Source organism: Cervus canadensis, chromosome 20 (genome assembly GCF_019320065.1).
Source record: "Cervus canadensis isolate Bull #8, Minnesota chromosome 20, ASM1932006v1, whole genome shotgun sequence".
NCBI classification, from domain to species: Eukaryota; Metazoa; Chordata; class Mammalia; order Artiodactyla; family Cervidae; genus Cervus; species Cervus canadensis.
In genome coordinates, this window is record NC_057405.1 from 33,832,567 (window position 1) to 33,904,655 (window position 72,089).

The 72,089-nt window shown below is 37.3% G+C and overlaps 2 long non-coding RNA genes across 2 annotated transcripts; one reads left to right on the forward strand and one right to left on the reverse strand.

Moving 5' to 3' along the window:
• Nucleotides 1-13,944: 13,944 nt before the first annotated feature.
• Nucleotides 13,945-29,331, reverse strand: LOC122422570. Its single transcript, XR_006263874.1, has 3 exons — nt 28,523-29,331; nt 22,863-22,962; nt 13,945-14,308 (listed from the first exon to the last, which is right to left on the reverse strand). It is a non-coding gene; the product is annotated as an uncharacterized LOC122422570 (long non-coding RNA).
• LOC122422569 lies at nt 25,734-41,831 on the forward strand. The gene is made up of 3 exons (XR_006263873.1): nt 25,734-26,223; nt 41,540-41,575; nt 41,687-41,831. It is a non-coding gene; the product is annotated as an uncharacterized LOC122422569 (long non-coding RNA).
• The last annotated feature ends 30,258 nt before the right edge of the window (nt 41,832-72,089 follow it).

Here is a 72,089-nt window from a genome sequence, read left to right on the forward strand (position 1 = left end):
TCATGTCTGACTCTTAGGGACCCCTGCAGCCTACCAGGCTCCTCCATCCGTGGGATTTTCCAGGCAAGAGTACTGGAGTGGGGTGCCATTGCCTTCTCCGAGAAAAGACAGGGAGGAATGTTAAATACATATGAACAAGTGAAAGAAGTCAATCTAACAAGGGCTGCATAGTGTCTGATTCCAACTATATAATATTCTGAAATAGGTAAAACTATGGAGACAATAAAAAGATCAGTGGTTGTCAGGGTTTGTAATAGGGGAAAAGGTGAATAAGCAGAGCACAGAAGATTTTGAGGGCAGTGAATATACTCTGTGTGAATGATGAATACACCTTATTATTCATTTGTTTATACTCATATAACATTTAACACCAAAAGAAAACCATAATGTAAACTTACTGACATTGATTGACTATGATGTGTCAATGTAGATTATCAATTGTAGCAAAAAATGTCCCACTCTGGTGGAGGAGGTTGATAATGGGGAGGCTATGCATATTTAGGGGCAGGAGGTAGATGGAAAATCTTTGCACCTTTCTCTCAAGTTGGCTGAGAACTTTAATTTAATATAAAAATAAAGTTAATTTTAAAAAGGAAGATTTTAAAAGAAAACTGAAAGAAGATAATTAAAAAGTAATCACTTAAGAAATAAGTAAAATTTATTCAAGAAAGGCAAAAGAGTTTCAATATTAGGAAATCCTTTAAGATAGTCATCACATCAAGATATATAAAGGGAAAACTTACATAATCATATCAAGAGGATGATCTTTTCATAAAACGCATTTGGCACATCAAATACTAATTTATAATTTTTAAAAAATAGATAAATGAAATAGTTTTCTTAAAACCTGATGTGACACATGTACCCCAATGTTCACCACAACACTACTTACAAGAGCTATGACATGGAAGCAACCTAGATGTCCATCAACAGATGAATGGATAAAGAAGTTGTGATACATATACACAATGGAATACTACTCAGCTATAAAAAGGAATGCATTTGACTCAGTTCTATTAAGGTGGATGACCTAGAGCCTATGATACAAAGTGAAGTAAATCAGAAAGAGAAAAGCAAGAATTATATATTAACAGATATATATGGAACCCAGGAAGATGGTACTGATGAATCTCTTTGCAGGGCGGCAGTGGATATGCAGACACAGAGAACAAACTGGTGGACACAGGTAGGGAAGCAGAGGGTGGGACTCAGAGAGAGGACCATTAAAACATATCTATTACCATATGTAAAATTAGATAGCCAGTGAAAATTTGCTATATGATGCAGGGAACACAAAATCTAGTGCTTTGTGACAACCTAGAGGAGTGGGAGGTGGGAGAGAGGCTCAAGAGGGTGGGGACATATGTGTATCCATGGCTGATTCATGTTGATATATTGTAGAAACCAACACAATATTGTAGAGCAATTATCTTCCAATTAAAAATAAATAAATTTTTTAAATGCTACAGCTTGAAAAAAAGCTGATGTGCATTTTGGCTTTAAATTAGTGTCATAATGAGGAAATTAGAAACATTCATGTAAATGGAACCAAAAACCCCTCCTATCTCTACTCAGTTCAGTTCAGTTCAGTTCAGCCACTCAGTCGTGTCTGACTCTTTGCAACCCCATGAATCGCAGCACGCCAGGCCTCCCTGTCCATTACCCACTCCCAGAGTTTACTGAAACTCATGTCCATCGAGCCAGTGATGCCATCCAGCCATCTCATCCTCTGTCGTCCCCTTCTCCTCCTGCCCCCAATCCCTCCCAGCATCAGGGTCTTTTCCAATGAGTCAACTCGTCACATGAGAAATATCAATAACCTATCTCTATTACTATTTAACTATTTAATTGTATTGGATCTGCTTGACAAAGTGATTAGAAAACAAAAAGCAATTAAAAGCAAAAGATTTTTTAAAATAAGATGAAAACTATCTCCATTTGTCCATGGTATGAGGTGATACTGAAAAACAACAAAAGCACCAATGGAAAAGTTGCCATAAGATTAGAAAAACAGAATGTTAGTTTATAGAAATTAATAGTCTTCATAGATAGAAAAAATAATTATGGTGTATAACTATAATGGAAAATCCCATTAATAGATTGAAAATAAAAATAACTATGCATAAATTTAATATAATATATAAAACTTATATAAGGAAAAATATTACTCTCAGATTCCATAGAACAAAATTAAAGATGTATCATGTTCTTGAATAGAAAAACTCAATATAAAAAATGCCATTTATTTTCCATAGGTAAAATTATAAATGCAATGTGATCATGACAAAAAATGCCATCAGTATTTTTTCTTTTTTTTAGAGATAAATAAATTGATTATAATTGGCTTCCTTGGTGGTTCAGTGGTAAATAATCTGCCTGTCAATGCAGGAAATGTGGGTTTGATCCCTAGGTCAGGAAGATCCCCTCGAGAAGGAAATGGCAACCCACTCCAGTATTCTTGCCTGGGAAATGCCATGGATAGATAAGCCTGGTGGATGACAGTCCATGGGGGTCACAAAAAGAGTTAGACATGACTTAGTGACTAAATAATAACAACAAAATTGATTATAAAGATTATGTGATATAATAAGCCAGTAGGAATATCCAGAAAACATCCAAAATGAAAAGCAAAACATAAAAAATGCTCACCCATACAAAACTTAAAATGTATTACAAAGCTATTAATATAAAAATAGTGGCATTTGTACATGAACAGAAAGACAGGTCAATGAAACCAAATAAAGAATCAATAGACTTTTTACATACAAACACTTAGTGGACAATAAAGGCAGCATCTCAATCAGTGGAGGAAAATATGGACTTACTAATAACCAATGAGGTAACAATTATGTGCTTATATAAAAAATTAGATTTATTCTACACCAAAACCAAGATATGTTCCAAATGGATCTGAACTCTGAATTCAAATATAGAACCACACAAGTATTAGAAGAAAATGTGGGTAAATTACTTAATAACTTGCAAATATTCAAAAGCTATAGCAGAATAAGAAATTATTGACAAATAATATAACAGAAATGAAAAAAATGAAAAATATAAATAAAAATAGAAAAAAATGTGTACTGAATTATAAAAATTTGGATTTTTATGAGAAACTCCCAAACTTGGAATTAAAAGACCAACAGTCTATTAGAAAAATGAAGAAATTATATAAAAACATGATTAACATTCAATATACACAAATTATTCTTAAACATATGAATAATGCCCACCTTCACTAAAAGTTATAGAAAGCAAATGAAGCTATAATGAAATACCACGTTTAGCTATCCAATTGGTAAAAACCTAAAAGATTGAGAAAATGCTCTATAAAGACAGTTCTTAGAAAATAAATCCTCTTATTCATTGTTATAGTAACACAAAATGATGTATTCCTATGTAGAAGAATTTGAAAATATTTTGCTGATTTATCTATATGTTAGCCTTTGACTTTCAGATTTCACATGTAGATCCTGGCAAATATACAAAATATCCCATAAGTAAGGCTATTAGTTGTGGCGTTAATAATATCTGTCAATAAGAACTGGTTAAGGAATTTATTATACATTCACTCAAAGCAGTACTATGCAACTCTAAAGAATGAGATAGATGTCTATATCTTGATTGATAGATGGATACAGGCAGCTCCAGAATACATTTAAAGTGAAAAAAAGTATTGAATATTCTTTATTGACTGACATTATATGTACAAAAAAGTGGGTTGTATATGTGTATGCATTTTATTAAATTTTTAAAATAAATACCATGGAAATACATAATAAAAAACAATAAAATTTTACTTATGTAGGGATCAGGAGAAAAGGATTAATAGACCAAGGAAAGAAGCAAGACTTTAGTGACTTTTTCCCTAGCTTGACTTGGAGCTAAGTAAATATTTTACATAATTTAAAACTCTACTTCAAAAAAGTGAAATATCTAAACCTGTAAAACATCCTAAAACAACAGCTGTTACTTCCAGTGAGTTTCAGTTTATGTACCAGCTAACAGAGAGTGAACAGTCTCTTTAGGCTTTCTTCACCCTCAGTTGTAATCATGTGTATTTTCCATGTGTACCTGTAAAACTTTCCTATTATGCATTAGAAATCAAAGATTTAAAAAGAAAACTAACCATCATCATCTAAGAAATTCCTTGCCTCTAGAATCTGTCTCTTCCTTCATGTGACATTTATCTCGCTCAAACACTGGTTTGATCATAATACTGTGACTCAATCAACAGCAGGTTTCAATTTGTTTTACAGAGTGAAAAAACTCCACCAATTGTGTGTTTCATGGATCTCTTCCCACTTGCTCTGCATCTTCCCAGGTTCACTTCTCTGCCATTACCCTCCCTGGTTTCCACTTCCTTCCACTTTCACTTCCATCAGCATCCCGCACCACAGATTCCACTTTGTATCCAGGCCAACAGCTTTCTAACTCTGCCCTGCTCACCACTACTCCGTCACAGGTCCCTGGTCTGTCAAAGCCCTCCTTCTCTCTTCGCAACCATAACTTTTCCTTCAATGAAAAAAACTCCTACTTCAATGCAATCTCTTCATCAAATATTGTTATTACTTCCTATTAATTTTTGAGGTCAGTTCATTAATCAACATTCCTTAGCCCCCATCAATATAATTTTCACTCAATTAATACTAACTTTAATCTCTATTTATATCTATATGTTCTACTTCTTTCAGAACAGAAGCACCATATGTACAGAGAACAATTTCTGATGTGTTCCTCAATAGCATCAAATCTACTGTGGGCTGAAGAGAGTTACCCCAAGGTCATAGAAGTTCTGCTCTTGTGTGATAAAAGCCACATCTAGATGTTAATTAGCCAAGGGAATTTGGCTAACTCAACCATCTGGCTGTTCTAGGAAAGACTGCATCATATTCACAAATTCATTGTTCACCAAAAATGCTATTGAAGCCAGTAGTATAATTAATAAGGAATTCATTTGAATGTGAATAGGAACACAATGACCCAGAAAATGAGAATGGCATGAATATTTTAAAGAAGGTCACTTAGCTGTGCCAAACCTATGTGATTTGAATCCAGCGGTGACGTAAATTAGAGGTGGCATGTCAGGCTGAACACCCAATTTCCTGGCTGGGCTAAATTTTCATCACACATTCAGCAGATGATTCTTCTAATAATATGCACTCAGTAATAAGCATGCCACTTTCTAAACACCTCCCCAGACACTAACACTTTGATACTCCGGATCAAACACACTATCTGAAGGCTTTTTCTAAGAAAAATCCCATCCTTATGCTGACACCTAAAATCTGACACGCTGTTACTAATAATTGTTATAGCTTCTTGCATAATTCTCTCTGTACACTGCCAGGGAGAAAGAAGTGTTAAGTTGCTTAGTCATGTCCAACTCTCTCTGATCCCATGGACTGTAGCCCATCAGGCTCCTCTGTCCATGGAATTCTCCAGGCAAGAATGCTGGAGTGGGTTGCCATGCCCTTTCTCTGGGGGATCTTCCTGACTCAAGGATCAAATCCAGGTCTCCTGCATTGTAGGCAGGTTCTTTACCATCTGAGCCACCAGGAAAGAACCTCCTAGGGAGAAACAAGAGTCCTTCCCAAAAGACTTATTTCAGCTAAAGACAGAATTGAGGAGAGCACAAACTGAAATAGTTCATAAAACAGGATGATTCTTCTTATGACATAAAAAGTGCTCTGTCATTGAAGGGAAGAATATGAAGTAAAAAATGTGAAAAGAATGAAAAGTATGAAGAGAAAAGTACCAAGAGGTATATATATATATATATTTTTCATTTATTTTTATTAGTTGGAGGCTAATTACTTTACAATATTGTAGTGGTTTTTGTTATACATTGACATGAATCAGCCATGGATTTACATGTGTTCCCCATCCCGATCCCCCCTCCCACCTCCCTCTCCACCCGATTCCTCTGGGTCAGAAAGATAAAGACCAATACAATATACTAACGCATATATATGAAATTTAGAAAGATGGTAAAAATAACCCTATATGCAAAACAGAAAAAGAGACACAGATGTACAGAACGAATTTTGGACTCTGTGGGAGAAGGCGAGGGTGGGATGTTTCGAGAGAACAGCATCGAAACATGTATATTATCTAGGGTGAAACAAGAGGTATATTTTTAAGTTTGATTTCTATATTTTTAAAAGTTCAGGTAAACCATTTCTATATCTTGAGCTTTTATTTAAAAGCAGTTTCTAGATCAAGAGTAATTTTGACAATCTATAGGGAAACAGTGGAAACAGTGTCAGACTTTATTTTTTTGGGCTCCAAAATCACTGCAGATGGTGATTGCAGCCATGAAATTAAAAGACGCTTACTCCTTGGAAGGAAAGCTATGACCAACCTAGATAGCATATTAAAAAGCAGAGACACTACTTTGCTAACAAAGGTCCATCTAGTCAAGGCTATGTTTTTTCCAGTGGTCATGTATGGACGTGAGAGTTAGACTGTGAAGAAAGTTGAGAGCCGAAAAATTGAGGCTTTTGAACTGTGGTGTTGGGGAAGACTCTTGAGAGTCCCTTGGACTGCAAGGAGATCCAACCAGTCCATCCTAAAGGAGATCAGCCCTTGGTGTTCATTGGAAGGACTGATGCTGAAGCTGAAACTCCAGTACTTTGGCCACCTCATGTGAAGAGCTGACTCATTGGAAAAGGCCCTGATGCTGGGAGGGATTGGGGGCAGGAGGAGAAGGGGACGACAGAGGATGAGATGGCTGGATGGCATCACCGACTCGATGGACATGAGTTTGAGTAAACTCCAGGAGTTGGTGATGGACAGGGAGGCCTGGTGTGCTGCGATTCATGGGATCGCAAAGAGTGGAACATGACTGAGCAACTAAACTGAACTGATAGGGCCCAGAATACCAGAAAATCTAGGAATGGAGGAGGAGATTCTCATGGTAAGACCAAAATGCCTTCACTCTGATATCACTCTGATTCCATCCTTAACCATATCTAATTCTAAATACACATGCACGCGCGCGTGCACATACACACACACACAGAGTGGAAGCAGAGAGAAAGCAATTGGAGAGAATAAATGGAGCTTGAGAAAGACGGAAAGAATAAGAAGGCCTTTAAGTCAACTTGACTTTAAAAATTCAAAATAAACAGGATTGAAATAAGGCTTTTAACTTAAATGATTCATGAAATTAAAAATCTAATCAAGATATTATTCTTCACCATCTGAAAAAGAGGACTAGCAGATATTGTTGGGGTCACTCTAGATGTCAAAAAATGCTTAAAATGTATTCACGTGCATATCACGTGAGTTATGGATATTGGATTTACACATTTAAAATCAAGTTTAGATTTGGAAACTCAGCACTTGCACTTTCTCTGAAAATTGTTTAACTTAAGGCAGATAAAATAATTATTTTGAAAGCAACAGGGATGAAATATTTCTCTAAAATTTCTACCTTCAAACTTGCATATATAAAAGTTTCATGCTAAAGGTCTAAGAGGGAATCCTTTTCTCTCAGTCATAAGGAATACTGACAACCCTGCTCTTTTTCAACACAAAAACTAAATATGTTCCTCTGAATCTTTTAGCTTGTAAATCAAAATTTGGACAGAATTAGTCATAATTAGTGATCCACAATATATTCAAATGTCATCAATTAGAGTCTGTTGGAACATCAAAAATTTTTTGAACAATAACAAAAATGAATCTTAGGAGCAAAGAATAAACACAAGTACAGTATCATTTTGTGAGGTTCAGTAAACATGCTAACAGCCTTGAATGAAAACAGAACCCATCAGTTTAGTAAACATAACATCAAGCTCAAGAGTTTTCAACACAGATATGTGTTTGCTAGTTGCTGATGGACCTTAAACATGTGTGCCTATGTATGTAGGCAAATTTATACCTGTCCCACTTATATTTCCCTCTGATATCATCCCCATAGGAAATTTTATATTTTATGTCTTATTCACATGTACTACCATTTCTCTCAACAAATGTTTAAGAATTTTGTCCTTGAAAAATGCTATATGTCAAATTTATTCTAAATAAAGGAGTAGTTCTTAAAGAACATGTAAACTGAAAGGTATTTAAAGTAACAGTTTATTTATTATTTTTTTTAAAATCAGTGTTTTATTATCTGACTATCTAATGTTACCTTCAAGCTTTATGTCCAGCAGCTTAGCATATTTCCTTCATAACATTACAATAAAAGTAACAGTTTAAAATCTAAAAGTATATTCAACCTATTAAGTAAATAATAACACACAATAAATCATTCCCTTAAGGAAAAATACAAACATGTATTGCATGAACCTATGGCTTAAATGAGCACATAGGATCCTTTCAGATATAAAATCACTGTCTCAGATGTCAGTACAGTAATTCCCCTACAGATGACTCTTCAAATTGTGAACTTTCAAAGATGCAATGTGCATCTGGTCCAAGCAAGGAATCAGAACCTATGCCATCGGCATCGGGCGTGAGTGAAATTGCAGCTTGCCCTCCATCTCCTACTTCTGATGATCCTTCAGTTCTACCACCTCCCACCTCTCCTCCCTTCTCCATGCAGTAACTCTTCTTTCCTGTTCACCAAACGCCAGCCCCCGTACCCCAACTGTACTGTACTACTGAACTTTTTAAGGTGCTGCAGCATAAGATTAAAAATGTTGTCTTTATTTTTTGGTTGTTTTTTTAATGCATTATTTGTGGGAAAAGTATTATAAAAATCCCCTGGTGGCTCAGACAGTAAAGAATCTGCCTGCAATGCAGGAGACCCAGGTTCAATCCCTGGGTCAGGAAGATCCCTTAGGGAAGGAAAAGGTACCCATTCCAGTATTCTTGCCTGGGAAATCCCATAGACAAAGGAGCTTGGCAGGAGCTACCATCCATGCGGTCACAAAGGGTCAGACACGACTGAGTGTATTAGTTGGGTACCTAGGCTAACTTTGTTTGACTTATGAACAAACTGGATTTATGACTATGCTGTTGGAATGGAACTCATTCGTATGTAGGAGACGTTATCCATTCTATTAGGGTATGTTCTTTTACTAGGGAGGGTGGAGGGAGGGAACCACATAGAATTATCTTTGATGCTTTGTCAAAATACAGTTTTTGAAAAACAGGATCTCAGATATGACATTAGGAAGGAGATCTTGATCTCTGGAAACTCTCCAATTTATCCTGATATATCTACTTTAGCCTGCATCACCCACATTTGAAAATGACAGTGTTGAAATTTCCTCAATTGCTAAAAGGTAATATTCATTTAACTCAATTTGATATATATTTATGGATATTTATGAGATCTATGGGTCTTCTTAAATTCTCAGCTCAAACAAGCCTTCAAAGACACTGTCGAAACACTTTTCCTCCCCATGGTCTGATTAGTATCCTTCCTCTTCCCTCATAAAGTCCCCAGGGCACTCCTCCAACAGAGCAGTTACTACACTCCTTAACCTTTAAGTTCTTGTTGGTTTTTTTTTTTTTAGTATAGATATTCTTTACACACTTAGTACCTAGAAAAATGTCTAGTATAAATAAGATGTACACAGAGGGTTTGACAAGTGAAGTAGTGCATGAATAAACATATTCACAAGTTTAATAAATACTTGTCAAGTACCAGTGGTGTGTCTCAGGCACTATTTTAGGTGCTGAGGATACTGTCCCACACATAAAAAGGCAGGTAAATGAATGGAGAAGGAAGGAAGAATGGAGAGAGATAGGGTTAAATGAGAAAGAAGAAAGAACAATCACATTTCTCAAGGCCCATATCTTCTAATAGAGAAAACAACCATCTCTTATCCTTCAGTCAGCAATCGGTCAGTCCGCAGGTATTTATTGAGCTCTAGTTTGAGTCAGACACAAATTGAGACACTTACAACAATGAACAAGAAGAGCCAAATGCCTGCGTCAGTGATCTTAGGATCTAGGGCAGTTGATAGGCAATGAGCAAATGGACATAGTGATGTATGATATAATATTAGTATGTAGATAAGTACTAGGGAGAAAACAAAGAGGATAAAAGCTAATAGAATAGGAGATGTAGGGACTACTTTCTAGTAGGATGCACAGGGAAGCTCTCTCTTAATGTTGCCTTTAAAAGACCTTGCAGTTACATAAAATAAATGCTAGAGAGGGTGTGGATAAAAGGGAACCCTCTTGCATTATTGGTGTGGATGTAAATTGATACAGTCACTATGGAGAACAGTATGGAGGTTCCTTAAAAAACTAAAAGCAGAACTACCATATGACCCAGCAATCCCACTTCTGAGCATATACCCAGAGAAAACTGATTCAAAAAGATACATGCACCCCAATGCTCACTGCAACACTATTTACAATAACCAGGACATGGAAACAATCTAGATGTCCACTGACAGAGGAATGGATAAAGAAGATGTGGTACATATATATGATGAGATATTATTCAACCATAAAATGTAATGAAATTGGGTCATTTGTAGAGATGTGGATGAACCTAGAAATTGTCATATAGAGTGAAGTAAGTCAGAAAGAGAAAAGCAAATATTGTATATTAACTCATATATGTGGAATCTAGAAAAATGGTATGGATTATTGTATTTGCAAAACAGAAATATGGACACAGACATAGAGAACAAATGTATGGACACCAAGCAGGGAGGCGGGATGAACTGGGAGTGTGGGACTGACATATATACACTACTGATACTATGTATAGAATAGATAACGAATGAGAACCAACAGTATAGCTCAGGGAACCCAACTCGGTGCTCTACATGAGTGCTAACTTGCTTCAGTTGCGTCCAAGTCTATGCGACCCTATGGACTGCAGCCTGGCAGACTCCTCTATCCATGAGATTCTCCAGGCAAGAATACTGGAGTGGGTTATCAAGCCCTCCTTCAGGGGATCTTCCCGATCCAGGGATCAAACCCACTTTTCTTATGTCTCCTGCATTGACAGATGAGTTCTTTACCACTAGCATCACCTGGGAAGCCTACTCAGTGCTCTATGGTGACCTAAAGGGGAAGGAAATCCAAAAAGAGAGGGTATATGTATACCTATAGCTGCTGCTGCTGCTAAGTCACTTCAGTGGTGTCCGACTCTGTGCGACCCCATAGACGGCAGCCCACCAGGCTCCCGTCCCTGGGATTCTCCAGGCAAGAACACTGGAGTGGGTTGCCATTTCCTTCTCCAGTGCATGAAAATGAAAAGTGAAAGTGAAGTCACTCAGTCGTGTCCAACTCCCAGCGACCCCATGGACTGCAGCCTACCAGGCTCCTCCGTCCATGGGATTTTCCAGGCAAGAGTACTGGAGTGGGTTGCCATTGCCTTCTCCACGTATACCTACAGCTGATTCCAAACAGGGAAAGGAGTATATCAAGGCTGTATATTGTCACCCTGCTTATTTAACTTATATGCAGGGTACATCATGAGAAACGCTGGGCTGGATGAAGCACAAGCTGGAATCAAGATTGCCAGGAGAAATATCAATAACCTCAGATATGCAGATGACACCACCCTTGTGACAGAAAGTGAAGAACTAAAGAGCCTGTTGATGAAAGTGAAAGAAGAGAGTGAAAAAGTTGGCTTAAAACTCAACATTCAGAAAACTAAGATCATGGCATCTGGTCCCATCACTTCATGGCAAATAGATGGGGAAACAGTGAAAACAGTGGCTGATTTTATTTTGGGGGGCTCCAAAATCACTGCAGATGGTGACTGCAGCCATGAAATTAAAAGATGCTTGCTCCTTGGAAGAAAAGTTATGACCATCCTAGACAGCATATTAAAAAGCAGAGACATTACTTTGCCAGCAAAGGTCCATCTAGTCAAGGCTATGGTTTTTCCAGTAGTCATGTATGGATATGAGAGTTGGACTATAAAGAAAGCTGAGCACCAAAGAATTGATGCTTTTGAACTGTGATGTTGGAGAAGACTCTTGAGAGTCCCTTGGACTGCAAGGAGATCCAACCAGTCTATCCTAAAGAAAATCAGTTCTGAATATTCATTGGAAGGACTGATGCTGAAGCTGAAACTCCAACACTTTGGCCACCTGATGCAAAGAGCTGACTCACTAGAAAAGACCCTGATGCTGGGAAAGATTGAAGGCAGGAGGTGAAGGGGATGACAGAGGATGAGATGGTTGGATGGCATCACCGACTCAATGGACATGAGTTTGAGTAAACTCCGGGAGTTGGTAATGGACAGGGAAGCCTGGTGTGCTGCAGTCCATGGGATCACAAAGAGTCAGACACGACTGAGCGACTGAACTGAACTGAGCTGAAGCTGATTCACTTTGCCGTACAGTAGAAACTAACACAGCAGTCATACTCAGAAAAAATTAATAATAGAAAAAGACCCTGCAGGAATATCACAAATTAAATATTTTAGCATCCTTTATTAAACGTGTTATGTGTGCACAATTTGGTAACAGAAGTTCTTATACAGAGAATTTATGATAACAGACTCTATCATTCTCTGCAAAGCCACATTGTACTACCTATAAATTTAACTACCGAACCCAAGCCCATTTGCCTGCCAAAACGATGCCTCAAATTCCACTATAAAGCCACCAAATCAAACAGAAGACACATAATATTAAACATTTCTCTTTAGTAATGACTTTTCTATTCACCCCACCCTAACCCCCATCTGCTTTCCAGCTGTTCAAACCCTCCCAATTCCCATTTTTAGAACCTAATTAGCTAGTTTTTAAAAAGAAACCTAAGTTCCACTAGTATTTAATTTAAGAGTAATTTTATACCTAAATACCTCCCAAAACCTCAACTATAATTTACTATATTCAAACAGTTACACATATTATAATTATTTCTAATAAATTTGTTTTAAAATAACAGCTGTCTTCTACCCTAAATTTGCTTCCAGAATCCGCATTTGCAATCAATACTCTTAATACTAGTACATATTGCCAAAATCTCTGGTCTTTGTCCACACATTCATACAAACAAATCGCCCTGTTAAACAATCCATCTCTCCCAAGATGTAATTTCTTAGGACTATAAAGGAAAGAGAATAAATACAATGAAACATTGGCTTTTTTATTTTTACTTTCTTCAGCTGTGTAATTTCCTCATCAAGCTAATCCTTCCATGGCTTTATCTACTACCTTGGCCAAGGTGCCCAAATTCAAGATCTCTAGCCCTGCCCTTCTCTCCATATTGTCAACTCCCTGTCAGACACTGATATCAGAAACTCCACAAGCTCAGAATAAACCTCATCATTCTGTTCTTACTGCAGTGAGTTCTTCTTTCCTACTCCCATTTCACAAACCCAGCAGGCATTCAAGTTCGAACCTTTTCAGTAACCTTGTATTTTTCGCCCACATTCATTTGCCAGGTCTTGAAAGTTTTCATTCTGCAGTGTGTCACTCAATCTTCTCTACATTTTCATTCCCATTATTAACCCAATGGCTCATATTTTGGGTTTTGCAATAGGAAGCCTAACTGGTTTCCTAATCCCACCATCTACCCCCCTTAGTTTTTGTTATGCATCATCACCATAGGATGTTTAGGATGTTAGGCATCCTAAAACATCCTAAAACCAAATACGGGATGTCCTGTCTTAACCCTACAGAAATATATTAAAAATTCTTCAGAGCATTCAAGGCCTTCCAGGATAAAAATCAAATCCGTATTTCCAGTCATGAGCAACCGCACTATTTGTCCAATCTCCCATTATCCCCAACTCCTGTTGCTTTCTCCCTCCTTCTTGACTTTGCCATGATGTTCTCCTAGCTGGAAAATGTCTTTCCTTCCCCTACCCTTTCTCCACTTTGTAAAATTTTAATCATTTTATAAAATGACATGAATTATTACTTTATTCTATATTTTTATCCATAATACAATATCTCCACCATGAGATTGCACTAGTATTTCAATGAGGTTTAAAAAATATTTTTTATTTACTTAATTACTTTTATTTTTTGTCTGTGCTGGGTGTTTGTTGCCGTGCGGGCTTTTATCTAGCTGTGACAAGCGGGGGCTTCTCTTCGTTATGGTACGTGGGTTTCTTATTGCCATGGCTTCTCTTGTCGCAGCGCACAGGCTCCAAATGCACAGGCTTCAGTACTTGCGGCAGCAGGCTCTGGGATGCCAAGGCTTCAGTAGTTGCGGCAGCAGGCTCTAGAGTGTGAGCTCAGTACTTGGGGCACAGGGACTTAGTTGCTCTGCAGTATATGGAATCTTCCTAGATCAGGGAAAGAACCCGTGTCCCCTGCATTGGCAGGCGGATTCCTATCCACTAGGCCACCAGGGAAGTCCATCAGTGAGGTTTAAAAATTTTTTGTTGTATCAGCTTAGCTCAGTTGATTAGAGCATGGTGCTAATAAAAAGAAAAAATGTTTTAATCAGAAGTCTGCTTAGGCTTGTCTCAGCTCTCAAAACGCTACTTCCTCTTCCATTAAAAATATTGCTTTCTCCATCCTTAGACATTTTAAAAAAAAATTATACACTTAAATACTTACAATGCTTTGCCTGCTGTTATAATTATTACTATTCTTTACTCCCCTACCTCCAAATTAAATTTCCCACCAAAATTAAACCTACTCATAAGAATAGAGTATGTGTCTCATTTTATTTATGTATGCACTTTAAAATTTTATTAAAATAAATGATATTTTATTATAGATTTTAATTTAATTTTATTTAGTATGCTTTAAGTAACTCTGTAAGCAATGTTAATCATTTATGGGTTAGTGCTACATACAAAAGTGAATGAAAGAGTGAGCTAATGAGCATGCAAATTAAAAAGTACATACACATAAACTGAGACACATACCCTGTTCTAATGGGTAGGTTTAACACAGACAAACAAATGTATGGCTACCAAAGGAGGAAGGGATGAAAGAGGGATGTATTAGGGGTTTGGAATTAACATAAACAAATTAATATATCTAACACAGGCAACCAACAAGGACCTATTGTATTGTACAGAGAACTATACTCAATATTTGGTAACAAACTATAAGGGAAAATAATCTGAAAAATATATATATACCACTGAAACACTTTACTGTACATCTGTAACATAACATTGTAAATCAACTATACTTTAATAAAAATAAAATTTATATGTATATATATATATACATATATATATAAAATTGGAGAAGGAAATCCCACTCCAGTATTCTTGTCTGAAAAATCCCACAGACAGAGGAGCCTGGTGGGCTACAATCCAAAGAGTCACAAAGAGTTGGACAGGACTGAGCATCTAAGCATGAATGAATGATATATATATATTATATGTATATTTGTATATATATATAATAAAATATGATAAAATGAAAAAAAATGAATGAGTGTTAGAAGTCAAGCGTAGCAGAAGCAAACAAAATACATGCTATTAAATATCATACTACTTCTTAATTGTTCACCATAAGTAAATAAGTTGAGATTTCTTGCATGGTTTATCATAATGCCTAATATATACAAATAAATTAATGAATATTTATCAATTGTTAACTGAATTGCTCCTGCTACACTTTTTGAGATATAATTCAACATTCTTCAGGATTATTTTTTATTTATAGTAAACCAACTATCTTATTCATGAGTATTATTAATGGCAGAGTAATACTCATTGTATATATATACCACATCTTCTTTATCCATTCATGTCAGTGGACATCTAGGTTGTTTCCACATCCTGGCTATAGTAAATAGTGCTACAATGAACACTGGGGTTGGTGTGTCTTTTAGAATTGTGTTTTTTTCAGGGTATATGCCCAGTAGTAGAGTTGCTGGGGCATACGGTAGATTTACTCCTAGTTTTTTAAGGACTCTCCATACTATTCTCCATAATGGTTTATGGAGAACATAATGGCTTATGGCTTGTTTATGGAATAATACTCAGGCATAAAAATGAATGGATTTGAGTCAGTTCCAGTGAGGTGCATGAACCTAGAACTTGTTATACAGAGTGAAGTAAGTCAGAAAGAGAAAAACAAATGTAGTATATTAATATATATATATATATGGAATCTGGAAAAATGGTACTGATGAACCTATTTGCAGGGAAAGAATAGAGATGCAGATGTAGAGAATGTACTTGTGGATACAGTGGGGGATACAGTGAGTGGGACAAAGGGATAAAGTAGCATCAACATATATACACTATTGTGTGTAAAATGGATAGTTGGTGAGAAGTTGCTCTGCAGCACAGGGAGCCCAGTCTGGCTCTCTGTGATGACTTAGAGGGGTGGGATGGGGTAAGGGAGGGAGGCTCAAGAGGGAAGGGATATATTTATAATTATGGCTAATTCACATTGTTGTATATCAGAAACCAACACAACACTGGAAAAATTTAAAAAACTAAAGATATATTAATGGCATCACAGACAAATAATGTTCTAGCACAAATTTTAATTAAAAAACAAAACAAAACAAAACAATAGAATGAACAGGCTCAAAAGCAACCTGACATACAAGAAAACATATTTATATAGGTAAAGTAAGTGAAGTCGTTCAGTCGTGTCCGACTCTTTGCAACCCCATGGACTGCAGCCTACTAGGCTCCTCTGTCCACGGAATTCTCCAGGCAAGAGTACTGGAGTGGGTTGCCATTTCCTTCCCCAGGAGATCTTCCCGACCCAGGGATTGAACCCGGGTCTCCCACATGGTAGGCAGACGCTTTATCGTCTGAACCACCAGGGAAGCCTTATATAGGTAAGGTGTACACTTATTTGTTCCTTTATAAATACTTATTTGGAGTGTGGAAGGTAAAGGAGAAGAGTCTTTCCTAAATAATAATAACGAACATTCAAGAAAAGAGAAAGAAACGAGTAAATTTTTTTTCCCAAAGATTCTGGAAAGCCCTCATCTACTTCTCAGTTCATCAGGAACATTATTCTTTCAGTATCTCTTCTCTCTCTGGGGTATCATCAGTTTCTCCTTTTCCACTGCATCCTCCCATCAGTTCAAAGCACTCTCTCATGCCTCCAGTATTTAAAATAAAACAAAGAAAATACTCTGACTTGTCTCTACAAACTTCTCCAACATTATTTTTATTCCCAGAAACAATTGTTTATAATATGTTCTGTCTCCACTTCTTACTTCCCACCCTTCTACCACTACTTTGCATCTGTCCCAGGCCACTGAAACTGCTCTTATCAGGATTACTAAAGCCTTCTTGTTTCCAAATCCAAATCCAAGCTGCTTTTTTTTTTTTTTCCAGCAGAGCAATGAACAGCATTCCGCATCATGAGTCATCCCCTGCTTCTTTAAACATACTATCTATCTCTTTGTAGACTCCTAGTCTCTTTTTCTAGTTTCTGTTTCTTGACTCAGCTTCAAAATGCAGTTCTTCAGGGATTAACTCTTGGTCTGCTCTTTTTCTCACTCTACACTTTCCCTTTTCTCTATTATGTAATTCTATGGGTAGAACATGCAATGTTAGCTGCCCAAATACACAGTTCCAACTGAGATTTCACCAATGAGTTCAAGACATATATACAAGCGGCCATGGATGTCTGAAGTGCATCCTAAATCCAACACATCCAAAACTGGATTTGGATCCTCATCCTCAAACCTGCTCCTCCTAGGTTTTAAGTAAATTGCACCACCATCTACACAGTGGCTCAACCCAAATTCGTGGTAGACATGTTTCATGCCTTCCTCCCCTTCTCATGCTTCACATTTTGTCAAACAGCACATCCTACCAGTTCTCCTACCAAAATACATCTCACATCTGTTTTTTTCTTTATGTTTCTATTATCCTCATCCAAGCCACTATCACTTTTTGAGTGGATTCTTTTCTCAGCCTCCTAAATGTGATCCCTGCTGCCTTTGTTTCTGTTTTCGTCTTGCTTCCTTCATTTCTCACAGCAGATACATAAAGTGAAAGTACATCTGATCTCTCTCACTTCAACTTAACTGGGTCGCAAATTACTTTCTTGTCCTGCAATGTCCTACATCATCTTACCTGGTGGCCCACCTACTCTCTCTACTCCAATCAAATCTACCTCCTTTCAGTTGCTGAAATTCTCCAAGCTTTTCCATGGTTGAATTATTTTTCTTAGGTTCTTTCTTTTTTCTGCCCAGAATGTTCTTTACCCTCTTAACATATTTTTTTTTGCATGGCTGAATCTTCCTTTAGGTATCAGTTTATTACCTCAGAGAAATATTCAGTGATACTGTGAGCAGTTCCACCCCCCAGAGAATTTATTATTATTATGGATTTACTTACTCTTACATCTCTCTCACTAATCTATACACATCATGTGGGAAGGCAGTCTTTCTCTTTCACTGGCTTCTATCTGAATCCTTCATACAATATCTGGCAGCTGGTTATCAAGATAAGTATTTTCCAAATAAGTATATTTTAATTGAGTAAATGAATGACAAACTACTATAATTTAAATTGATCTTCTAATACATGGGCCAGTTGTCTATTCAACTGTGATCAAAGTTGTTATTACTGGGACTTCCCTGCTGGTCCCATGGTTAAGAATTCACCTTCCAATGCAGGGGACATGGGTTCAATCCCTGGTCAGGGAACTAGATCCCAAGTGCTATGGGGCAACTAAACGAGCCCATGTGGTGCAACTAAGACCCAACAGAGCCAAATAAATTGATAAATATTTTTTGAAAGTCTTTAACATTGAATGACAGATACAAGATTTGGATAGTCTTAGCATTTAAACCAATGAACACAAAAAGAGAGACAAGCCAGTCATGTTTGTTACACCTAGTGCATTAACCTATGAGATAGCTTGTTTTTATTTATGTGGCTTACTTTTCACATTAAAATTAAAATTAAAAACCATATATAAAATTTTAAGGAATTAATTTTCCAACATCTTCAGGATATCATTTGGCGTATATCCTTTTTTTTTCAGTTAGTGAATTTCTGGGAAGATATAGATTTTCAAAGTATTATTATTTTGAAAAAATTTTTAAAGATCATGATAGCAGGAGATAAACAGTTTAAATGATAAAGATTTCTGATGGCAGAATTCATGCAATTTGCTTTTATATTCTGTAGTCTATCTGGAAATTCCTTCCACCAAAAGTATGACTCATTTATTACAACCTAGCAAAGACTCAAACACAGGTAAGCATGGGTTAGTGTCTTCTTCAGTTTAGGTTAGAATGTTGACACTTTTTTAGCATAAAGTAAGAAATGTGAAAGAGAGCAAAAGGAAATAAAATTTTAGGCAATTCCTTTAAGCCAATCTTTACCAAGCCAAACTTTATTTCAATAGAGTATCAGAGAATGAAAGCAAGGCTATACCAATGGCTGTTTGTTAAAAACAGAGCCCACTGAAACTGCCTGGATCCTACACTGAACACCAAGGAAGTACCATCAGTTACAGAATGTTTTGCCTTACTTCATGTCCGCAGCTTAAGAACTATGACGCCATAAGAGCATGGTTGATCCTTTGTTCCCAGTGGGTGCTCATAAAATAGTTGTGATGGCCAAAATGAATTGATTTGAGTAGGAGAACGGAATTTGAAATCACTAACATCTCTTCTTCCAAAGCTGATATTATTTTTCAAAAACACCATCCCACGCCCTGGAAGGTATCTGTTCTAAACATTAGATGCAACTATCTGTTGTAAGCATTAAATTTTAGCTTTTGAATATCTTAAAACATTTGAGAGTAGTTTATTTGATTTTGCCCTTCAAAAACTTTTTTCCAATCAATATTTGGCTAGCTTTGAGAAATCTGGCAATCATGCATTATTTGCTAATGATGATGACTGTCCCACTCACTTTCCCTCTGCCTTTGAAACCATATCTGGAGAATACTTCTATTCAATAATGTTTTCCTTCTAAAACATCTGGCTATTGCATTTTTACCTCCCTTCTCAATCAGGTTCAAAATTGGTGTAACCTATGATTATCTGGTAACCATATTTGTGGAATAAACTGATACATTTATTCTAAGTATCAGATACCTTGGAGGACAGAAGAATGAAATAGTTGAAATACAAACTGAATCAGAGAATCTAGGATATGAGGTTAATATGCATACAATGATTGCAGATAATTCTGAAGCCTTGTTTGTTTGTTTTCCTGAAGCCTTCATTATTGTTTACCAGTTGAATAAAGTGCTCAAAAAGATAATAACTGGTTTATTTTCACAAATATGTCCTGGTAGTGGAGATCTTTCATAAGCTATGGGTGATAGAAGCCAGAAGTCTTGCCTTATGTTGACAGAACAGAGCACAGAAGATACTGGACCTCAGACCAATGGAAGCTGGGGCATTAACGTGGGTGAAGGTGCTCAAAAAGTGTACAGAGATTACAGGACAGATTAGTAGAAATAATCCCCCAAATTCTCCTATAGATACCTGAGTACTCTCAACGTCCTCCATGTCTGGGAAAGAATTCAGGGAGGAAAGCAGACACCTCGCATAGAGGTCAGTGAACTTGGGGGACGACCAGGAGATAATCACTCAAAGTTCATAGTTTACCTTAGGGTTCACTCTTGGTGTAGATTCTATGGATTTGGAAATTTGTTTCTAATCGTAAGTTGTAACCACACTTTTTTCTAATGATGCTGTTGTTTAGTTGCTAAGCCGTGTCTGACTTTTTTAGTGAACCCATGGACAGCAGCCTGCCAGGCTCTTCTGCCCACGGGATTTCCTAGGCAGGAATACTGGAGTGGGTTGCCATTTCCAGGACATCTTCCTGACTCAGGGATCCAACTCACATCTCCTTCATTGCAGACAGACTCTTTACCACTGAGCCATCTTTGGGTTAGTCTCCTTCAAGAGATTTATTAACTTATTTACATTCCTTTTTCTACTGTGTAAAATGTATTTATTTAAAGAGCTTTAGAAACCATATAAAATATTTCTGAAGAGGTAAAAGAGGTGAATTTCAGGAGGGAAAACTATTCCAGTATTACATTTGGAGTCCTTGTAAATGGAAATAGCTTGTTTCTGTGAGTAAATTTCCCAGTTATCTTGGGGATTTTCAAAGTATTATGAAATAGTCAACGAAATAGTGTATGAAGGAAAAAGAATATCTCAGGGTATAATGCCTATGGGTATTCCAGTACAAGTTACATCAAATTAGATCATTATGGAGGTGGCACATCTAGACTATCACTTATGTACCACATTTTCAGCATGTTTCATGTGAATATCCTGGAGCCAGGGACAGATGATGTGTCCTGAATGAACACACCCCACTGCCATACTCTCAAGAAACTTAAAGACAGACAAATAAAGAGGTTGTTTCACTGAGATATACAAAACTAGGAGGTGATACAATGACACACAGTTGCCAAGTGATAGGCAGTTCTTCCAGACTAGAGGGGGAACATAGAAAGCAGGAAGGCAGAAGATGCTTCATAGATGGCATGTCCCTGGAGGTAAGACTTGAAGCAACTGACAAGAATGCAAGACAGTCAGTCATCTGAGTCAGCTTTCACATGAGATAACTGTCTCACTTGCCAAATGCATCATTACTACTATTAGAATCATACTGACCAAACATGATGGTGATAGATGGTACAGCAATCTTGGAGGGAGAAGGAGTCATAAAACTGAGAAATTAACTAGACCTGACCCTCTGACCTTCTCTCACATATTTTTTACTCCAACAGACACGGCACTCTATGCTTAGTGCTAAATCATGGACTTTTTCATCAAATTGAAGTACCGCAACGATAACTCTGCAAAATAATTTCTGTAAGAAGAGTGGAAGTATCCATTCTTTTCTTTCAATTGGAGGCCTTCTCTGTACCCCCATCAAATTGTTTTTTTAGGAGATGTAGCAGGCTTCTTTTTCTTTAGTCCTTCTGCCTCTTCAGTCACAGATTAATGGCTCTACCCTTGGAAGTTTTCAGACTTTGGAAAAATAGCAAATGACATAAATGTAAAATATGTTAGCAGGTAGATTTATGCTCTGCTTCCTTTACTTTGGCGTATTTGGATAAAACATCAAGACACTGCAAAGTCTAGGAAAATGGAAATCTTGATTTAGAATAAGTGTCCCCTCTCTCTCTCTATTCTCTGTCCCTGTTTACTTCCAGCCAGTCTCCCATAACTACATTCATAGACATTTTATGTGTTTCTGAACTTGCAAATCATAACATCAATCTATCTATAAACACACACACACACTTTTTCATCTTTTTCCTATAACATATGCTTCAGTGGATTGGGCGCTGAGATCAAGCAAATAAGACACGGTTCCTGCTTCCCTAGAAGTTCTTAGTTTAAATCAGACAATAGGAACACAAACATACAAACATTCAGGCAGCTGTGCAAACAATTACACTAATGAATAGTGCATATCCATTTAAAATTTGTTAGCATACACCACCACGTGTAAAATAGATAGCTAGTGGGAACCTGCCGGCTAGCGCAGGAAGGTCAGCTCGGCGCTCTGTGTATGAGCTAGAGGAGTGGGATGGGGCCGTGGGAGGTCCAAGAAGAGGGGATACTTGTACACACATAGCTGATTCCCTGGTGGCTCAGTGTTAAGAACCCGTCTGCCAACGGAGGCGATGCAGTTTTGTTCCTGGGTGTGGAAGGTCCCCTGGAAAAGGAAATGGCAACCCGCTCCAGTTACCTGTGAAACCCCATGGACAGAGGAGTCTGGTGGGCTATTGTCCATGGAGGTTCCAAAAGAGTCGGATAAGACTTGGTGACTCAACAACAACAAAATTAGCTGATTCACTTCACTGCAGAGCAGAAAATAACACAACATTGTAAAGCGATTATGCTCCAGCTTTAAAAAATGTTAGTAAATACGGGTTATGAGGGAGAAAGTGGAAAGTGAACTGAAAATCCTTTCAATGGTTAGAACTGAAAGAGGACTTTGAGACTATCAAGGTCAGCAGCCTCATTGTACAGAAGGGAAATCTGCCAGCACTGTTTCAGAGCGTGGGTGAAGGGGAAGGAAATCATAACATTACCGTCCATTGGTAGAGCCAGGCTCTTTGTAGGTCAGATTTCTGAACGCTCTGAGCAGAAGGGATTGAGCTCTCTGTCCAAATGATGAGATAGGTTATCAACCTGAAACCAACAAGGATTTTTCAAATGGAGACACTTGAAAAGGTCTTCTAAATCCCTATTTGGACTAAAAACCCTTCTCTTGTACCTTTAAGTAATCCGTTTTCTCAGAATCAGATGCCTTGTGCAAATCTTCTCTTGCCATCTCAAACAAGCCTCCAAGCTTTTTGCCAAAGACACAGAAAATGGTCTCCAGGATAAATTTCAAGACTTCCTGATGGCTGGACTACTGCAGTTAGGTTTCAAGAAAGGTACTTCTGATTTCTGGGGTAAAGGATGAAGCTACATAGCACATTTGCCCCCAAACACTAGCTTTTCTTTTTTTTCGAGTGGTCTGAAGCCACCAAAATGAAAGACCATAAAAATCAATTTTAAGAAGTCCAGCTCAATATAACTGGGTGCAGAGGATCTTCAAATGTTCTATTTTATTCAAAATGCTATGTGGAGCAGAACAAGTAGTAATATAAAATGAATGTCTATCTTTTTCTGACCCTAAGTTCAATTGCATTATTAAAATATAAACCCTTATTTCCAAATATTGTAATACTTTGAAAAGAACCTATAACATAAAAATGTTGAAACAGGCTTGGCTTTATTTTGGAAACTCTGACTGTCACCAATTTATTCCCAAAGGGAGGCATCAGCATTAATATTGACAATTTCTTCCCTAAAATAGCCACCATGGAGTCCTGCATACACGGTGTACTCAGGAAAGCTTGCTCATCAATTTACTGACTCACTAAGACTGTTTCTGCTCTGTGTCATCAATTTAAAACATCTTTATCTGAAAATAATTTATAGAAATCCATGGTCTTTGAAAATGAAAAAAAAATACTGTATTGTTTTCAGATTTCACCATTCTGTTTTCTGATAAACATTCAAATGACAAGGCAGGCTTCAAGAACAGTCATTGCAGCCTCCTTTAATCCTTTTTACATGAGTTGTCCCTTCTTTTTCTTTCTTTCTCTCTATGTTTTGGCACAAATAGAAAGCCCTATATTTAAATATTTAATCTAGAGGAGATTTCATTCCTTGTTGGAGAGTCTTGGTTGATCAATGTGCCCAGTGATAATATCATCTAAGTCATTAAATCACCAAAACTATGAACTAAAGCCTCTGGTATAAGAGTGAGGACCCCCTTCCCATAAAAACTTAAAAGTCATGTGTAACTAATATTATTTAGTTCCCTGAAAAATATAAACTTTCCACTACTTACATTTAAAGTTAAGAAACTAAGTATTTTTATTTATTGAAGCTATATGATCTGCTTACTACAAGAAGTTTGAAGGAGCTTATAGTGGAGAGAAGATAGCATAAACAGGGAAATGAGAAAGAAATCTAAAAGAAAACTTGGATATCAAAGTAAAAGATAGAAGATTCTGCCAGGAAAGTAAGCAGTTCATTGTATTTGTTTCTGATTTTCTGACACTTAATGTGAACTTGTACTTCTGTTTTAAGACCCAGGTCAGATTAGCACCCTCTCTGTGAAGTCTCTTCTGAGTACCTAAGGGCCAGGACTCTAGTGGTCTTTTACACTTATGCTAATATGAGTACCTATCTGATTGTGTTGCAGTACTACTTATAAATCTTCCTTTGTTTCTGTGGTCAACTCAACTACCTAGAGTCAGGAACCTTCGCCTTTCTTAGGTTCCTATTGTTAAAACAGCATTTAGCATCCTCCAGTAACCTGATTTTCCTCTTCTCTGGAAAGTTTTGCAACTTTCCCATTACCCCTTGAGTTCTGAGGTATCATCTGTAGGTGAGTCTTTCATTCTGAAGACCTGCACTACCTTTCTTTGACTAGGACAAAATATGTATTAGAAAATTTTTCTAATGTATTAAATTAATGTATTAAATTAAATTAAATTAATACATTAAATGTAATGTATTAAATTATGTCCACATTTTCATTTTCCCTACACTCTTTTCTACAACTCCTAAAAAAAAAAATCAGAGCCCTTGAATTGATTTTCAATAATCCATCCCTATTCTACTCATCTATTTAATTCTTTTTCAATGTTTTGTGAGTTTATCAACATTATCTTTCAGAATGGATCACTAATTTGGTATGTTTTACTTCCTTTGTAATTGTTCACAAAAAATGGTTTTAGTTCCAAAAATGTTTGCTTATTTTTAGTAGTAGTCTGGTTTTCCTTTCTTCTTCCTTCTTCTTAAATATATTCAATATTGAAGCAAATCTTTCTGAGAATGTAATCAGAATATTTAAGTTCTCTTACCTTCATTGAACTATTTCTTTTTCCTCTATAGTCATTTGTTCTGTTTCTTTAGCTTGTTTCTTGACATCCTTTGCATTTAAGAAAATCAGAACTAATTTTTTTTAATTCTCTGATCTTTAGTTGGCAAATCATACTTGTGAATAAGGACTTGATTGATGAATTAATTTAGCTGTTGTGTTGCACCCTCTCTGAGTAGGTCTGGTTCTATTTCCTCAAAAAGGCTTTCCCTGGAAATGAGCAGGCTGTTTTACTGTCTTTGTGTAAATAGGTGAGGATGTGTCAACGTGTAGGAATGATTTAAGGATATGTGGCCAGAAGGTAAGCAGGCTACCTAAATGCCAAAATAACAAGAATGTTACTCTGAGAATGGGGTATTTCAGCATGTTTTTCTCCTGACTTGAGACGTCTTTCCTTTTACATTCGTTTTTGCGGTTGTACAGTCTGATGTACAGTCAGCTGGGCTTCTGTCGCAAGAGACAAATGTCACATTGAATGGCTAGACCATCTTAGGCAGTTTATTTAACTTCTTTAGGAAGATGTTCTCTGGCTTAAGCTAAGGAAGAAACGCCTCTGCTGTCAGTCAATTTGTGGGGAAGTGGAGAAAAGCCACTAGAGTCCTGTTAGCCGACAGATTTTTAAATACTTATCTTGACGACTGGTTTCAGTTCTTCCCCACCCCCATGCCTCCTGACTGAACTTGGAGCTTTTCCCAACATACCCAACACATCTCCTTTGACAGTGCTGGACTTCCTGTACACTTTCTCCTAGTCTGGATTATTTATCAGTAAGAACTTATTCTCTGGAAATCATTCACAATTTCATTTGTGCTACTGGTATCACTTCTTATTTGCTTTGCAACTATGGATTTATTTTCCTTGTAAAACAACGTTGATGTGTAATGGAACTGGGAAGGAAAAGGATAAACCCACTTCATATGTTCTCCGTTTTTTAACTAGGGGCTCTGTGAGCTTGAATTCCCAGTTGGAGTTTAGATTTGGTGCTTCATTTGGACTCTGAACTTCCAAAGGTAAGCATGTGTTATCTACTGTACTTTTACATGTTTATTTAACTGATTTGCCAGTCTTTAGAATGTTTCCTATGTCTAATTATTAATCTTTAGAAAGGTCCTAGTTTTATTCAGAAAATTACAAAAGCCAGACTCATAGAAATTCTCTTTGGGTCTGTAATAGCGTTCAAAAAACATGAAGGTCAGTTGAATTCAGGCTGAGGGATGAATCTACCTGAGTCACAGGTGTCAATACAGGTGTGAATATTAAAGGATAAAAATGCCCTTGATACAGATCATTTAATAACAGCAAGAAGTAGGCTGCTTAAGTGTTTTTAAATCTTCTAGTTTCAAAAGGTGTATCTAAGGTTCAATAAAAATCTGAATAATTGAGAGCATACATACAATATATGCTGTATCCTAATATATAAGTACTATATATTATATATAAATATGTATACATATATATTTATATATCAATTTTCCTTTAAAAAAAAGAAAAACAAAAGTAGCTCTCAGTTTCTTCATCACCTTTGATAAAAATTATCTTCTAAGAATTCTATCTAATTCTCTTCATGGAAAGTCACTGGCCATATGTTCATTTAATCCCACAATTAGAGTTTATCTTCTATTACTTTGCAGTCAGTGAGAATGAGAGGCCCTGACCTTCTCAGATTGCTCTGAAATCATAAGAAGTGCACTTTGAAAAGACAGTAGCTGTAGCTTCTCTTTTGTCAGTTATTTAGTTTCAATACTTTTTAGTAATTCCAAAGACAAATTACATTTTCATTTTCCTTTGTGTTTCTCCATATTGATTCAGGCTAGAACATGGGTTTGACTTTTGTTTCCTGGTGAAATTTATTTCATTAAATATTTTTTAATAGGACAAGCTGTATATTATTTTTCCCATATTTTTCTTTATGTTTCAAATATACATTAAGCCTCCTTTCACCTACCTCAAAATACACTTTAAACCTTGCTCAAGTATAAATTCATTGTGAAATTAAATATAATCTCCTGTAACCAATTAGTTTTAAAAAAGTGCTTCATTCATCATTTCTAATTTTTCCAGTGAAAAAGTCAATATGTATCAGATCAGATGATATAAAATTCATTTCACTGAATGAAGTAAAAATGTAAGAGAATGCAGGAATAATGCTATATATGAAAGTGTGAAATGTACATGTAAGGGTGAAATGTAGACATAAGGGCTTAGATTGATTAACGTGGACTGAAATACACTTCTCATCAACATTGAAGTAGGGACATCACAGCTACTTAATAAATGGTTATTGAATTAACAAAACAAATCATTAAGTAATGATGCTATCACATTGAATAGCCTGATGCATTCATTTCAACCATAGGATTGTTCCTCATTACGGAATTTGATTTATATTGCATACTAACATTTATTTACATGGTTTCTTCTTCTAGTAACCTGTGGGATCTCTAGGTGCAAGGACTGTGTCTTATTTATTTTTATACCACAGTACCCAGCAGCATGCCTGGCACTGTTAGATGCTTAGTGATTTTTCTAATTGAATTGAAATAAAACATTTATATTACTTAGACAAAATAGCCTCTCCCATTTAAGAAGTCTAGGAAAATTCCTAGCTCAAATAGATGGGCTTTTAAAGCTGGTATTTACTGGGAAAACTACTTACCGATATTAGCTTCATGAAATTCTCCATTCTCAGAAAATGACACTTATCAGAACGCAAACCAACATCTGATTTATGCTACACATATCACTGTCTGGTGACGCTGGTCAAGTTATCCATAATTGTCCAAGTTGCATTTTTCTCCTTAAAAATCCTCACTCGGTTCCTTACCTGTTCTTGTATGGTTTCCACTGCAAATGGGACCCTGGCGTTGCATCTCTGAGGACCATCATCCACCCACTGGAAACAGTTGTTTCCACCCACTGGAAACTAGGACAACCATCCTGTGTCCCAGGATGGCTCTCTAACCCTGGGTCCTAACACTAACTGCATCTGCCCGACCAGCACCAAAGTGACTGTCAGCCTCCATTTGAAAGTGGTTTAAGGAGTTCTCAGGCAGCTCTCTGCTCTCCCAGTGTACCGTATGCTCAGGAGCCTTGGCAGTAAAATTAGCAGCACTGACACCTCTATTACAACATGTACAAAAATTTATTCTTCCCTGCCTTTTTACATGCTGATCTCTCCAGCAAAAAATCCATATAAAATGCCGCAATCAATATTTTATAAATTTTTCATTAAATTAACAAGCACCTTGATCAAATAATACATTAATCAATGGATTAAGAAAGCTGCATGTGCTTGGCAGAGCTGTTTACCTGGACAAGACTGCCTTGTTTTCTATTTCCTGTTCTCCAGCACCAGGGCAGCCAACTTCATGCCTTTTCTTTTTTTTTTTTTTTCATGCCTTTTCTTTTTCAAGATTTCAGGCCACTCCTTGCCTTCTGTTCTGATGCATTTAGAACCGATAAATATAAATATCTGACACATATAGTGAACTGATAGACTTTCTATAGCCGGCATTGCAGTGGCATTGGAGAAAGCACCAATTGTCACTGGAAACCCTTTTATAACTCTATTCGAGGGATTTCTTCTGATTTTTTATATTAACATCACAAAGGACTTTTGCCTTTGGCATGACCACCAAAACAAGCTGAATAAACTATTGCACTATTTGTGTTTTTAATCCACCAGAGTGCTGAGAAGGCAAAGAACCCTAGTTGACTCAACTCCAAAATGTTAACAAATCCTGTTTTATTTCTGGTGAGAAACATGCCCGCTCTCACATTTGTTGAGTCGAGTCCGACTCTCTGCGACCCCATGAACAGCAGCACGCCAGGCTTCCCTGTCCCTCACTATCTCCCAGATATCACCTCACTATCTCACTTTTCGTGGAATGGAAAGAGAATAATTATCTTTTTTTTTTTAATTTATTTTCATTAGTTGGAGGCTAATTACTTCACAACACTGTAGCGGTTCTTGTCATACACCGACACGAATCAGCCACGGATCCACAAGTATTCCCCATCCCGATCCCCCCTCCCACCCCTCTCCCCACCCGATTCCTCTGGGTCTTCCCAGTGCACCAGGCCCGAGCACTTGTCTCATGCATCCAGCCTGGGCTGGTGATCTGTTTCACCCTAGATAATATACATGTTTCGATGCTGTTCTCTCGAAACATCCCACCCTCGCCTTCTCCCACAGAGCCCAAAATTCTGTTCTGTACATCTGTGCCTCTTTTTCTGTTTTTGCATATAGGGTTATCGTTACCATCTTTCTAAATTCCATATATATGCATTAGTATACTGTATTGGTCTTTATATTGGTCTAATAATAATCTTATTAAAGGGAATAAGGAGGAAGAAACAAGCCACAACTTGAATGAACTTCTAATGACCAGGGGAAGGCTGGCCTGACAGATACAATGCCAAGAAGACCCTGTCAGAGAGCAAATCCACACTCACCCAAAGGCCCTTTTCCACACACAGGTCCCCATTTGTAATACACTTACGGCTGACAGCTGGGCTGAGGACTCTCCTGAGAGAGCCTCCAGTGTGGCAGCCACTGAAACTAAGGTAGGCAACTTCAGAAGCCTGGAGGTAAGAGGAACGGAGAGAAAGCCTCCCAGGCAGCTTGCAGTGACCCTCGCAAAGCTAAAAGCAGAGGGGGAGGGCAGAGAGAGATTATCTGTAATGCAGAAAGAGCTGGCAGCTGAACTATAAACTGGAGACAAAATCTCCATAGTTCAAAAAGATAGTGACTTTGCTATAAAATGCAAAGATATCTCTGGAATCATGCTAGTATCCAGATGTTAGAATTATCAAAGAGGGATTATTAAATAATGACAATAAAAATACCAAAGGATCTAGTGGAAAGATGGACCACATGTGAAGAGATGAGGAATTTTAGGGGAGAAATGTAAAACCCTGCAGGAGAACTATAGAAAAGAGAGAAATGAAAAATGTTACCAGAAATGAAGAATTCACAGCTTCACAGTGGGCACAGAGGGAAAGATTGGCTCACTGGAAGTCAGGACAATAGAAAATATCCAAACTGAAATATAAAAAGGAAAAAATGTCCCTCTCTGCAGATCAATAGTAAACAGTCAGCATTGATGCAAAAATAATTTCAGGAGGAGAGGAAGGAGAAAAAATGAAAAAAAGAAATATGTAATAAAACATTGGATGAGAACTTTCCAAAATTCAAGAAAATCATCCTCTCCATAGGTATCAGAAACTCAATAAAACCAAAGCATAACAAATCCAAGGAAAATGCATATATAGGCATATCATAAACAAAATACTGAACAGAAATGATAATGAAAGCATTCTGAAGAAAAAAGATACATTACAACAGAGATATGTTATAAAAGATACATTGCAAAAAAGATACCAAAAAAAAAAAAAAAATATGTGTGATGTCTGACTTTTCAACAGAAAAGAAGGCAGAAAAAGGAGGAACGGCACCTTTAAAATGCTGAAAGAAAAAAAAGGAAAAAGAAATTAACCTAGAATTTTATATTCAGCAAAATGTATCTGTAATAATAAAAAAGAAATACATTTTCCTATTGACAAAAATCAGATATAGCTTGTTTCTAGACTATTTGTACTATTAAAAAAAAAGCTTTAAAAAGGCAGAAATAAAATAATAGATTAAACCCTGGATCTACAGGAAAGAATGATGAACATCAGAAACATAAAATATCTTTTATAAACTATGCTGCTGCTGCTGCTAAGTCACTTCAGTCGTGTCTGACTCTGTGCAACCCCATAGACGGCAGCCCACCAGGCTCCCTCATCCCTGGGATTCTCCAGGCAAGAACACTGGAGTGGGTTGCCATTCCTTCTCCATTTATAAACTATACATATCCTTATATCTTTTCAAACTTTTCACTGTTTAAAATAAAAATAATAATGCATTTGGTGTTTGTAACATGTGTGAAGTAAAATATAATGCCATTAGAGCACAAAAACTGGGACCATAATGTCTAAGACTCATGAAAAGTATCCAATTATTTAAAAGTGGATTATGATAAATTAAAGATACTTATTTATATTATAGAGTAGTTACTAAGCATATACACAAACACACATACAGAGGTATATATCCACACATACACACACAAAAAAGGGTACAATTAAATATGAAAAATATTTGAATCACCCAAAAAAGGCAAAAAATGAAGAACATATTAAATAATGGATAAATATAAAACAAATAGTAGTTTCATAAATTTAAACACAATATCAATAATTGTCAGACAAAATGAAAAGGCAAAGTTTAATAAATGCTATTTATAAGAAACACATGATAATTATAAAGACAGAGTAAATACTTGAAAGTAAAGATGTTGAAAAAGCTGTACATGCAAACACTAAACATAATAAATCTGATATGACTTTATTGCAAACCAGGGGTATCCAACTGTCGAACTCAAAGAAAACAAGACTCCCACTTCTGACCAGCATAGAGTAAGAGAGGTTGAATTTATCCTCTTAATTGAATCAACCAAAAACAAACAAAGGAAACCACCATTCTGAACATGCTAGGCAGGAGGCAGTGAAGAATAGTCACTCCTGAGGGAAAGGACAGGAACCAGGTGAGGCCAAGGTGCTCCTCAGAGGGCCTTGGGGGAGTTTCCAGAATGCAGCACAAAGTGGGAGGATGTCTTTAGAACCATACGGATTGCCCGAGTTGAGGAGACCAAGGAGGCTACAATTCACAGGATCGACTACAGGAACATAGGAATTGTAGGAATCAGAGTGATGAAAGGAATCAAACAGCTACCACAATTTGGTTTTTCCCTCATTCAACAAATTGTGTTGATGGTTTTGCCTCCATAACAGTACTGATCAACCCTGGGGTATTTATTATTCTTCCTTGAAATTTCAGTAAGGCTCTAACTTGGTTGGTTGAAGATGGTTGTTGTTGGTGGTGGTTTAGTCACTAAGTCATGTCCGACTCTTGCGACCCCGTGGACTGTGTCGCCTCCCAGGCTCCTCTATGCATGGGATTCTCCAGGCAAGACTACTGGAGTGGGTTGCCAACTTGGTTGGTTGAAGATGGCTGGTGTGGAGTAATTTAGCATAAATCACTTTCACTTTTAGACAGTAAATGACCAAAAGTACATTAGTCATCACAAATACTTCTTAGCTCATCTTCAAGTATTAGACCATTCCTGTATTACAGCAGAGGCCTTTCACTACACTATAACCTCAACCACTGAGCAAGCAAAGTTCTAGTATTAACAGTTGCTCTGTTTCACTCTCGAGCTGACTGAGTTTTAGCAAGGGATGAAATAATTTTTACTGACAAAAACGTAGATGGTTTACATAGCCCTTTACACTTGGGCTGGAAACTTTAAAAGGAATATGATAAACACCCTCCCACACTCTTTTCAGGCTACTTGTAGATTAAAGAATAGCACATCTGTTTGTGAGTCAAAAGACTTACTCAATGGCTTTTGCATTTTATCTGTATGTTTTCTACTCTTATAAATAATACACACATGACTATAGCTACACTGTATTTTAGTCAAGATTATTACCTCCATACCTTTGTATCTTTTTATAACACAAACACTATATTGTTTATATAATCTCCTGAGATCATATAGGAAGAACATTCACTGCAAATGATATGAAAAATTACTGCCTCTTACAAAAAAATAATGGCTTGTAGAAATCATTAATTCAATTATGCAAAGTGCACTTTTATTTAGTGGCCTTTTTATCATCCAATGGAGAGAAACGGAATCGTGTGCACCCTCCTCAAACATATTCCATTAGTTTCAAATGCATTGTTAAGGAAACTGTGATTCAGGATATTAGGAAAGACACCAAAACTAGAAGACAAGATGAAGTGCAACAGAAAACAGAATTCATCAAGCATAGGTATGAGTTTAGCCACAGGGATACAGAGCCAGCACGAGAGGCTTAGGGAGCTGAATCTGGAACAGAGTATTCAAGAAGAGACCACTGGGTCATGCTGGGGTCTGAGCTACAAGGTGAGGTTTCAGTGGAAACTTTAATACCTTCCAATGGGAGAGTAAAGATTAGTCTTGTTTTCTCCAAATTGTATTTCTCTGACATTTGTACCAACTCTAGAAACAGGCTTAAACACAAAGCCTACAGTGTTGAAAGGGGTTCTGGTTTGTAGGCTCCAATTACATCTCCAAGAAATAAGTGTGCACCTTGGTCCTTGGAGGGGCTTCTCAGGTGGCTCAGACCGTAAAAATCTGCCTCTAATGCAGGAGACCCAGGTTTGGTCCTGGGTTGAGAAGATCCCCTGGAGAAGGGAACAGCTACCCACTCCTATATTCTTGCCTGGAGAAATCCCTGGACAGAGGAGCCTGGCTGGTCACAGTCCATGGGGTTGCAAAGAGTCAGACATGACTGAGTGACTAACACTTTCACTTTCACTTTCACTTTGGTCTTTTGAAGCTTTGAAACAAGACACACTCTTCTCCTTTTGCAATAGCCTCTTTGGCCATAGTTTTTCTCCAAAGAGACTATTCCATCCATAGGAAAATCTGCTGATGTGGGCAATGTCTCTTTTGAAAAGGATTACAGCAAATCACTTCCTCAGCAGTCAGCAGGCACTGCCACATAATTTGATGATACATAGACAGGATAACTGGCCTTGAGCTTGTGAATCGTTCTACTTTTCCAGAAAAGAAAAAAAAAAAAAAAAACTTTCATCATCAGCTCTTTCATCTCTACCTTCTCAAAGTCTTTTCCTCTCTTGAGATAGTATTAGCATTCACACTGTTGCTGATTTTTCTAACCATGGTGAGTATTTTTAAATGAATAGTTTTTATTTTACCTATAACCATTCATTATAACCATTCCTTACCTTTTGCTGAGATAAGAATGCATTAACTACCTAAATAACATGCATCGTGTGTTCAATGATTTTTTTGGTGTGTCCTTTTGAATTTTTCCTATACTCAAACAACTTTGCACTTCCAATGAGCTCACGTTTATTTCCATCATCATCATAATGCCCCTTCTTAAAACTCTCTTTCCTTGTGTATCTGTTGACCATAACAATTAATAATGACCAATATCATCACAACATGAAAGGCATCAAGCCTTGTAAACACTCATTGAAAGTGATTTTTAATCAGTCAAATTCAATTTTTTTAATTTAACAAATTATTTTATTTTTAATCTTAGTGAACACTTACCATAAATGTATACATTTCAGTTAACTTACTTATCTGCATTTATATTATGTGAAATGTATTTATAAGGATAGACTGAGGAGAAAAATACTAAATTTACAAAGCTAGATCAATAATAAATTGCTGTCGAATTACCTTCACATTTTTAGTATAGTGTTTCCTCCCTGATTTTTTCAAGATATTTTCTTGAAAATGATTCCATTCAATGTCTTAAAATAAAATAAATCTTCCAAATACCTTTTTTTAAAAGATAGAACCCAATAAATGCTCTTTCTAGGAGATGAAGGAGACCTGGAGACTTTTAAAACCAGGTTTGTATAAAAGCAAAGACCATTTTTAGTGCTATCTTATTCATTATTCATATTTAAACAATAATAGTGTGAAACTGATAGTAGCAATTTGTATAAAAGCAAAGACCATTTTCCATGAGCTATTGTCTCTGTGGAGAGTCCTTCTTCTTCCCTATTATCCCTAACCTTCAATTCCATAGAAGTACAATTCCATACAGAAGTCACCTCTTTCAGCCAAACTCTCCCTGATTGCATCATATGGTAAATGTTTGTATCTCCCTCAAATTCATATGTTGGAATTCTCATGCCCAAGGTGATGGTGTGAATAGGTGAGGCTTTGGGGGGTAATTAGGTCATGAAGATGCAGCCCTCGTGAATGGGATTAGTGCCTTTACAGAAAGTGACCCAGAGAGATCCCTTGCCCCTTAACCTTGTGAGGACACAGGAATAAATCAGTGATCTACAACCAGAAAGAGGGTCTTCATGAGAACCCTGCCATACTGACACCTTGATCTTGGCTTTCCAGCCTCCAAAATAAGTTTCTCTTGTTCTGTTGTATATTACCCAGTTTTTGATATTTTGTTATAGTGGCTCGAATTGACTAAGACAGTAATCCAGCCAAAATGTGGGACTAAAATGTTCATACTTCCCTGCTCATGCCAGTTGTCATGGTAGGCAGACTTGAGTCACTATTCTTTTGGATCATAAGTTGAAAGAGGCTATCTATACATAAAGCAAAAACTGTAGGTAATTTGCTTTCTGTTTGTCCCATCCACCAGCCTGAAAGCTCTGTGAGGGCAAAATCTAAGATCAATATCTCCAGTACGTTCCATCACAAGTGTTCCATAATAATAAACCTTAGTGTGTATTTTCTGAATTCAAATTTTAAAAAAAACACAAATTTATAAAAATATATGATTTCAGAGGAAAGACACAATTTCTTTAGAGTCACTTTTATCCACCTGTGATTGAACAGCAGAATTATCTGGGAAGATTTGTTTGAGACCACATATCCTATCTTCTCCACACTGATATATGCTATCATTTAAGAAAGTTTCCAGAAAATAGTGCTATGTGTTTCTAATTTATAATATAGAAATAAAAGAATTTTTGATATTCTGATTATCTTTAATATGCTACAATCACAAGGCAATGAAGAAATAAATATGTATATGCAGGCCTTGTGAGCATGTGAAGTGAGTGTAATTGTGCAGTAGTTTGAACATTCTTTGGCATTGCCATTCCTTAGGACTGGAATGAAAGCTGAACATTTCCAGTCCTATGGCCACTGCTAAGCTTTCCAAATTTGCTGGCATATTGAGTGCAGCACTTTCACAGCATCATCTTTTAGGAGTTGAAATAGCTCAGCTAGAATTCCATCACCTCCACTAGTTTGTTCATTGTGATGCTTGCTAAGGCCCCCTTGACTTCACACTCCAGGATGTCTGGCTCTAGGTAGTGATCACACCATCATGGTTATCAAGGCCATTAAGATATTCTTTGTATAGTTCTTCTGTGTATTCTTGCCACCTCTTAATATCCTCTGCTCCTACTTCTGTTAGGTCTATAACCTTTCTGTCCTTTATTGTGCCCATCAGTGCATGAAGTGTTCCCTTGGTATCTCTGGTTTCTTGAGGAGATCTCTAGTCTTTCCCATTCTATTGTTTTCTTCTATTGCTTTGCATTGATCACTGAGGAAGGCATTCTTATTTCTCCTTGCTGTTCTTTGGAACTCAGCATTCAGATGAGTATTTCCTTTTCTCCTTTGCCTTTTGCTTCTCTTCTTTTCTCAGCTATTTGTAAGAGCTCCTCAGACAACCATTTTGCCTTTTAAGTAAGGTTATATTCAAAATCCTCCAAGGTAGGTTTCAATAGGACATGAACTGAGAACTTCCATATGTTCAAGGTGAATTTAGAAAAGGCAGAGGAACCTAAGTTCAAATTGCCAACATTCCCTGGATCATAGAAAAAGCAAGAAAATTCCAGAAAAACATCTACTTTTGCTTCATTGACTACGCTAAAGCCTTTGACAGTGTGGATCACAACAAACTGGAAAATCCTTAAAGAGATGGGAATAGCAGACCACCTTACCTGCCTCCTGAGAAATCTGTATGCAAGTCAAGAAGCAACAGTTAGAAAAGGACATGGAAAAATGAACTGGTTCCAAATTGGGAAAGGAGTACATCAAGGCTGTATATTGTCACCATGCTTATTTAACTTATACACAGATTACATCACACAAAATGCCAAGCTGGAGGAAGCACAAGCTGGAACCAAGATTGCTGGGAGAAATATTAATAACCTCAGATATGCAGATGACACCACCCTTATGGCAGAAAGCAAAGAGGAACTATACAGCTTCTTGATGAGGCTGAAAGAGGAGAGTGAAAAAGCTGACTGAAAACTCAACATTCAAAAAGTGAAGATCACAGCATCCGGTCCCATCAGTTCATGGCAAAGAGATGGGGAAACAATGGATTTAGAGACAGACTTTATCCTTGGGCTCCAAAATCACTGCGGACAAGTGACTGCAGCCATGAAAGTAAAAGATGCTTGCTCCTTGGAAGAAAAGCTGTGACAAACCTAGACAGCATATTAAAAAGCAGAGACATTACTTTGCCAACAAAAGTCTGTATAGTCAAAGCTATGGTTTTTCCAGTAGTCATGTATAAATGTGAGAGTTGGATGTAAAGAAGGCTGAGCACCAAAGAATTGATGCTTTCAAACTGTGGTGTTAAAGAAGACTCTTGAGAGTCCCTTGGACTGCAAGGAGATCAAACCAGTCAATCCTAAAGGAAACCAACCCTGAATATTCATTGGAAGGACTGATACTGAAGCTGAAGCTTCAATACTTTGGCCACTCGATGTGAAGAGCCGACTCATTGGAAAAGACCCCGATGCTAGGAAAGATTGAAGGCAGGAGGAAAAGGGGACAACAAAGGAAGAGATGTTTGGATGGCATCACCAACTCAATGGACATGAGTTTGAGCAAGCTCTGGGAGATGGTTAAAGGAGAGGGAAGCCTGGCGTGCTGCAGTCCATGGGGTCACAAAGAGTTAGACACAATTCAGTGACTGAACAACAACAACAAAAACATGCATGACCTGCACTTACTTGTATACATACTATACATGTATATACATATGTACATATTTATAGGTAAATATGTATGTATATATTTACCTATGAGTTTATTTACAGATTGATGAATATATAGGCAGATGACATGGAAATAGTAGCGAGACATTTTATCTGGCTTTAAACCCAAGAGTTGTAAATGTGAAATTCAAAAAAAAGAATAATATCTAATTTTTTTGAATATACACAAAGATGATTTAATTATTATAGGAAAAAAAAAAGAACAAGCATTTTTCAAAGTATCACATAAGCTGCTGTGCCCATTAAGGTATTAATCTGGTTTTCTTATAAATGGAGATGCTTCTATATGTTGTCCTTCAATATTTCTAAGTGCATATAAGGCAGGAGATTTACTAAACTTTTCAAGAAAAAAATTAGATATAAAGCATGTGTGGGGCATCCCTGGTGGTCAAGGGGTCATGGGTTTGATCCCTGGTCCGGGAGGATCCCACATGCTGTGGAGCAACTAAGCCTGTGTGCCACGGCTAGAGAGACGGTGCACTGCAACAAAGATCCTACATGTCACAACTAAGACTCCGTACAACCAAATAAATAAGTAAACATGTTTAAAAACATGTTTCCATCTCATCAAAACATTTTAACAATCAAAAAGCAAAGTTGAAGCTCGTTTTTCAGTTTTAATTCTGTAGTCCCAAAGCTTGCCTTGAGTAGAACAAAAACAAATGAGAGAAGGAGGGCCTTCACAATTACTGCTAGATAATTAAGAAAATTACATACCACAACTCTCAAACAGATAAAACTGAGTAAAAGAATAAGTTGCATATATGCAGTATCACAAAAAAAGAGAATAGTCAACTGTAGCAACACATGAAGCATAAACTAAATGCACGCACCTGGTTAAAATCTGTGCCCTTCCCCCATTCAGCCCTTATAGAGAGACTGTTCTCTACTGCTGCATAGCAAACTACCCAAAATTTGGCAGCTTAAAACTAGTAGACTTTTAGATTCCACATGTAAGTGGTATTATATGGTATTTGTCCTTGTCTGACTTACTTCACTTAGTATAATAATCTCTTTGTCCTATGAACTTATTTACAAAACAGAAAGAGACTCACAGACATAGAAAACAAACTTATGATTACCAAAGCAGAAAGTGGGGGGAGGGATAAGCTAGGAATTTGGGTGTAACATACAAACACTACTGCCTATAACACAGATAAACAACAAGGAGCTACTGTATAGCACAGGGAACTCTACTCAATATTTTGTAATAATCTATAATGGAAAAGAATTTGAAAAAGAATTTATGTATATATATATATATTTAACTGAATCACTTAACTATATACCTGAAACTAGCAATGACATTGTTGGTTAATTGTACTTCAATAAAAAAGAAAAAGAAAAAAACAGACTCGCCATTTCAGCAGATCAGAAATTCAGGAATAGCCTAGCTAGATAGCTAAGATTCACGATTTCTCATGGCCTTCAGTAACAACTAAGTTGGGTCAGGAGGTGTTGAAGAAGGGCCCCTTTCAAGCTCGCTCTTGTCACTATTGAGGCCTTACTTCCTTACCCTGTGGGTTTTTCCACGGGGCTGCCTCAAGGACTTGAAGCTGCCTTTCCCCAGCTCTGAGCTATCCAGGAGAGAAGGAGAGAGCCGGAACACCCACAAGATGAAAGCCACAATCTTTTACACCCAATCCTGGAAGTGGTAGCCTCTCACTTCTGCTGTATTCTGTTTACCGGAATCAAATCACTAACTCAAGCCTATACTAATTTCCTGGGTATCACACAAAAAGGATTATATGAAGATCATTAAATGTCATCTCAGAAACTTTCTACATCAACCTGAAAAAGAACACTGAAAGCAATTTTGTTATTATACTAATTCGCAACTCTGATGATGCCAGCAATTAAACTAGGCAGAGTTGTAAAAGGAGTAGGAAATTGCAACCCATTCCAGTATTCTTGCCTGGGAAATCTCATGGACAGAGGAGCCTAGAGGGCTATAAAGTATGGGGTCACAAAGAGTCGGACACAACTAACCAGGAGCACATTCAGAGGGATGTAAAAAGGGTAATCAAAATCCCCATCAAAGACACAGACGATGAGGTCTACAAATCAGGATGGAAAAATGCCCACATTTCTGACCATTGCTTCCTGGTGGCTCAGATGGTAAAGAATCTGCCTACAGTTCGGGAGACCCAGGTTGGATCCCTGGGTCAGGAAGATCCCCTAGAGAAGAAAATGGCAACCCACTCCAGTATTCTTGCCTGGAGAATTCCATGGACCAAGGAGTCAGGAGGACACAGTCCATGGGGTCACAAAGAGTCGGACACGACTGAGCTACTAACACACACACAAACACACACACACACATACACACAAACACACATAGAAGCTGAATACTGCCCTCTGACTGTTTTCTCAAAATTCCACTGAGAAAGATATCTTCCCACTCAATAGCTCACATGCCCCATGGAATTGTGGAAAAGGTCTAATAGGCTCCAAGCTGTGTTTGAAAGGATTCGAGCCCAGGAGTCAGAAGGACTGCAGTCTGGTTCCAGGTCTGATGATAAGTTTGTAGGTATCAGCACCTCTATGTATAAATGTAATGCTTTAAAGAGCTCCTTATGTCTTGCCAGCATTCAATAAATAAAAATTGGGAGAAAAACTGAGTAACACTACTTTCATGAGGCATTATCATTGTTATTCTGCATATAAAATATAAATAAAAGTCTCATTTGAACTGCTTACACTTTTAATCCAGCTAAAGTCTCAATGCCTAGACTTAAAACACCAAGTGATAGTCAACAACTGAGCAACTGAACACAATGACAACAACATTGCTGTAATTAGTCTTTCTTACTCTTTTTAAAATTGTAATTAACTCTTGATTGCAGGGTGTGTATATATGCATAGGTGTTTAATAAATATTTAATTGGGGGATAATTTTGAATTTACTGAAAGGCTGCAAAGATAGTACAGAGAGTTTCCGTATGCCCATAACGTAATTTTTGCTAAAGTCATCATCTTATGTAGGAATAGTGCTTTTGACAAAAATGAAGAATAATACACAGGTACATGATGATTAACTCAACTTCAGACTTTATTCAGATTCTACCAGTTTTTCCACCAATGTCTTTTCTTTGTTCCAGGATCCCATCCAGAGCACCACAATGCATTAAATTATCGGGTCTCCTAGTCTTCTCCAATCTGTGCGAGATCCTCAGTCTTCCCTTGTTTTTCATGACCGTAACAATGCTGAGGAGTAGTGGTTATTTTGTAGACTATCCTTCAGTTTAGCTGTGTGATTTTTTCTCATGATTAGGCTGACAACATGACTTGAGACTTAGTGACTGAACAACAACAATAACAAAGGTTTGAGAGAAAAACATAAGGTAAGCTGACTGCTCATCACATCGTATCAAGGGGTACATGACATCAGCATGAATTATTACTGATGTTGTTAACCTTCATAATTTGCTTAAAATGGTATCTGCCAGCTTTCCCCACTGTAGTCTTTTTGTTTTTTCCTTGACTATACCCTCTCAATAAAGATGAAAGTCACTACGCCTAGCCTACACTCAAGTGGATCAAAGGGCACATTTTATTATAAACATTATACCCAGTGGCAAAATTCATTTTGGAAATTTGAATATGAATACGCCTTATCTCTAAACTTAAACCTCTATGATTTTTCATACCAATTCATTTCCCAGTAAATGCTTCCTTACTCCATACTTCTCTCTCTTTAGGTCTACCTCGGAGAACATTTTGAGCAGGAAAGAGAAGTATGAAACATTTAATCATAATTCTTTTTATTTTTTTAAGGAATTATAAAAATATAGTTATTTATTTATGGCTTCACTGGGTCTTCATTTCTGGATGTGGGCTTTCTCTAGGTGCAGGGACTACTCTTCACTGAGATGCGCAGGCTTCTCGTTGCGGCGGCTTCTCTTGCGGCAGAGCATGGGCTCTGGGCCCCCCAGAGTTCAGTAGTTGCGGCACACAGGCTTAGTTACCCCGCAGCATGTGGAATCCTCCCAGACCAGGTAAGGAACATGTCTCCTGCATCTGCAGGTGGATTCCTAAACACAGGACCACTCTGGAAGTCTCATCTGCAGGTGGATTCCTAAACACAGGACTACTCTGGAAGTCTCCCATTGTGGATTTTTTTTTTTTTTTTTTTTTTTTTTGATCACAAGGCTAGCGAGATTTTAGTTCCCTTAACAGGAATTGAACTCAAGCCCTCAGCAGTGAGAGCCCTGAGTCCTAACCACTGGCCCACCTGAAAAATCCTAATCATCACTGAAGGACAAAGCAGAATAGAAACTATTGTCAAAATTGCATTAAATATTAGTCATTTATCCTCAAGTCAATATGCAATGGTTCTGATGATGTATGAGGAAACAAACAAAACCAGAAAAAAACTGATTTTTAAGAACTGGAAAAAATCCTGTATCTATAACTTCATGGCAGAACATTTTAAATTATTCTGATTTTTTTTTTAATGACAGCTAATTAGGCTAAAGATTTCAGACAAACTTTACAAAGTGATCTGTCCTTGCTAGGATTCTAACTCAAAGATCTTTCAGATTTCAGTCTTCCCAGTTAGCCTGTATGAACCCTGTCCACAGCTCTGAAGGTGATCTTCACCCATCTCAAAGGGCTAAAAAACAGCTGTTTGCACAACAGGGTCCTCTTCCTTGAAAACTTAAAATAACAACATTTCGTTTTATCCCCTTCATTATCTAAGAAGCTTGGGTGTGATTCTCCAAGTGATGATTTGTGTGCCGAATTTTGAGACTGGCAGGGAAAAAAAAAAAATCTCTCGATGCAGAAGTCCTACAGCTGTGAAATATTCTCTCACTGACACAGTTTCAGTCTGGAGGCATTTTGAGTATGAGTAAGAGTCTTCACTTTTATTGGCTATGTGTGGGTTGTTTGGTTTCTTGACAAACATGTTTTGCATGTTGAATATTTCCCATGAATACTTTGTTTTTGTTTCATGTTTGGGGGCCTCTGGTTCTAGTAGGTAACCAATAAATTAAGCAAAACAATTTAGATGTCCCTTTTTTTCATGCTCTGGTTATACAAACTTCAGAGGAAAGTGTTTGGGGCCTAAATTTTCTACTTAATTGACTAAAGTTTAGATTTTTGTTTTGCTAATATAAGCCTTAAATGAGTTAGTAATTTCCTTTGAGGGTAGGGATTATCTCGTGTTTATTTTTTTCTACAGGCCTCCATACAGCGTTCAGCATAACACACGACTTCAAAGTAGAAAGGGGAAAAAAAAAATAAAACTCAAAAACAAAACAGAAAAAAACCACAAATCATTTTAGATTTTACTCATTCCTACAAATTTTATAAATTGTTTGTTAAGAAATGAATACTAATCCTAAATCAGGATATGGCTTAAATATACAGTGACCAAAAGTTACACCAGTATTTTAGTAACATTTTTATACAAATCCTACATTAAATATCAGTCGTTCTCATTTACTTGTATAGTAGTCTTCTGCATATTTACTTTTTACCTCTCTACTAAATTTCTCATAATTAACTTTTAAGAAAAATCTAAAACTCTTTGTTTTTTTCTATTCTTTCAGTGGTCCATTGTGTTACACCAAGAAATCAGCCTATTGAGATGAAACATAACAACTCACACATATTCATGTATAATCTCACTTTATACATTATCTCACTGCATCTCCTTTTCTATTCTACTATCCAGGCTCAGATCCTCATCACCATGGCAGTAACCACCTACCATAGCCAGTTCCTTCTTCATTTCATTTTTCAAATTATTAATACATTTATCCTTATGAATTATTTCCTGATCTTATTTCTTTCTTACTAAAATAAATCCAATAGTTTTCTATTTCCCATAAAGTAAAGTAAAAAAAAAAAAAAAAAAAAAATGACTCCTAACAAATATTTCAAGAAAAATACAACATACAACAAACCAAGAGTTTATGAAAGAGGACATATGAGATGAAAATAGAAACATTAGATAGGCAGATAGCTAATAGAATAGATACGAAGATATTTCTCTATAATTTCAGGGACTTTATTCACTCTTTGGTAATGAGAAGTACTGAAAAATTTTAGCAAGGAAGTGATATCCTACCTGCACTTTAGGGACAGCATTCAGACTAGAGTGTACATAAAAGGAAGACTAAAAAGGAACTGATAGAAAATTTGGACAGAAGTCTATCTCAGTTGAGTACAAGTAAGAGATAAGTAGGTAGAAAGAAAGATATAATCAGGAGAAGAGTTGAAGGTACCTGATGACTGATTAGAGAATAGGATGAGGAAGCTGAAAGAACAGAGAAAGACTTGAGGTTTCCAGTTTGGATGGTTTTATCAATAACAGATATAGGCGATATTAGTGGAAGAATAGATATGCTTGTAAATGGAAGAGCTGGGTGGTTAGTGACGGGAGTGAGGTATGAAGAGCCTGCTGAATTTAGTTTTGTATATGTTGAGGTGGTGTGTCTTGTGGAACATCCACAAAAGGCATTTAATATGAAAAATTTAGGCAGGATTCTGTGTATAATGTTTCTTTTATTTCCTGTAGTGTTCAGTACAGTGCTTTTAGCTTTCAATAGAAATTTACTTGAATGAGCCATTATGGTTGAGGAAATGAATGAGTGAACAACTGCATTCAGGTTCCCAGTTAGCAGAGGGGTGTTCATAATTTTCCTCTACACCACCCTTTAGGTTGGCTCATGAGCACCTCAAGGAGAGAAGGTGCCAGTCAAGTTCTCTGAAGGAAGATACTCTGTAACACCAATGTGATCAAGCACCCGTGGCCATGTCCCATTTACTTGGTTCATAGAAACAACTAGCAAATGAAGTGTCCACTGATCAATATCCAAATGTTCATCTGTGAACAAAAATATGCTAACAGAAGCAAGAAAGGGTTTCTGTGAGTGAAAGTATCAGTTGCTCAGTTGTGTCTGACTCTGCGACCCCATGGACTGTGGCCTGCCAGGCTCCTTTGTCCATGGAATTCTTCAGGCAAGAAAACTGGAGTGGGTTGCCATTCCCTTCTCCAGGAGATCTTCCCAACCCAGAGATTGAACCCAGGTTTCCCACATTGCAGGCAGATTCTTTACCATTTTAGCAGTTCACTTCAGTTCAGTCGCTCAGTTGTGTCCGACTCTTTGCAACCCCATGAACCGCAGCACGCCAGGCCTCCCTGTCCATCACCACCAGTGGCTCTTAACGCTCCACGTGCTTGGAATCTATTTTTACTTTGCGTCTTCTCCTCCCCCACTATCCTCCTCTTTAAAAATTTCTTTTGTTTTCTATGGCATTTTCTCTTCTTTTTGCCATTGCTTTCCTGTTTATTAACTTTACTTATTCTTGTTTTGACTCTTCTCATAAATATAATTTATCATATTTCAGAAATTGAGAAAAACTGCAGAGAGATTGTAGAAAATTTGAAAGTCATAATAGAAAAACTCAAAAACAATTTAATTCCACCTCAATGGAAAAAGGGACTTTGAACTTACTGTTAAAAAGGATTCAAGCAAAATATTTTGTAACATAGGGATTCCCAGGTGGCATAGTGATACAAAGAATCTACCTGCCAATGCAGGAAACACAAGTGACACTGGTTTGACCCCTGAGTCAGGAAGATCCCCTGGAGAAGGAAATGGTAACCTATTCCAGTATTCTTGCCTGGGAAATTCCATAGACAGAGGAGTCTGGCAGGCTACAGTCCATGGGGTCACAAAGACCCAGACATGACTGAGGATGCACGCACAAACTCATGTTGTAATATAACTATTATCAAAAAATCCAGAAACTGTAAAAATTAAAACCAGATAAGTAAAATTTTGTTAGTAAGTGTTTATTGTGTACATAAGAACAGTTCACAACCTGGTAATCTTCAAACCAAAAGTAGAAAAGCTCAGGGATATGATACTGCAGAATGGATTATAAAATGAAAATGAGGACATAGTTTAACCCTTATAATGATTGGTTATTACAATGAGGATTTCCAGATGGCAGAGGATTGGTTAAAACTGCAGATTTTATACCATTTTAGAAAGATGAGTTAAGTTTATTTTAGGATTATGAGATGAATACATATCTAAGAAGTACACTGAGTTAAGTTTTGTTCATGAAGTAAACTAGATTTAGTTTTGTTTATGTGGCTTAAATGGTTTTATCTTCTTGGAGGATTATCAGGCCTGCTCTGCATTTTATTTTAACAACTCTTCCCTTTCGGTCCACAAGCTAAGAGTATGACCAACTATGCCGCTATGGACATAGTCATTCAGACAGATGGTCATGTAGCTACTGTTACCAACAGTTGCATCATCGTAACAGATATTGATACATGTGGTTGGATCAGTGAGTCCTTTGACATCTAATCTTGATGATACCATTTGAGATGTGAGTGGCAGCTGCAATGTGTTTAAAAGCCTTGAGAGGATACAATGCACTAGGGAAGTTGTTAATACAACCACTATGAGCAGGATAATAGCCAAGGAGTTAAAATAACCCAGAGCAGTCATTCCCAGGAGCAAAGATTTAAATAAATCAAATGAGTTTAATCAGATTCATGTTTCACATTTCTAACTTACATATGCAGAGTAATACGCAATTGGGTTTCCATTTTTTCTGAGTTGTTTACAAAGCACAACGTGTTGTATGAGCAATCTCATATTCTCATGATTACTTAGGAAAGGATAACATGAGGATGTTTTATTTTAATTCAGGAGAGAGTGTTGCAGGTGAGCTTCCACCTAAATTAGACCACTGTATGATTTGAACAATCAAGTCATTTAGTAAAAAGAATTTCTATGGAAACCAAAGAAAAACAATGGTTAATAGTTGGAGCAAAATATAAACTCAGTATCTGAAATGAAGCCGTGCCAATTAAGAAAATTTCTAGATTTGAATTCAAAGCATCTTTAGACAGTGAAATGTGGGTGGCAGTTTCAATCTAATGAACCATCTGAGTTTGCAGTTTGACTGTCTTTGATGGTATCCATGGGTGTTCTGCTGAACTCTTTTGAGTGTCCCAAACAATAACAAGCATGAAGGTTGCCCACACATGATCTGTTATGATGGTTTCTCTGAAGTTTACATGGAAATAACAATATCTCAAAGACAATGAAGCAGATTAGAATCTGATAACAGGTATACTATAGATTTCCATTAAAACCATTTTTGTCTATGTTTATATATTTTTGTCTACATTTTGTAAAAGTACTTTTATCAAAGATAGTTACAGTGAGCCTAATTTGTTTATAAGTCTAGCCTCATTAAATATGACCTGACTATTTACATGAAAGTAGCAAGAATAGTGATTATGTGTATATTTTCAAATATAATGTTTTAGCCAAAGCTTTGGTAATATCCAATGTGTTTATTAGCTCCATAAGGTTAACATTCAGTATTTAAAATTCTCTAGTAATAATAAACTCAGATGAGAACTTTAAAAGTCTCTTTAGGCAGAGAAGCCAAGTTGAAGACTTGCTCAATTGTGTTCTATTATAGGGAGAACAGATTATTTATGGACTTTTGTAAATATTTATATTGTCATGAAAAATAAGAATATTTAATAAATGTTTCCAAATTCTAGAGGAAATCAGTAAGGACTAAAAGGTAAATATTTCAATCTTTGCTTATAAAGGTATATTTTACCAAACTGTTGCAAGCTATAGATAGCTTAAAATTAAGGAGAAAAATAGTTTATTTAAATCTGGGGGGGTGGGGGGAAGGGGGAAGACAGCATTAAAGCACCAGCACTATTTCAAGCAAAGTCATAAACATTATAACCATCTTCAACTGTTCATTCATTTTTACGTAAACAATTCTTATTTTCCTTGATCTTGGACTAGCAGTTATTTGAATCAGTCAGTTTTTCCATTAAAAATTCTTACTGGGGATTTCCCTGGTGGTCCAGAGGCTAAGACTCTGCACTCCCTATGCAGGGGGCCCGTGTTTGATCCCTGGTCAGGGAACTAGATCCCACATGCTGCAACTAAGAGCTGGCTTCAACTATAATAAAAGATCCCACGTGTTGCAGCTAGGAGCCAGTGCCAAATAAATAAATAATTAAAAAAAAAAAATAAATTCTTACTGAATTCAGCATTTTGATCTAAAGTTAATAGAAACCTGTATTGTAGAGTCATCATCAAGTACTTTTCCATGAACCTGCTTGAAAGTGAAATAATTTTGCCTGTAGTTGATTGTAAATGCTTTCAGAGGAGAATCAAGGGAAAAACAGTAATTGTCAGTGAGTGATAAAAGACTTTAAAAAAGTATGTAAAAAGAAATTTTATGTAAACCATACAAGAGATAACATCAAACATACTAACATTTGCATTATAGGGATCCCATAAGGAGAAGAGAAAGAGAAGGGGCAGAAAACATTTGAAGAAATCAAGATTGAAAACTTCCCTAACCTGACAACAAAAGAAGATATCACATAATGATTAAAAGAGCAATCCAAGAAGATGTAACAGTTATAACTACATATGCACCCAACATAAAAGCACCTAAATTCATAAAGCAAATATTAACAGACATAAAGGGAGAAATTGACAGTAAAACAATAATAATAGGGGACTTTAACTCCACACTTAAATCATCTAGACAAAAAATTTATAGGGACACACTGGCTTTAAATGATACATTCAACCAAATGGACTTATAGATTCAAATAGAATATTCCATCCAAAAGCAACAGAATACACATTCTTTTTAAATGCATGGGAAACATTCTCCAGGTCAGATTACATGCTGGCCACAAAAAAAGTCTCATAAATTTAATAAAATTGAAATAATATCAGGCTTCTTTTCCAACCAAAACATTATGAGATAAGAAATCAGCTATATAAAAAGATGAAAAAAAATAGAAACAGGTGGAGGCTAAATACTATGCTACTAAACAACAGATAGATCACTGAACAAATCAAATGGAAAATAAAAATATACCTGGAGACTAATGAAAGCAAAAAGAAATCATAATGATCAGAAAAGAAACAAATGAAATAGAGACAAAAAAACAATAGAAAATATCAATGAAACTGAGATCCAGTTATTTGGGAAGACAAACAAAGTTAATAAACTTTTAGCCATACTCATTAAAGAGACAGAGAGCCCAAATCAATAAAATCATAAATTAAAACGAAGTTAAAACCAACATTACAGAAATAAAAGAATCATAAGAGACTACTATGAACCAGTATCTGTCAATAAAATGGACAATCTAGAAGAAATGGGCAAATTTTTAGACACATACTAAATCCCCACATTGAATCAGGAAGAAATAGAAAATACAAACAGATCAGCTACCAGCAATGAAACTAAATCAGGATAAAAACAAAAACCTCCCAACAAAAGTTTGGGACTAGATGGCTTCAGAGGTGAATTCTACCTAACATTTATACAGCATTAGGTAGGATCTATCCTTCTCACATTATTCCAAAAAATTTCATACAGAGGAACATGTCTCACTTATTCTACAAGACCAGCATCACTCTGATACCAAAAGCAGACAAAAATATCACAATAAAAAATACAGGCCAATATCACTGATGAACATAGATGCAAAAATCCTCAACAAAATACTAGCAAATCAAATCCAACAATATTAAAAGGATCATACACCATGATCAAGTGGGATTTATTCCAGGAAAGCAAAGATTCTTCAATATCTGCAAATCAGTCTGATAGTCCACAGTAACAAATTGAAGTATAAAAACCATATGATCATCTCAGTAGATGGAGAAAAAGCTTTTGATAAAACTCATCCATTTATGATAAAAACTCTCCAGAAAGTGAGCATAGAGTGAACCTACCTCAACATAATAAATGCCATTTACAAAAAACTCACAACAAACATTATTCTCAATGGTGAAAAGCTGAAAATATTTCCTCTAAGATCAGAAACAAGACAAGGATGTCCACTCTAACCACTTTTTTTCAATAGCTTTGGCGGTTCTAACCACAAGCAATACAAAAGAAAAAATAAATAAATCACATCCAAATCAGAAAGGAAAAATAAATTTTCTCTATTTACAGATGATACAAATCTTATATATGTATTTTTAAAAGCCCCCAAAAACATAGTTATCTCCTTTTCTGAACAGAAGGATGACTTACTAAGAAGCTTCCACAAACACAGGTATGCACAATAAACTCAGAAAGTTCAAACTGCAAAAAAGGAGCTTGAATCCAGTGGAAACTGATCCTAGGACCCGGAGATAAGAGAGAAAGCAGTGAGTGCAATGGGCTCTGTGGGTACCAGCCCATGGTTGCACATAAGCCTCAGAGTCACTGAAGGGGGTCTTCTTTGGTTCCCATTTTTGACACCAAGAACTAGCAAAAATCCAGTAACAGTAAAATCAAAACCAGATCAATAAAATAGTGTTTGTTGTGCATATAAGAGCAGTTCATGAACTAAGAGTCTTCAGACTAAAACTGTAATTAAGCTCAGAGGCATAATGCTGCAGGATGGCTTATAAAGCAAAAATGAGGAAACTGTTTAACTCTTACAGTAATTGGTTATTACACTGGGGGTTTCCAGATGACAGAGGACTGGTTAAAAATGATTTATCTTATACCATTTTGGGAAAATGAGTTAAGTTTCTATTGTGATTATCAGAGGAATAGATTTACAAGAAATGGCCTAAGTTTCACTTATTTTCATGAAATAAGTTAGATTTAGTTTTGCTAACATGACTTAGGGGCTTCCCAGGTGGCACAATGGTAAAGAATCTGCCTGCCAATGCAGGAGACGCAGGAGACTCAGGTTCAATCCCTGGGGTGCAAAGATCCCCTGGAGGAGGAAATGGCAACCCACTCCAATATTCTTGCCTGGACAATTCCATGGACAGAGGAGCCTGGTGGGCTACAGCCCATGGGATCACAAAGAGTCGGATGTGTCTGAGCACGCACGCATGCACACACACAACGTGTTTTGGGCAATTTGCAAGCCTAGTCTCCAATTTATTTTAACACTATTTTGTAATCCAAGGGTTTGTTAAGTTTCAAAAAATTTCAACAATGATGGCTTAAAGTATCCTCATAACAACTAGAAATTCTGGTATTTAAAAGTTCTTTTTCAAAATGTAATACTTCAGATTCAAACTCAAGCCTGAAAGAAGAAACAGAATGTGTTCAAGATTTCTAGGAGGCTCAATAGTTTAACATTGACAATAGATAAACCATTGTTTTTTATTTTATTTTTGCCTGGGAAATGAGTATTCTCTTCCCAGATAGGTCTCCCATAACTGAAATGGAAAAAATATTTGAGTAGCTTAGGAAAAAAAAAGAAAAAAATCTCTTGGTACATAACTCTCACTCAGTAAATATTTAAATATTCATTAAATTAATAGATTTATCCTCAGAGTATAAATGGGTATGACTGCTTTGGTTAAATTATTACAAATTCTATTAGGCAGATTCAGAATTAGTATAATTCTTTCTTGAGGTTGTATAGCAAAGTGGAGAAGAACACAGACTTTAGAGGATAAAAGTTTTATTTAATTAATCCTCCAATTCTTATTAGCTACATGATAACAACTTGTTTAATCTAACTAAACTTCAGTTTCTACTCCTGAAAAATGAAGACTATAGCACCTATCTCTTTGGGTTAGGTCGGATATGACTGTGAAACATTTAATACAGTAACCCCAAGTAGCACCTGTTAATTATTGCTATGTTCTGCAACAGTTTTTAATGGTATTCATATAAACAAAAAGTAAATTTATCACAACGTCAAACTACTGCTAAACAGTAATGGAAGAAATTTAAGCTTTCTTTTACCAAATAATGAATGATGCTGAATTATGTCGCCTTTTCTATTGCCAACAAATCAAATTTGGTTTGCTTTACACATATTGAATTTCAGGGCTCTTTCTAGGGTACCTGGGGTCAGCATCATGTACCCAGATTGCTCAGGGGAGTTTAAGTCAGGTAAGAAGATCCCTGCTCAGGGCAGGGCAGGGCAGGTCTAGTGATCTCTAGGATGTAGACTGAAGAAAGTGCCAAGTGGAATTAATTTTACAGATGCTATTGATGAGCATGGACAGCTAGAAAGTCCTTGAACAGGGGTGGGAAGCATGAGCCATTATTCTCAGCGAGTGACCTTTCTTGCAAAGATGGACAACAGGTGTGATATTCATGGAAATGACAGAGAAGGATGACTCACTGCATTTCAATTTACATTACTTGTAGTGGGTAGGAATGTTCCAACTCAGAAGAGAGACAAAAGTTTCCATTATTTCTTTGGCCAGATCTTTTTTGTTTGTTTTTGACCCTGCTTATCTCCAAATTAGATAAAGTAACAGAAATAGAGGTAAGGTTCATAGAGAGACCAAGATAAGAGAAAAGCCTGTGAAAATTCTGTCAGAATAGGATGGGAGAACTGCCCTGACTGAAAAGAACATGATCCAACTGTCACAAACTGAATAGGAGAAGAACCAGGACATATAATAGCTATTTTCTTTCTAGTTCAGAGAAGTATAGCTACACATTTTTTTTTTTTCTTTTTCAACTTAAACACTAGTAATGTAGGAGTTTTTCAAAATATTTGAGATTTGTCTAGCACCTAGAAAATCTACTAAGACTTCCAATCTCTTCCTAGGCAAATAAGACTCTTTCCCCTTTCAGTTTGTTACCTTAATTTTGTTAAAGGAGCTTAAAGCCTTTATTAGCTAAAAACAAAGGAAAGATCTGAATGGTGACAGGTAATGGTGAGTGATAATATGGGAGAGTAATATACAGAAAGACTGTACTATTTTGGAAACAAGAAAATGAAACTTACAGAACATATATAGCACATGCTCACAACAGTAACCAAACAGCAGAGGGTTACTCTTTCCTTGACCAAAAGTATAAATATTTTGTGCTTTTAATCAGCTCACATAATTGAGTCTTACCAGTCCTTGGAAATCTGTGACAAAAACGATCTCTTGCCCAATTTTCCTAAATGAACATTTTAGGAGAAAGACTGAAATACATAACCTCTCCTCCCTTTCTCAAAGAGCTCAAAGCGTGTTCAAATGAATGAATGAATGAACAAGGAGGTAAATAAATCAATGCCTGGCTTAGTTATGACCATTTAGCTCTCCCTGCTACATGTTCCCTCCTAGCAGCCTCGTCATCAGCTGCAGCTAAAACAGTTTGAAATAGTTTGCTCTCATTGTCATCATTTGACCCTTGTTTCTGAACTCAGTCCAGCATTTTTCTTATCACTGCATGAGGCACCATAAATTATAGTTCCAGGAACACTTCATTGACCTGCTTGCAGAGACTGTTTAAAGGGAATGAGTGTGGGGTTTTGGCACCAGTGACTTGCTCTGTTATGGCTCAGCAAACAGGAACTATTAAAGACTGACTCTCTCTCTATGGTTTTGAGAGGAGTTCAAAGCCTGTGTTAGATACCTTCCTGCTGCTGAAGAATGGAGAGATTCCCAAAATGCAGGGGAAAAACACGTAGACTTACAACTGAAAGCTGATCTCAGATTTATACAAATTGGGATTTTCTTACTGTCTAAATAACAACTACAATGCAGTTTCCCTTGAACTAGACACAGTACAAAGTATATTTCCAAAGTTTTCTTGGAATAGTCATCCTAATGTAAAGCTACAAGTTCTTGTATTCTTCCAGTTTCTATGCTATATTCATCAAATATCCATTTCTAAGATGGCAACCCATACCTACATACCTCCTAGGATACCAGGGCAAATGAATATATGAATAGAAATAAAACATGATTTATAATAATAAATTACGTTAGCAGCATATATGTTTAACTGATTTTAAATTGTGAAAATTCTTAAACATTCTTCTTCCCTGGTGGCTCAGACGGTAAAGAATCTATCTGTGATGCAGGATATTCAGATTCAACCCCTAGGTCGGAAAGAACCCCTGGAAAAGGGAATGGCTACCCACTCCAGTATTCTTGCCTGGAGAATTTCACGGACAGAGGAGACTGGTGGGCTACAGTCCTTGGGGCTGTAAAGAGTTGGACTTGACTAAGCAACTAACACTTTCTTTCACTTTCATGTAGTTTAAGGATTCTAAATATGATAAATTCTACACACAATTCTGATAAATATTTGTGTCAGTTTTTAAGTCCCAGGTGAAATAGAATATTGAGTGGAGAGAAACCCACTCTGGTCAATCCAGGAATAAGTCAAATGAAGGGAAAGACTCCAATTAGAAAATCCATTCTTATTTGATTCTTCAACTTTTATTGACTGCTTTAGTAGTTCACAGATGAAAAGTCTGTGTTAAAATATACCACCCAAGACTGACATAAAAGTTCAATAAATGTCTAAAGCAGTCAGCCAATCACAGAAGGAAGACTGATACTAGAACTGGGTCATAACAGATGGTTCAAAAGACCATGACACGTCTCTACATCCCAGGCAACCAGAAGGTGAATAAAACAAAAACATTTGTGCTTAGGGGTCTTCCTTGGTGGTCCAGTGGTTAAGAATCCTCTTTCCAATGCAGGGGATCTGGGTTTAATCCCTGACTGGGGAAGTGAGATCCACCTAAGCCCATGCACCGCAACTAGTGAGAAGACTGCATGCCCCAACAAAGAGCCTACATGTGGTAATGGAAGATTCCAGATGCCAAAACTGAGACCAAAAGCAGCCAAAAATAAATACATAAATGTGGTTAGGAGCATTTTTATGAATGAGGTTTGGAAGTGGAAGATTTACTTTTATCCCATTCTGCTACCTATAATCAATCACATGTCTACATTAACTTCAAGGGGGGGCTTCTCTGGTGGCTGAGTGGTAAAGAATCCATCTGCCAATGCAGGAGACACAGGTTGGGTTCCTGGGTCAGGAAGATCCCCTGAAGAAGGAAATGGCAATCCACTCCTGTATTCTTGCCTGGAAAATGCCCATGGACAGAGGAGTCTGATGGGCTATATTCCATGGGCTCCAAAGAATCAGACATGACTTAGTGACCAAACAAACTTCAAGGAAAGCTGGTTATACACACCAGGAAAATGTGTGTGCCCAGGAAAATGAAGAGAATATGAATTTTAGTGAATGTACAACAATTCTTTCCATACAGTTAATCCTCAAACTTTTCTAAATTTTAATCTTGAATAAATTCAGATAGTCTTTTTTTTAAAATGTGAATAAGTCAATAAGGTTCAGAAGATCAAGGTTCCAGGAAAAAGACAGTATAAATGGTTTCCTATAGGTTCATTCCATGCAAACATGGGCACAATAAAGGAAAGAAATGGTATGGACCTAACGGAAGTAGAAGATATTAAGAAGAGGTGGCAAGAATGCACAGAAGAACTACACAAAAAAGATCTTCATGACCCAGATAATTATGATAGTGTGATCACTCACCTAAAGCCAGATGTCCTGAAATGCAAAGTCAAGTAGGCCTTAGGAAGCATCACTAGGAACAAAGATAGTGGAGGTGATGGAATTCCAGTTGAGCTATTTCAAATCCTAAAAGATGATTCTGTGTAAGTGCTGCACTCAATATTCCAGCAAATTTGGAAATCTCGCAGTGGACACAGGACTGAAAAAAGGTCAGTTTTCATTCCAATCCCAAAGAAGACCAATGCCAAATAATGCTCAAACTACGCACAATTGCACTCATCTCACACACTAGAGAAGTAATGCTCAAAATTCTCCAAGTCAGGCTTCAACAGTATGTGAGCCATGAACTTTCAGATACTAAAGCTGGATTTAGAAAAAGCATAGGAACCATAGATCAAATTGCCAACATCCACTGGACCATCTAAAAAGCAGGAGTGTTCTAGAAAAACATCTACTTCTGCTTTATTGACTATGCCATAGCCTTTGACTGTGTGGATCACAACAAACTGCGGAAAATTCTGATAGAGATGGGAATACCAAACCACCTTACCTGACTTCTGAGAAATCTGTATGCAGGTCAGGAAGCAACAGTTAGAACTGGACGTGAAAAAACAGACTGGTTCCAAATTGGGAAAGGAGTATTTCAAGGCTGTATATTGTCATCCTGCTTATTTAACTTATATTCAGAGTACATCATGTGAAATGCCAGGCTGGATGAAGCACAAGCTGGAATCAAGATTGCTGGGAGAAATATCAATAACCTCAGATATGCAGATGACACCACCCTTATGGCAGAAAGCAAAGAAGAACTAAAGAGCCTCTTGATGAAAGTGAAAGAGGAGAATGAACAAGTTGGCTTAAAACTCAACATTCAGAAAACTAAGATCATGGCATCCAGTCCCATCACTTCATGGCAAATAGATGGGGAAACAATGGAATCAGTGAGAGACTTTACTTTCTTGGGCTCCAAAATGACTGTAGATGGTGACTACATCCATGAAATTAAAAGATGCTTGCTTTTTGGAAGAAAATCTATGACCAACCTAGACAGCATATTGAAAAGCAGAGTATTACTTTGCCAATAAAGGTCCATCTAGTCAAAGCTATGGTTTTTTGAGTAGTCATGTATGGATGTAAGAGTTGGACTATAAAGAAAGCCAAGCACTGAATAATTGATACTTTTGAACTGTGGTGTTGGAGAAGACTCTTGAGAGGCCCATGGACTGCAAGGAGATCCGACCAGTCTATCCTAAAGGAAATCAGTCCTGAATATTCATTGGAAAGACTGATGCTGAAGCTGAAACTCCAAAGAACTGACTCATTTGAAAAGACCCCGATGCTGGGAAAGATTGAAGGTGGGAGGAGAAGGGGATGACAGAGGATGAGATGGTTGGATGGCATCACCGACTCGATGGACATGAGTTTGAGCAAGCTCTGACAGTTGGTGATGGACAGGGAAGCCTGGCATGCTGCAGTCCATGGGGTCACAGAGAGTCGGACATGACTGAGTGACTGAACTGAACTGAACGGTACATCATGATAACTTTCAGGTCACCTCTGGGGAGAAAAAAACAAAACTAATAACCAGGCATATTTTAGCTTGTTTACATGAGAAATTGTGTCAATGTGAAAATCACAGTGATTTTCCCAAAGATCCATAAACATCTTACTCTTGGAGTCTTTAACCACTAGCAGAATGGTTAGGTGTTTGAGCTTATTGAACAGCTTATTTTGTAATTATTTGAAAACTAAAATCCCATCTGTAGTCAAAAGAGTTCCCATTTTTTTAAGTCTGTTCTTCATAAATTACACTCTAATTTCAGTTATTATTTTCCTATTCCAAAGCATTGTCATTCAAATAAAAATACACTCAGTCATAAAAGTTAAAAATTAAAATTTTTGATATTTTTTCCTCTTCAAGTATGTCTTAGTTAATAACATAAGATTAAAACATTAGAGATACATTGTTTGAGGAAGAATTAAATCTATGCTCTAAAAATCATCTTTTTTCTTTAATTTTTTTCAAGAAGAAAATAAATGTTCTTCACCCAGCATGTGTATTAATTTATCTAATTCTTTGAATATATGATTAAATAATTGGGACATTTTGCCAAATTCTGAATGAAAATGACAATGAGCCATTTTCCCATTTCCTATGAATATTTGGGGGGAATTGATGGCAATTAAACCTTATAAATCTTTTGTTTTAATTTTTGATTGAATATTTTGAGATAACTGAAGATTCACTTCTAGTTGTAAGAAGTAATACAAGAAGATACTTTTGAGAGGGTAACAGGCAGGAAGGCCAGGGGTCTCCAAATGGAGGAAAGAGGCTGCAAGTACCAGACATTTTTTTCTCTCTTAAGCGGCAGGAAGAAACAAACCAGCGATATGTTTTTCCTTCTCTATACAAATTTAAAAGGAGGTTTCTCTTAACATTCTGTGTTGCCATGACACCTGGTCTCACCTAAAGCTAACTACTCTCAAACCTTGAGTTAACCATACATTTCTTTTTCTTATGGAAATGTTGTCTTAAACTATGTTAATGTACCCCAGACTCTATCTTCAAGTTGGTTCCGCCAAATGGCCTAATTTACTTACTCAGGTATTGTTCCCCTAATCTATGTAAACAGAACTATTTATTGGTATTCTGCCCTTCTACAAGTCAATCGTTTTATGGCCAGGGATGAATTATCTGGTGCCATTCTAAATTTTATGGCATTCCTTTCTTTTCATTAACAGACTGTGAGTGACTATACAGCTAAAGACTAGGAGGGGGGTACTCTTTTGCCCCCTTCTGATGCCTATGTCAGAAGCTTTCTCTATCTCCTTTATACTTTAATAAAACTTTATTACACAAAAGCTCTGAGCGATCCAGCCTCGTCTCTGGCCCCGGATTGAATTCGTCTCCTCCGGAGGCCAAGAATCCCGCGTTCAGCAACAACCTTTCACTTTGAATCCTTTACTCAATTTTCACCAAAGCTTGCAGAACTATAGTATAATGTCACCACTAGGATATTTTGACATTGATATGACCCACTGGTCTTACTCAGATTTCCTCAGTTTTATTTGCATTAATTGTGTGTGTGTGTGTGTGTGTGTGTTCAGTTTTGTGTACCTACCACCACAGTCAAGATGCAGAAAGTTTCTTCAGAACAAAGATTCCTGATTGTATTCTTTTATTATCAAGTTCACCTCCCAATCCTTCACTATGCTTCACCTTCCCTAACTCCTGGCAAACACTAATCTGTTCTCTATTTCTACAATTTTTTTATTTCTAGAATATTACATAAATAGAATCATACAATACATGTGAAATGACTTTTTTTTTCACTCTATGTAATTCTCCTGAGACTCATTCAAGTTGTTATGTATACTACTAATAAAATTTTAAAATGTTAATAAAACAAATATAATCTTATTCTTAACCTAGTTTTAGAATCACTGACTTTTTTCTTCTTTTAATGGTCTAATTTAGTGCTTCTTAGTCACCTAGAAGCTTGTTAAATTAAAATAGCTTGCTGTACCTGCCTCTAGAGCTTCTGACAAAGTAGCCTGAGAATGTACCCTGGTGGCTCAGATGGTAAAGAATCTGCCTTCAGTGCAAGAGACCCGGGTTCAATCCCTGGGTTGGGAAGATCCCCTGGAAAAGGGAATGTCTACCTACTCCAATATTCTTGCCTGGAGAATGCCATGGGCAGAGGAGTCTGACGGTCTACAGTCAATGGGGTCCCAAAGAATTGGACACGACTGAATGACTAAGCACATAAAAGGCTGATGCTGCTGGCTCTGCTTTGAATAGCGCTGTTTAAATTTATATTTATAACTAAGAGAGCTCATCCCAATTCATATTTGAAATATTGTTCAAAAGAATTCATTCTCACTTGGCTCTACCCAAAATGTGTGGGTCTGAAAGAGAAGGTAATCTGTTCTCAGACTTCTCAAGGAATAATCCATGGTTCCCAGGAGGAAAACAGATTTTCGAAATCAAATACTAAATAAACAAATAGAAAACAGTCAGTTTACAAAGGAGGAAATATAAATAGTCATAAACATATGAAAAATGTTTCTCAGTAGTAATTAAGGAAATGCAAATTAAAGAAGTGAGTTCATAACATCTTATAAGTAAATCATTTAAAATTTTAGTGGAATGTTTTGAGAGAACAGCATCGAAACATGTATATTATCAAGGGTGAAACAGATCACCAGCCCAGGTTGGATGCATGAGACAAGTCCTCAGGGCTGGTGCACTGGGAAGACCCAGAGGGATGGGGTTGGGAGGGAGGTGAGAGGGGGGATTGGGATGGGGAATACATGTAAACCCATGGCTGATTCATGTCAATGTATGGCAAAAACCACTACAATATTGTAAAGTAATTAGCCTCCAACTAATAAAAATAAATGGAAAAAAAATTTAGTAACATGACATGTTGGGAAGAAAACAGCATGCAGCCATAATATATAAGGGGTACAACTACTTTAATGGGTAATTTTCCATAATTTAGTAACATTAAATATGCCTTATGATCCAGCTATGGCAGTACCAGATCTCTCCTCTGTAAAGAGAACCAAACATATGCCTAATACAGCATATTGTAAGAGAATTTGTTGCAGCTCTTTGATAAAGTAAACCTACATAAATGTCCATAGATAGAGGGAAAACTAATTAATATCTCTCGGCATTTTAAGAAAACGACATCACTCTCCATGCACAAAGATGGAAAAGGCTTATAATTTAGCACATATCTAGGGTCTGACCGCCATCCTACCTGAAGACCAGGGAAGCCAGTGGACATTTCCTCTGCCTTCATCCTCTAGACCACTATAAATCACCAGTATCTCCCTGGAAGGAGCTTGTACATAGTCTGCACTCCAGGCTAGGTGGCTGCCACGTGACAGACAGGCTCCTGGATTGCCTGGTTCTGAAACCCCAGTATTGCATTCACAAGTCCCATAGGATTGTAGCAAACAAAGAAGTAGTTCTTAACTGGCTATCTTCCCAGAACTCAGAGCAGAGGGGACGAACAGAAACAAAAGAAACACTCATCTCCGTCTGTCTCTGAAAGCAGTCGATTTGCATACTCTGAAAGCTGCTGCCTGAGCATCAAATTTCTAATTTAGCACACACCTATGGACTGAATGACCTTCTCCCTGGAGACCAGGAAGCTTGTGGAACCTCTTCTGCTCTCTCCCTAGCCCACTTCAAGATGACAGCATTTTGTCTGGAAGAAGCTTGTACACACAGTTGGCTGCCCGACTTTTCCAGCTCTGCCCAGGATGGGCACTTGGATTACCTGACTGAGAGCTAACAGCGCTTTCATTCCCAAGTCCCATAGGCCTTCAGGAAAGAAGCATTTTTAATGGGTGCAGGAGCACCTCTACACACAAAGTTTTACACTTGGATCAAGCACAAGGGGAGCAGGCAAAATGCCAACATCCTGGCTTTTCCCTGGGTGTGGCCTAACCACAAATTTTCTAAGATGCTGAGAGCCCTGTTTCCAATCAACTGGCATCTAAGTGCTGGCTGTGATTCTCCCCTTTTAGGACACTGATGGGTCTTGGTACATCCTCACATACTGACAGGCATCAGGCACAAAGAAGGCAGCTTGGTATTTACAAAAGTTTAAGGGACAATCAAGACTTCAGGCTAGACTAATAGACAAGGTTCATCTCCCACATGAGATCATTCAGTCAAGACTGGGAGAGGTGGATGCTTTAATCTATGTCCAGAAATCAATACAGACAGCAAGAAAAATGAAGAAAGAGAATATATTCCAAAGAACAAAATAAAACTCCAGAAATAGATCTTAATGAAATGGAGATGAATGATTCATCTAATAGAGTTCAAAATAACAGTCATAAAGATATTTACTGAGGACATGAACAAAGTAAGAACATCAAAGTAGGGATATAAAATATTTAAAAGTATCAAACAAATCATAAAGCTGAAGAATACAATAAGTTAACTAAGAAATTCAACAGCAGAAGGTCAACAGCAGGCTCGGTAAAGCAGCAGAAAGAATCAGTGAACTTGAAAACAGGACAATGAAATTCATTTAGTCTGAGAAACAAAAAAAGAAAAACAACAAAGATAATTCAAGAGACTTTTGGTACATCTTCAAATGGAAAAATATGTGCTTTATATGAGTCCCAGAAGGATAAGACAGGTACAAAGAAGCTGAAAGCCTATTCAAAGAAAAAAAAATGGTTGAAAATTTCCTTAACCCAGAGAAAGAAAAAGACATCTAAACCCAGGAAGCTCAGAGTTCCAAATAAGATTAGTCTAAGGAGATCCATAAGAAGACATGGTGTAATGCTTTTTGACATATTGTAATTAAATTGTCAATTGCTAGGAAGAAAACCTTAAAAAGCAAGTACAAAACAACTTGTTACATACAAAGGACTCTCCATAAGACTATCAACAGATTTTCAGCATAAACTTTGCAGACCAGAAGGAAGTGGCATGATACAGCCAAAGTGCTGAAAGAAAAAACTGCCGACCAAGATACTAACCCTGGCAAAGCTGCCCTTCAGCAGTGAAGGAGAAATGAAGAGACAAGCAAAAGCCGAAGGAGTTCATAACTACTACACTGGCCCTGCAGGCAGGGTTAAAGGGAGTTCTCGTCGAAGTGAAAGGACACTAACTAGGAGCAGGAAAACATCTGAAATAAAACTCACTGGTAAAGGGAAGTATATAGTTAAATTCAAAATACTCTAATGTAACAGTGGTGGGTCAATCACTTATAACTCTAGAATAAAGGTCAAAATACAAAAGTACTAAAATAACTATAGTACAACAACTTTGAATAGATACACAATTTAAAAAAAGGTAAGTTGTAATATCAGATACATAAAATGTGAGATGGAGTGGATAAATGTAGAGCATATATATATATATATATATATGAAGTTGACAAATTGGTGTGATACACCACATAAAGAAAATGAAAGATAAAATCATATGATCTTTTTTTGTTTGATGCATTTGATGAAATTGAACATCTGTTCTGGATAAAAACTCTCAACAAAATGTGTATGGAAAAAAAATCACACCTCAGCTTCAGTTCAGTTCAGTTCAGTCACTCAGTCGTGTCTGACTCTTTGCGACCCCATGGACTGCAGCACGCCAGGCCTCCCTGTCCATCACCAACTCCCAGAGTTTACTCAAATTCACGTCCATTGAGTCAGTGATGCCATCCAACCATCTCATCCTCTGTCGTCCCCTTCTCCTCCTGCCTTCAATCTTTCCCAGAATCAGGGTCTTTTCAAATGAGTCAGCTCTTCCCATCAGGTAGCCAAAGGATTGGAGTTTCTGCTTCAGCATCAGTCCTTCCAATGAATATTCAGGACTGATTTCCTTTAGGATTGACTGGCTGGATCTCCTTGCAGTCCAAGGGACTCTCAAGAGTTTCCTCCAACACCACAGTTCAAAAGCATCAATTCTTTGGCATTCAGCTTTCTTTATAGTCCAACTCTCATATCCATACATGACCACTGGAAAAACCACAACTTTGACTAGATAGACCTTTGTTGGCAAAGTAATGTCTCTGCTTTTTAATATGCAATCTAGGTTGATCATAACTTTTCTTCCAAGGAGTAAGCATCTTTTAATTTCATGGCTACAGTCACCATCTGCAGTGATTTTGGACCTCAGCTTAATAAAGGCCATATATGACAAGCCCATAGTTAACATCATACCAAACAGTTAAAGCTGAAAGCTTTTTCTCTAAGATCAAGAACAAAACAAGGATGCCCATATTTGCCATCTTTATTCAAAATAGTATGAGAAGTCCTAGCAAAACAATTAAGCATGAAAAAGAAATAAAAGACATTCAGATCAGAATGGAAGAAGTAAAACTATCACATTTACAGATGAAATGTATTAAACATAGAAAACCCTAAAGATTCTACCAAAAGACTACAGAATTAATAAATTCAGCAAAGTTGTAGGATACAAAATTAGTTGCATTTTTGAACATTAATAACAAACTATCAAAATAAGAAATCAAGAAAACAAGCTAATTTATAATAACATGAAAAAATAAAATACCTCAGAAAACATTTAATCGAGGAAGTGAAATAGCCATATACTGCAAACTCTAAGGCATTGATGAAAGAAACTGAAGAAGACACAAATAACTGGAAAGATATACTATGCTCATGGGTTAGAAGAACTAATATTGCTAATTCCATACCACCCAAAGTGATCAACACATTCAATGCAATTCCTGTCAACATTCTAATGGTACTTTTCAAGAAATTGAAAAAAAAAGAATCCTAAAATTTGTATGAAACTGCAAGCAACCTCAAAAAGCCAAAGTAATATTGAAAGAGAAAAACAATTCTGGAAACATCACAATTCTTGATTTCAAACTATATCACAAAGCTATAATAATCATAACAGTATGATATTGGCTTAAAAACAGACACAGATCAATGGAATAGAAGTCCAGAAATAAACCCATACATATATGGTCCACTAATTTTTGATAAAGGAGCCAAGAATGTAAAATGGGTAAAGTGCAGTCTTTTCAATAAGAGTTGTATGGAAAACTTGATAGCCACATGTAAATGAATGAAATTGTACCTTATCTTATACCATATGCTAAATCAATTTAGAATGGTTTAAAGATCTAAGTAAACATACAGTGGATAATCTCCTTGACACCTATCTCAGTGGTGATTTTTCTGGATTTTATATCAAAGCAAAGGCAGCAAAATCAAAAATAAATAAATGGTACTACATCAAAATAAAAAGTTGCACAGAAAAGAAACCATCAATATAATGAAAAGGCAATCTACAGAATGGGAGAAAATATTTGCCAATCATATATCTGATAAGGGGTTAACATAAATATATATATAAAGGATTCATACAACTCAACAGCAAAAAAAGAAAAAAAAACCACTCTGATTAAATATGGGCAGAGGAATTGAATAGACATCTTTTCAAGAAGATAGACCATAAAAAAGCATCACTAATAATCAGGGAAATGCATATCAAAAACACAATAAGATATCATCTTACACCTATTAAAATGGCTATCACCAACCAGACAAGAGATAAAAAAAAGTATTAGTGAGGATGTGGAGAAAAGTGTGGATAAGGAGGTTGGTAGGAATATAAACTGGTACAGCCATTATGGAAAACCATACAGAGGATGCTAAAAAATTAAAAATAGTTTACAGAAATCTTCCTTTTGCATATATATTCATGAGACACAAACAGATTCCTGCAGTCCTGTGTTCATTGCAGCCAATAGCCAAGATATGGAAACAATATAAGTATCTATCAATGGATTAACTAATAAAGAAGATATGGTGGGGCTTCCCTTGTGGCTCAGCTGGTAAAGAATTCACCTGCAGTGCGGGAGACCTGGGTTCGATCCCTGGGTTGAGAAGATCCCCTGGAGAAAGGAAAGGCGACCCACTCCAGTATTCTGGAGAATTCTATGGACACAGTCCATGAGGTTGCAAAGAGTCAGACACAACTGAGTGACTTTACACAATGATATATTACTCAGCCATGTATCTGAGACAAAGGATATTTTCTTGCTTGCCACAAGGATGGATCTTGAGGGCGTTATGCTAAGTGAAATACGTAAGATAAAGAAAGACAAATGCTATATGATGTCACTTATATGTGGAATCTAAAAAAGTCAAGCTCAAAGACTAGAATAGTGGTTATCAGTGGATAGGGGATCGGAGAAATGAGGACATATCGGCCAAAGAGTACAAACTTTCAGTTATTAGATGAATAACTTCTGCAGGTCTAATGTACAGCATGGTGGCTATAGTTAACAATACTGTATTACTTACTTGAAAGTTTCCAAGAGAGGAGATTTTAAATGTTATCACTGCACACAAAATAAGAAATAATAATTATGTGATGTGATCCAGATGTTAGCTAATGCTCTGCTGGTAATCATTTTGCAATAAATAAGTATATCAAATAAACATGTTATATATCTTAAACTAACCAATGTCATGTTGAACGGTTATAGCCACCAGAGAAGCCCTTCATTTACTGAATGCTTACCATGTCTCTGGAACTGGTATATGCACACTATACAGCCCTGTTTATTTTTGTCTGTTCCATAGGTTTCTAGGATGTACTTAATAATCTGATATAAGAAGAAAAGATATCCTGGTAAAGCTAAGGGTGTTAGCAGAGAATCAGAAAGCTTCTCCTAGGGGCCAGTCATGAATTGACTCCACTGTAGTGACAAGGAAAGTTTGTCTCCCCTGTCAAAGAACAAATTCCCAGAAGACAGGCCGGGTCATCTCAGCTTGGGGATAATGCCTACTCTATGGGTTAATGAGCTTTGCCCAGAATGGCAGAATCACCAGGTCAGACATCTGTACGTTGTGTATAATCAGTATCTACATGTTTTGACTGATCTCTGAGATAAGTGAAGTTGGAGGAAATGGGTAGGAACAGAGTTAAAAGCCAGGATGTTCACTCCAGCTCCTGTCCCCCTTATTCTGTAAATCTTCTGGTATTGGCAAGCAGTAAGTGGGAGAAATTGATTTAACTAACACAACATGTTTTTATGAGTACCTCAGCTGTGCCTGGTACTTTAACAATCTGCCTTTGTGTGTCACACCTTACAGAGATCTTTTACAGAGACCTGTCTTGTTTTATTCCCCAAACCACCATGGGAATACAAATAATGAAAGAGCACACTCCCCCATTTTTACAGATGAAGAAACTCAAGCTGACAAGTAGCTTGCCCAAAAGTCACATGTCTCTGGACAGAGGGGACTGGAAATGGGACTCTGACCCATGACTTTTTAATCCCCAGCCAGTACTCTTCCCGTTAATGCTTACTTGATGTGAGCATTTAGTACTGACTTGAAGGAAGAAGTACTAAGAACAGCTTATTTCATTGAGAAGGAGGAACTTAATGTTCAAGGAGGTGAGTAATAGCATCCAGATGAAAGATGTGACTAGCCATAAAATGAAAATGATAGCAGAGACAATTTATTCACAAAGGAACAGCAAATTTATTGATGGGATTTATCTAGTAAGTGACAGTGAGGAATAAAATAGACTGCTATTCTGATTTAGGAGAAAATCACTCTATGCAGAATAAATAGAGCAATTTTCTCTGATGATACAGAAATACTCCACACTTATGTCAAGATGATGAGCAATGTTGTCAGGCCAGCACTAGCTTGGGGAAGAAAATCAGTGGTGAAAAATATCAGGCTTAATTTTAACATTCTTGGAGAAGATACCCCTATAGGATGACTAAAGAATTGCCTCATTGCACATATTCCTCCTTGCATCATCTCTGTCAGGTTAGGGTTGAATTGGAATTACAAAGTATTAGTTGCTCAGTCATGTATGACTCTTTGTGGCCCCTTGGACTGTAGCCCACTAGGCTACTCTGTCCATAGAATTTTCCAGGCAAGAATACTGAAGTGGGTTGCCATTTCCTTCTCCAGAGGATCTTCCTGATCCAGGGATCAAACCCGTGTCCCACGCATTGTAGGCAGATTTTTTACCATCTGAGCCACCGGGAAAGCAAATGAAATTGTCAGGTCAATGTCCCAGGCTCCTCCTCAGCCAAGTTAATTCCTTATTAGGAAATAGTCCCATGAGGACAGGGCACAGAAATAACAAGAATAAGAAATGGGCTATGGGGCTTCTCTGGTGGTCCAGTGACTAAGAATCCAGCTGCCAACGCAGGGGGCACAGGTTCAATCCCTGGTCTGGGAAAAGCCCACATGCTGCAAGGTAACTAAGCTTGTGTGCCACAACTACTGAGCCCCCATGCTGAAACTACTGAAGCCTGATAACCCTAGATTGCATGCTCTGTAACAAGAGAAGCTACCACATTGAGAAGCCCACGCATCACAATCAGAGAGTAGCCCCCGCTTGCCATAACTAAAGAAAGCCTTCCTGCAGCAACAAAGACCAAATGCAGCTGAAAATGAAAGAAAGAAAGACATTGGCTAAGTATCTTTTGATACAAAGAAAATGATTGCTTCACCTTGCTCTCTAGAGTTTTTTAGGCAATTTCATTACATTACCTCTAACCATAGCTAATATAAAATGAAGAGAGAGTTGTAGCAAAACAGAATACTGTCACTTTTACCGTCTTCTGTTGCCACAAGATGAGGGAAGGTATTTTGCCTGCATAGTCATCAAATAAAAATATTGAGTCTTTGAAAGTCAACATGCTTTTCACTGAGCTCATCCTGAGGATGGGTTCCAAAGGCATTGTATCAGCTAGTTGAATTGTCAGTGGTCCTGTCACTGTCATTCTCTGTGATAAATGTTGGGTTCATTTGATTACATTCCCTCACTCTCTCTTTCCTTACTGAAAGAAAAACCTTTCTATTTATGTGGTGCTCAGGATTCTTTCATACCTCCAAGATATGGAAAGAGGAGAAAGCAAGCTGCAGAACAATGTTTCACATTCAGCGGTGTGCACTTAGGGTCCAAGAGCACTGGACGGAGGAACACCAAACAGTTGAGAATTGTTGCATCTGGGGATAGGAGGGGAAAGCAAGAGCGTCAGATGGGAGAAGGGGCACGTTCATTTTTTTTTTTTTTTTTTTAATATTTCTGTGTGGTTTGAATCTTTTACAACAATAACGTATTCATGTATGACTTGTGTGATTTTTTAAAGGACAATAAAATAAAAGACGCATTCAGTCAAAGAGAAATGGGGCTTTTGCTTTTAATGCTACTTAAAGGTTAATTTTTGTGAAATCAACCAGCGGTCTTAGGTTCTAAGGCAATTTTTTGTTTGGGTCTGTTTCCCGGGAGATCGTCTCTCTAGGAGATTTTCGTTATCTTTAAATTATTTGCCTGAAAAGTTGAAGATATCAAAATATTTTCAATGTACTTAAAGTTTTAGCTTTGGGCAGCATTAACAGGAGCCTGTCCAGAAATGAGAATATACTACCAACAATTTAGACTCATGATTTTTCTTCTAGTACTTTTCCCAGAGTGAAGATATAAAAAAATGCTTTTAAGGGTCTAAGTTGAGAACGTAGGTATCATCCTTCTCCACAGCCATTTACAAAACTCTACAAGTAGCTTAAACCCTGGCTTCGGGTCCCTAAACCACTTCTTCATTGTTTTGTTTCCTTGATGGTTCAGTAATTATCATGAGAGAGTTGTGCAAGGGCACCCTTGTTGAGAGGCACAGAGGAGGAAGAGAGAAGACCCTCAGGCTGTCCTTCTTGGTCACCTTGACAAGCTCAGTGTTTTCAATTTACATCAGCTCCGAAACTGCAGATCCGAGGTGTCTGTTCTTGGCCTTCCATTCTTCTTACACTGGATCCTGCCTTTTCCCCAAGTCTCAATTAATTAGATGGGAATAATATTCTCAAGCTTGTAACATAGCCCAGATCTCTCAGGTGTGCACCGGTACTTACCTCCCTCTGGCTGCATAGTTCACACCTTCAATCAGACATCCCAGAGCAATGACAAGCCTAAAAGGTATGAAAACGGACTCATCTCTCTCTACCCCAAATCTACTCGACCTGCTATGAACACAGTAGTTCCCAACCAGTGGTGGTTCTATACCCCCAAGGATATTTGGCAATAATATCTCAAGACAACAGTGGGAGAGGAATACTGGGCATTTTATGGCTAGATCCAGAGATGCTGCTAAACATCCTAAAATTTACAGGACCCTCTCTCCCACAATGCAGCAAAGAATGTTTCACCCAAAATGTCAGTAGGGTCAAGTTTGAGAAAATATTCACCTCTAAAATGATTGAGAAATGGTTAATTTAATGGTTAGGTCATGGAAAATGGGTTAATGACTGATAAATAAGGACAGTATAATCCATCCTTAAAGTCATCCCTGTTTTCTCCTCTCAATTCTGAATCTAGGTGTTCACAAGTCCCATGGATTCTAGATACAATGGATCTTCACGCTGCTCCTGCCACAATCCTGACTTTAGTTGATACTGTCTCCAGGGATACATCACTCTTTTGATTCATCTCCCTTTTTCCCATCTCCTTCCATAGTAGTCTATTCCTGCTATTTGAAGGAATTTGCCAAAACATAAACATATTCACTTTAGTTCAGTCGCTCAGTCATGTCCGAATCTTTGCACACCCATGGACTGCAGCACGCCATGCTTCCCTGTCCATCACCAAGTCCTGGAGCTTACTCAGACTCATGTCCATTGAGTCGGTGATGACATCCAACCATCTCATCCTCTGTCGTCCCCTTCTCCTCCTGCCTTCAATCTTTCCCAACATCAGGATCTTTTCAAATGAGTCAGTTTTTCACATCAGGTGACCAAAGTATTAGAGTTTCAGATTTAGCATCAGTCCTTCCAATGAATATTCAGAATTGATTTCCTTTAGGATGGACTGGTAGGATCTCCTTGCAGTCCAAGGGGCTCTCAAGAGTCTTCTCCAATACCACAGTTCAAAAGCATCAATTCTTCAGTGCTCAGCTTTCTTTATAGTCCAACTCTCACATCCATACATGACTACTCAAAAAACCATAGCTTTGACTACATGGACTTTTGTTGGCAAAGTAATGTCTCTGCTTTTTAATATGCTGTTTAGGTTGATCATAGCTTTTCTTCCAAGGAGCAAGCATCTTTTAATTTCATGGCTGCAGTCACCATCTACAGTCATTTTGGAGCCCCCAAAAATAATGTCTCTCACTGTTTCCACTGTTTCCCCATCTATTTGCCATGAAGTAAAGGGACCAGATGCCATGATCTTAGTTTTCTGAATGTTGAGTTTTAAGCCAACTTGTTCACTCTCCTCTTTCACTTTCATCAAGAGGCTCTTTAGTTCTTCTTCATCTTTCTGCCAAAAGGGTGGTGTCATCTGCATATCTGAGGTTATTGATATTTCTCCCAGCAATCTTGATTCCAGCTTGTGCTTCATCCCGCCCAGCATTTCACATGATGTACTCTGCATTTAAGTTAAATAAGCAGGGTGACAATATACAGCCTTGACATACTCCTTTCACGTCATTCTCACTTAAAAACCATCATATTGTTTTCATTGCCTGTGGATAAAATCTGAGCTGAAGGCCCTGTTCTAATTTGATCCCTTTCAATCTCTTTAGGGCCTTGTTTTTCAAATCCCCCATCTTGGGTCACCAGCTCCTCCCGTCCTCCACACATATCAATGAGTTGAAGATCTAGAGGATTTATTGCTATTTTCAGCTTCTGTGCCTTTGCATGTCAGCATGGAATGCCATCTCCTTACTCTGTTTTTTCTGGTTCACTCATAGGTGCTATTCAAGATGCAGCTCATGTGTAAATTTTTCTGAGAATACCTTTTTTCCTAAGCAACCTAAGTCTACAGAGAATCCCATACTTGTCAAAGTTCATGGTTGAAAGTAACAGAATAAGATTCTAGATAACTTAGGTCTAAAAAGAAATTGATTAAAAAGGGTAGTAACAGCTGTACTGGGTTGAGTAGTGTCTTTCAAAAATTTATGTCTTACCCAAAGACTGTAAATATGACCTCATTCGGAAATAAGGTCTTTGCAGATATAAACAAGTTAGGATGAGATCATACTTAGTTGGACTTCCCTGATGGCTCAGATGGTAAAGAATACACATTCAGTGCAGGAGACTGGGTTCATCCAGGGGTCAGGAAGATCCCCTGGAGAAGGGAATGGCTACCCACTCCAGTATTCTTGCCCGGATAATACCATGGACAGAGGAGCCTGGTGGGCTACAGTCCCTGGGGTTGAAGAGTCGGACATGACTGAGCGTGACAAAGCATGCATATACACGTGTCTGTGTACACACACACACACACACACACACACACAGAGTTAGGGGAACCCTAAATTTTACATGACTGGTATCCCTATAATAAAAAGGAAATTTGGACATAGACATACAAACCTATAGGGGAGAAGGCCTTGTGTATGTGATGTCAAAGGGAGAGACTTAAGTGATGTGTCTCCCAAGGACCATACCAAGGAAGTCCGGGGCCTCCCAGCAATCACTGCGAACCAAGGAGAGAGGCTGGTTCCTTCAGAAGCTTCAGAAGGAACCAATCTTGTAACACCATGATTTCAGACTTCCCGCCTCCGGAACTTGGAGATAATAACTTTCTATTGTTGAAGCCTCCCAGTTTGTGGGTATTTGCTATAGCAGCTTTAGGAGATTACCTACAAAAGCCCAGATATTCAATAGGAAGAATAAAAGTGTGTGGTATGTGTGGTGTTGCTAATTAGTCAAGGTAGAGTTAAAACCCTCCTCCAGAATGATTTCGTGAGAAAGCTGTCTCTTGACACCTGCTATTACCACCAGCCCCACCAGCCCACCAGGAACACTTCTGGTACTTCTGAACTCTACCACTTCTAGACATTTCCTGTTGCATCCTGAATTTCCAGCTCATTTCCAGGCACCATAAGCTCTTTTCAGCTTCCACACTGGACTCTGTTCACTCTCTTATGTTGAGTGAAAGGTGCTCCTTGCAGGGACAAGCTGTACAATTTGTGGAACCCAGCACAGAATGAAAATGTGAGGTCCTTCATCCAAAAATTACTAAGAATTTTAAGACAGTGAGAGAAGGGCATTAAGCCAATTGCCAGACCCTTCTAGGCACATGTCACACACCTATGACACTAGCCCTGGCCTTTATTCATTCTTGAGTGACATACCCACAGTCTTCACTGAGAATATTCAGAGGAATACTGTCTACTCTCCTCAATCTTTATAATGAGGAACAGGGTCCCCCTCCACTTACATGTGCTTCCCTCTAAAATAGGAAAGTGATTTGATATTTGGCAACAAAAGATAATTGTTTCAAGGTAGAGCTTATATATATTTTATAGCACTGCATTACAACTGACTACTTTCACGTCCTTTGTTAAACTGTTAGAAGACAAATGCTGAATTGAGCAACTACAATCTTCTTCTGTGGCCAACACTTTAAAACTTGGATGACTCACATATAAGATATGCAAAAATTTCACTTTTTGATGCTTTTTCCTCTTTGCATAGATAACT